This window comes from Galeopterus variegatus, unplaced genomic scaffold (genome assembly GCF_000696425.1).
Source record: "Galeopterus variegatus unplaced genomic scaffold, G_variegatus-3.0.2 Scaffold2607, whole genome shotgun sequence".
Taxonomy (NCBI): domain Eukaryota; kingdom Metazoa; phylum Chordata; class Mammalia; order Dermoptera; family Cynocephalidae; genus Galeopterus; species Galeopterus variegatus.
The window spans coordinates 157,365-229,453 of record NW_007728718.1 but is presented as its reverse complement, the minus strand read 5'-3'; the positions used below and the strand labels follow the sequence as shown (position 1 = coordinate 229,453).

The 72,089-nt window shown below is 36.7% G+C and overlaps 1 protein-coding gene and 1 pseudogene across 1 annotated transcript; one reads left to right on the top strand and one right to left on the bottom strand.

Moving 5' to 3' along the window:
- Window positions 1-40,081: 40,081 nt before the first annotated feature.
- Window positions 40,082-41,452, bottom strand: SPIN4 (spindlin family, member 4). Its single transcript, XM_008582423.1, has one exon. It carries the CDS (start codon window positions 41,188-41,190, stop codon window positions 40,441-40,443), a length of 750 nt encoding a protein of 249 aa, XP_008580645.1. The 5' UTR covers window positions 41,191-41,452; the 3' UTR covers window positions 40,082-40,440.
- Window positions 41,453-46,135: 4,683 nt separating this feature from the next.
- LOC103598434 lies at window positions 46,136-52,846 on the top strand (annotated as a pseudogene).
- The last annotated feature ends 19,243 nt before the right edge of the window (window positions 52,847-72,089 follow it).

Here is a 72,089-nt window from a genome sequence, read left to right as displayed (position 1 = left end):
CTTCTTCAAGGCCCCACCTTTCCATAATAGGATTTTGTACCCTAAACAGTTAGAGTGGGAATTAAGTTTTGGGGGGGGCATTCAACCTAAGGCATTCTTTCCCAGCACCCCAAAACTCATGTCCTTTTCATGTACAAATACATTCATTTCATCCCCACAGTCCTAACTTGTTTCAACTCAAAAGTGAAAAGTTCAAAGTCCCATCTGTGAAGCCAAAACAAATTATCTACTTCCAAGATACAATGGTGGGACAAGCGTAGGGTACATATTCCCATTCAAAAAGGGAGAAATAGTCCAAAAGAAAGGGATAACAGGTGATAAACAAGTTGGAAGCTCAGCAGGGCAGGAATCACATCTTACAGCTAATGAATCATGTATCTCGACTCCATGTTTGATGTTCTCTGAATGCTGGTGTTGTGGGTTAGGTCCCAAAGTCCTTGGGCATCTCAACTCCAATGGCTTTCCTGGTCTCAGGCCACAATTCATCTCTCCCAGGCTGGTGTTCCATTCTGGTAGCTCCACAAGTCTGGAGTCTCTATGGTGGTCCCACTCCCATGGCTCCAATAAACATAACACTGTTGGGGTTTTTCTGTTGCAACTCCAACCCCATGTTTCTTCTCAATACTGCTCTAGTGAAGGCTTTATGTGGTGAATCTGCTCCTGTGACGAATCTCTTCCTGAGCCCCTGGACTTTTCCATACACCCTTTGAAACTGGGATGGAGGCTCCCAAGCCTTCACAACTCTGGCATTCTGCGAGCTTGCAGACCTAACACCAAGTGGATGCTGCCAAGGCTTCCAGCTTGTATCTTTCAAAGTTGTGAATCCAGCCATGCCTGGGGCCATTTTAGCCAAGACTAGAGCAGCAGGGTGTGGGAAGCAGCATTCTGAGGTGGTCCTGGGCAGCAAGCCCATGGAGGGCACCTCAGGTCTGTTCCCCAAGACCATTTTGTCTCCCTAGGCCTCTGGGTCTGAAATTGCCCTAGAGGCTTCTGCAATGCCTTCCCCCCCTTCTCTTGATAATCTTTTTCTTTTGTACTAATATTCTTAGCACCATTGCATTTTTCTTCTGAAAGTGCTGTCAACTTCTCTACCATATGGCCAGGCTTCAAATGCAGTGCTTTCCTTTTAAATTCTGGCTTTACATCATGCCTTTTCTGCCATAACTCAGCATAGTCAATTGCAAATAGCAATGCAGCTTCATTAATGCTTTTATCTGCTTAGAAATTTCTTCCACTAAATACTCCGGTTCACAACCAAGGTCCTACATTTTTGGATAGTGAAGGAAGGCATTCTGGCATTTACTAATAATTTAAGCTTGGCCCCTTCTGAGAATCTGTACATCTGTTCCACAGGCTATGACCTGGCTTCATAATGGGGTGCAAGTGCCAATATGTTCAGAGTTTAACTTGGGCCAAGTCTCCTCACATTATCTGGTATATACTCATTTTATAATGTCAAACTGCCTATGCTTCTAATTCCCTTCCAAAATGTGAAAATTTATCACCTCTTTTTTTTTTTTCCTTTTTGTCTTTTTTACTGACCGGTAATGGGATTGCAACCCTCGGTGTCGCACCCGTACCGGGGACCAGCAATGGGATCACAACCCTCGGTGTTGCGCCCACACTGCGCTCAGCCAGTGAGCGGGAACCGGTCTCCACATGGGATCCGAACCCTCGGCGGGAGCGCCGCCGTGCTCCCAAGCGGTGCACTCTCCAGTGCGCCACCGGGCCGGCCCAGGTTCACAACTCTTAAGTTCCAACTTCCACAAAGTCCTAGTGCATGGATACAGTGCAGCCAATTCCTTGACAGTTCATATATAGCAGGGTTGATATTTGCCCCATTTTCCAGTAAGTCATTTCTCATTTACATCTGAGACCTTAGAGTAGTCTTTATAGACCATATTTCCGCAAGCATTCTGGTCAACACCATTTAACTAGGTCTAAAACATTCCAAACTTTCTGTGATTATCTTGTCTTCATAAGGCCCACCAGCAGCCAGATATTGTAGTCTTGTCTTTCAAATTCTTCCAGCTTCTCCTGAACACCCAGTTCCAAAGCTGCTTCCACATTTTTAGGTATTTGTTATAAGCAGCACCCCACTTCTCTGGTACCAATTTTCTGCATTAATTCATTTCTTTTGCTTATAACAAAATGTACAGAACTAGGTGACTTATAAATAAAACGAAATTTATTGCTTACAGTTTCAGAGTCTAGGAAGTCCAAAGTCCAGGGAATACATCTGCTGAGTTTTCTTTGGTGATGGCTTTACAGCAATGCAGGGGGCTCTCATGGCAAAAAATGGCAAAGTAGAGAGACAGACAGATTCTTTGTGCTCCCCTTTTAAAGCCCTCAGAACCACTCCCCTGACTACCATTATTAATCCATTCACTATGTCATTGTCCTACACTCTAATCACCTATTCAAGGCCACATCTTTCAAGTACCATAATAAGATTTCCCACCCTCTTCACACCATCACAGTGGGGATTAAGTTTGCGGGGTACATTCAACCTGAGGCACATGCATATGTTGAAACATCTTTGTATCCTGGGGATACATCTTATTTTGTCATGATGTATGATCCTTTTAATGTGCTATTGAAATCAGATTGCTATTATTTTATTAAGGATTTTTGCAGGTACTTTTTATCAGTTGTATATTGGACTGCACTATTTTTTCCTGTGGCGTTTTTTCTGGCTTGGGTATCAGAGTGATACTAATGTCATCAAATGATTTTGGAAGTGTTGTCTCTACTATTTCTGGAAGAGTTTAAGAAAGGTTGGTATGAATTCTTTTTTTAAATGCTTAACAGAATTTCTCTGTGAAGCCATCTGGTCCTGAACATTTTTATTGTTGTTGGAAGGCTTTGATTACTGATTCAATCTTTTTGTTGTTGTCATTAGTTTCTCCTGGCTTCCTATTTCTTCTTGACTCCATCTCAGTAGGTTATATGTTTCTAAGAATTTATCAATTTCTTTTAGGTTGTTCAATTTCTTGGTGTATAATTGTTCATAACAGTCTTATATAATCTATTTTTTTCTGTAGCATCACTTGTCATGTTTTCTCTTTGATTTCTTATTTTACGTATTTAAGTATTCTTTTTTTTCTTAGCCTAGCTATGTATGGGATTGTCAATTTTGTTGAACTATAAAAATGTGTAGCTTTATTAACATTTATTGTTTTCTTATTCTCGAATTCATTTATTCCTTTAAAAATATCTATATGAACATATGTTTTTTTTAAAATTTGTTTTATTCACTGAAACATAACTGATTGTACATATGTGTGGGTACAGTGTTGAATATCAATATCTGTGTGCAATATGTGTTGCTCAAATCAGGATAACTAGCATATTCAACACTACACAATGTAATAATTTTTATGGCTTTTTACCAGTTTCTAACCAACCCTGCCTCCCTTTCCCTCTTTCCTACCTCTGGTTTCACTTCTGTTCTCTCTTTTTGAACACTCAATGAATTATTGTGATTGTTGTATCTTTTTCTTAAATGTATTTGCTTAATTTCTTTAGAACCCACTTAAGAGTGAGGACATATGGTATTTTTCTGTCTGTGGCTGGCTTAATTTACTTAGCATGGTGTTCTCAAAGTTCATCTACGTTGCTGCAAATGGCATAATTTTGTTCTTTATTATGGTTGGGTAGTATTCCATTGTGCATATATACCACATTTTCCTTATCTCCTTATCCAGTCATCCGTTTATGGATATTTACGTCAGTTCCAACTATTGGCTCTAGTAAATAGAGCTGCAATAAATATGGGAGTGCACGTATCCCTTTCACATGATGATTTCCATTGCTTTGGGTATATATCCACTTGTGGCATTGTTGGATCACATGGCAGTTCTATCTGTAGCAGTTTGAGGAACCGCCTTACCATTTTCCATAATGGCTGCACTAATTTACAGTCCCACCAACGAAATAGGAGAGTTTCCCTTTCTCTACATCCTCACCAGCATTTACTATTCTCTGTCTTTTTGATAATAGCCAGTCTAACTGTGGTGAGATGATATCTCAATGTGGTTTTGATCTGTATTTTCCTGATGATTAGTGATGTTGAGCATTTTTCATGTGCCTGTTGGCCATTTGTATATACTCCTTCGAGAAATGCCTATTCAGCTCCTTTGCCCGTTTTTTAATCTGGTTACTTGTATTTTTCCTAGGTTGTTTGAATTCCTTGTATATTATGGATATAAATCCCTTGTTGGATGCAGAGTTTGCAAATATTTTCTCCCATTCTGTAGGTTGACTTTTCACTCTGTTAATTGTTCCTTTTGCTATGCAGAAGATCTTTAGCTTGATATAATCCCATTTGCTTATTTTTTCTTTAGTTGCCTGTGCTTTTTGGGTTTTATTCATAACGTCTTTGACCAGTCCTACTCCCTGAAGTGTTTCCTGTATTATTTCTTTTAGGAGTTTTATAGCTTCAGGTCTCATGTTTAAGTCTTTAATTCATTTTGAGTTGACTTTGATATATGGTGAGAGGTATAGGTCTAGATTCATTCTTCTACATACAGTTGACCTGTTTTCCCAGTACCAATTATTTTTTATTTAATTGAAACATATTTAATTGTACATATTTAAGGGGTGCAGACATATTTCAATACACGCATACAGTGTGTAGTATTTAAATCAGGGTATTTAGGAAGTTCATCAACACAAAAATGTGTCTTTTTATGTGATGAGAACACTTAAGCTCTTCTTTTATAGCCATTTAAAACATACAGTAGATTATTGTTAATTATACATACCTACCTCAACTGTACACCTATGGAACTTATTTTTCTATCTAGCTGCAATTTTGTGTCCATTGACTAACATCTCACTATCTCCCCTCCTACTCTCCCTTTCTGCCTCTGGCAACCACAGTTCTACTCTTTATTTCTAAAGGTTCAAAGTTATTATTATTATTATTATTATTAATTATTATTATTATTATTATTTAGCTCCCACATATGAGTGAGAGCATGCACCAGCACCACTTATTGAGGAAGCAGTCTTTTCCCCAATGTATGCTATTGTTGCATTTGTCAAAGATCAGTTGGCTGTAAGTGTGTGGACTGACTTATGGTTTCTCTATTCTGTTCCATTGTTCCTATTGTCTGTTTTTATGCCATGCTGTTTTGATTACTATTGCTTTGTAGTATAAATTGAAGTCAGGTAGTGTTATACCTCTGTCTTTTTTTTTTTTTTTTTGCTCAAGATTGCTTTCGTTGTTCCATATGAATGTTAGAGGTTATTTTTTCTTTCCTATTTTTCTGAAAAATGTCATTGGTATTTTGATGAGTATTGCATTGAATCTGTAGATTGCTTTTGATAGTGTGGATATTTTCACAATTTAATTCATGCAATAGAAGAGCATGGAATATATTTCCATTTTTTGTGTACTCTTTAATTTCATTCCCCAATGATTTGCAGTTCTCCATGTAGACATATTTCACCTCCTTGGTTAAACTGATTCTTAGGTATTTTATTGTTTCGATGACAATTGTAAATGTGTTTGGTTTGATCATTTCTTTTTCTGCTAGTTTGTTATTGTAGTATAGAAATGCTACTTTTTTTTTCCTTTTTGTCTTTTTTCATGTCCGGCAATGGATCGCAACCCTCAGTGTCGCGCCCGTACCGGACCGGGACCGGCAACAGGATCGCAAACCTCGGTGTTGCTCCCACATCTCGCTCAGCCTGTGAGCGGGAACCAGTCTGTATGTGGGATCTGAACCCTTGGCGGGAGTGCCACCGGGCCGGCCCCCAGAAATGCTACTTATTTTTGCATGTTGATTTTGTATCCTTCAACTTTACTGAAATCGATTTTCAGCTGGAGATTTTTTTTTTTGGTAGAGTCTTTAGGTATTTCTGTACATAGGATCATGTCATCTGTAAACAGGGAGAGTTTGACTTCATCTTAACCAATTAGGATCCCCTTTATTTCTTTCTCTTGCTTGATTGCTTGTGCTAATACCTGCAATACTATGTGAAATAGGAGTGGTGAGAGTGGGCATCTTTGCCTTTTCTCTGTTCTTAAGGGAATAGTTGAAAGGTTTTCCCAATTCAGGATATTACTGGCTCTGAGTTTGTCATATATGGCTTTTATGGTGTTGAGATACTTTCTCTCTTTACGTAGTTTCCTGAGAGTCTTTATTATGAAATGATGTTGAATTTTGTCATCTATTGAAATACTCATATGACTTTTGCCCTTGATTTTGTTTATGTTGTGTATTACATTTATTGGCTTATATATGTTGAGCCACCCTGCATCCCAGGGATGAATCCCACTTTATCATCGTGTATAGTTTTTTTGATGTGTTGCTATATTCTGTTTGAAGGTATTTGTATGAGGATTATTTTTGGCATATATGTGCTCAAAGATATTAGCCTGTAGTTTCCTTTCTTTGTTGTATCTTTGTCTAGTTTTGGTATCAGGATGATGCTGGCCTCACAGAATGAGCTTGAGAGAGTGTACTCAGTTTCAATTTTTGGAATGGTTTGAAGAAAACTGGTATTAATTCCTTTTTAAAGGTTTTATAGAATTCAGCAGTAAAGCCATCAAGTCCTGGGCTTTCATTTGTTGGGAGACTGCTGATTACTGCTTCAATCTTGTTGCTCATTTTTGGTCTGTTCAGGTTTTCTATTTCTTGGTTCAGTCTTGGTAATTTGTGTGTCCAGAAATTTATCCATTTCCTCCAAATTTTCAAGTTTGTTTGTGTATAGTTGTTTATAATAGTCTCTAGTGAATCTTTTTATTTCTGTGGTATGAGTTGTAATGTCTCCTTTTTCATTTCTAATTTTTGTTATTTGGGGTTTCTCTCTTCTTTTTTTAAATTATCCTAGCTAATGTTTTGTCTATTTTGTTTATCTTCTCAAAAGAAATATATTAATAAATAAAGCAATTTTTTGTTTCATTGACCTTTTGTATTATTTTTTGTCTCTCATTTAGTTCTGCGCTGATCTTAAATATCTTTCTGTCTACTAATTTTGGGATTGGATTTTTCCTTTTTCTAGTTCTTTGAATTGTAGCATTAGGTTGTTTATTTGAAATCTTTCTATTCTTTTGATGTAAGCATTTATTGCAACAAACATTCCTGTTAGTACTGCTTTTCAGTATTCCACAGTTTTTGGTATGGTGTGTCTTTATTTTCATTAGTTTCAAGAAATGTTTTGAATTCCTGTTTAATTTCTTCTTGAAACCATATGTCATTCAGAAGCATGTTGTTTAATTTCCATGTTTTATTTTATATTTTCCAGAGTTTGGCTTGTAATTGATTTTTAGTTTTAATATGCCATTGCCTAAAAAAGTGCTTGAAATGTTTTCAATATTTTAGAATTTGTTCAGACATGATTTGTGACCTAACATGTAGTCTATCCTGAAGAATGTTGCATATGCTGATGAGAAAAATGTATATTCTGTGGTTGTTAATTTAACATTCTGTAGATTTCTACCACGTTCAGTTGGTCTATAGTGTGGTTTAAATCAGTGTTTCTCTGCTGATTTGTTGCCAAGTTGATCATTCCAATGTTGAGAGATGGATGTTCAAGTCCCCAAGTATTACCATATTGAGGTCTATCTCTTTCTTTAGGTCTAATAGTGTTTGCTTTATATATCTTGGAGCTCCAGTGTTGGATGCATATATATTTATGATTATTATGTTTTCCATTGGTTAGATCCCTTTATCGTTATATAATGTTTTTCTTTGTCTCTTTTTATGGTTTTTGGTTTAAAACCTATTTTATCTGTTATGAGTATAGCCACTCTTGCTCCTGCTCATTTTTGGTTTCCAGTTTTGTGCTTTATCTTTTTCTTTCTGTTCATTTTTAGTCTGTATTTTTTAACAGGTGGGATGAGTATCTTGTAGACTGCATAATGTTGGGTCTAGCTTTTTAAACCAAGCTATCATCATATGTCTTTTGAGTGGGAAATTTAATCAATTTACATTTAGGGTTGTTATTGAAAGATATTTTCTTACTCCTGTGATTTTATCAATTTTTCTTTGGGTGCTTTAAAAATATTTTTTTCCTTTCTTCCCCTTTTATTTTGTCTTCTTTATTTGTTTTTTTTTTTGTTTGTTTGTTTGTCTGGAAAATAGACTATTTTTCAATCATTTCTGAAAGATAGCTTTGCTGTGTATAATACTTTTTTCTGGCAATTAAAAAAAATATTATGAATATATTATGCCACTCTCTCCTGGGCTGTAGTGTTTCTACTGAAAAGTCTGCTGTTAGTCTGATGGGGACTCTCTAGTAAGTGATGACATATTTATCTACTTGTATTTGAAGATTATGTCTTTGTCTTTGTACTTCATCATTTCATGTATAATGTTCTTGGGGAAGACCTTGTTGGATTGAATCTGTTTGCAGATCTTTGCACTGCGTGGATCTGAAGGTCCATGTCTCTCAATATACCTGACAAATTTTACATTATTATTTCGTTGAATATCTTTTCACTACCTTTTCCTTTCTCCTCCCCTCTGGAACATCCATGATTTGGATGTTTATATGGTTAAGGCTGTGTACTAGTTCTCTTAGATTTTCTTCATTTTAAAAATTCTTCTTTTTTTCTTTTTCCCCTACTGGGTTATTTTGAAAAGACTGTCTCTAAGAATAGTAATTCTTTCTTCTGCTTGCTCTATCCTGCTGCCTAAGCTCTTGATTGTCTTTTCTATTTTGTTGAATGTATCCTTCAGTTCCAGGAATTCTGATACTTTCTTTTTTAAGGTATTAATCTCTTTGTAAATTTTCTCCTTCATATCCTGGATACTATTTTTCATTGTGTTTCTGAGTCTTCTCACATCTCCTCGAATTTCCTTATGGTTGCTGCTCTGAATCATTTTTCAGTCATCTCAGGGATTTCCTGCTCTGTGGAGTATGGTACTTGTGAATTACTATATTCCTTTAGAAGTGTCATATTTTCTTTTTTTGTATACATCTAGTGTCTGTATGGTGATATTTAGTCAACTGGTAGAGAAGTTGCTTCTGTTACTCTGGAGTAGGCTTTAGGAGAGAGAATTCCTCTTTTAGATGTGTTTTATACTGGCCATTGAATACAGTTTCTTAGTATACGTTCTAAGTAGGTGCAATAGTGTAGTCTCTATGTGGTTCTGCAGCCTTATTCAGTGTTGGAGTTGTGTGTGAGTGCCTCCATGTCCTAGGCACTGAGGTACTTAGTGATTCCTTTCTGAGGTTATTGCCACCATCTTTGTTCATTTAGGACATTGGCTAGCTCTCAAGTTCTTGGGAGAAGTGCCTGGGTATCTTGCTGATCTTTAGTTGGGGTGATTGACTCAGGGTGGGCTTATTGGCACCCCAGCTAGCATCCCATGACCATGATTGGTTAACTATGGTATACTGGAACTCCTCAGTTTGAATAGGTGACCCTGGGCATGGTTTCTCTTTCCACATGCAGAACCCATGAAGAGTGGATACTCAATTAGAGTAGGAAATAAAATTCGCAATCACCACCAAACCATCCTCCAACTGGGAATAGCAAGGACCCAGGAGTAGCCTCTGACTGTATTTCATTTATTTCTGCTCTTACTTTTTAAAAAATATCTTTTCCTTCTACAAACTTTAGGCTTAGTGTGCTCTTTGTTTTCTTCTTCATTCAGTTGTAAGGAAAAGATCTTCATTAAAAATCTGTCTTCTTTTTCAATGTAGGTATTTATTGCTATAAACATTGGGGGTTTTTAGTTGTTTTGCTTCCTCCCAGAAGTTTTTGTATAGTGTTTTTGTTTTCGTTTATCTTGAGATATTTTCAGAATTAAGTTTTTGTTTCTTCTTTGACCTTAGTTTTTCAGGAGTGTGATGTTTATTTCCAATTAAGTTTGAATTTTCTCCCATTTCCCTTTTGCTTTTGATTTTTATATACATTATTTTGTTGGGAAAAGATACTTGGAATGATTTCTATCTTTTAAAAATTTGTCAAGACTTGTTTTGTGACCTAGTATGTGATTTATCCTGGAGAATATTGAATGTTCTCTTGAGAAGAATATGTCTGTGCTATTGTTGGGTAGAATATTCTGCATATGTCTGTTAAGTCTATTTGATGTATAGTGTTGTTCAAGTCTTTCACCCATAAGAAATTCGGATTTCCTTATTGATTTTTTGTCTGTGTGATCTATTCATTATTGAATGTGGTGTATTAAAATCTTTTAACACTGTTTCTATCAGTTTTTCCCTTTAGATCTGTCATGATTTACTTTTGTACTTTTTTACTGGGTGCATATATATTTGTAATTGTTAGGTCTCCCTGTTGAATTGACTCTTTTCTCATAATTTCCTTCTTTATCTCTTTTTGGTATTTTTAATGTATAGTCTATTTGTCTGATGTAATTATGTGATTGTAGCCATCCCTGCTTTCTTTAGCTACTATTTGCGTGGGATAGCTTTTTCTCAAACAAACAAAAAAATCTCTTCACTTTCTGCCTTTGTGTGTCCTTAATTCTACAATGAATCTATTGTAGACAGCATATACTTAGATCTGTTTTTTTTTTTAAAAATCTACTCTGTCACTATAGGTCTTTTGATTGGGGGGTTTAAACCATTTACTTTTAAAGCATTTATTGATAGATAAGAACTTACTATTGCCAGTTTGTTGTGCTAACTTTTTTTTGTAATTCCCTGTTTTCTTCCTTTCTCTTTTACCGTCTTTGTGATTTGACAAAATTTTTGGAATGATGTCTCTTGGTTTCTTTATTTTTGTGTGTGTCTACTGTTGATATTTTCCTTATGGTTGCCATGAGGCTTCCAGAAAATATCTTATAGTGGTCATGATCTGTTTTCAGCTGATAACTATTTCCCTTGCATTAAGAACTGTAAGCTTCACTTCTTCCCCCCCCATCATATTTTATTGATATCACAAATTACATCCATTTGAATTATGTATTAATCAATTACATATAACTAACACTTTCATTCGCTCACACACTTTATGCTAGTGATGTCAAATTTTACTTCTTTTTATACTGTAAATACATTAACATATTTTTGTGGTTATTGTTATTCTTATTACTTTTGTTTTTTAACTTCTTTTATACTAGAGTCAAGAATGATTTATGCACCACCATTACATTATTATATTATTCTGTATTTTTTTATGCATTTAACTTTGCTAGTGACATTTATGTCCTCATGTGTTGCTCTTTAGTTTCTGTTTCAACTTGAACAGCTATCCAAAGCACTTCTTTTAAGGATGTTTTGTGGTGACTAATTCCTTTAGTTTTTGATTATTGATAATGTATTTATATCTTCTTCGTTTTTAAAGGACTGCATATGATGAGTCACTTTCCCTGTTTTCAAGGTTCTCTCTTTGTGTTTGACTCTTACAATTTAATTAAAATATGTCTCAGTGTAGATTTCTTTAGGTTCTCTCTCTTAGGATTGTTTTTGCTTCATGAATTTTGTGCATTTTTCTGCTCAGATTTGGAAAATTTGCGGCCACTATTTCTTTTATTATTCAATATATTTTAACCTTTACTTGTGGGGTAAAATATCTTGTTTCAACACATGCGTATGCTGCATTATGATTCAATTAGGGTAGATGGCATAGATTTGCTGTCCTTTTCATTTTCTCTTCTTTCTGAAGATCTCTTTCTGTGTAAATTTGTTTGCTCGGTTCTGTCTTGTAAATCCCATAAGCTCTCTTTACACTTTCTCATTCCTTTTTTTGTTTCTCCTGTAATGGTTAAATTGAAAATTACCTGTCTTCAAGTTCACTGATCCTTCTGCTTGATAAATCATGCTGTTGAAATGTTCTATTTTGTCTTTTATTTTAATCATTGTGCTCTTCAGTTTCATAAATTCCATTTATTTATGGTTTCCATCTCTTCATGGAGCCTCCAATTTCGTTCATGTATTTTTTTCCCTAATTTTGTTGAGAAGTCTTTGTTGCCTTATAGCTAACTGAATTTTTGAAGATTAGTATTTTGGATTATTTGACAGTTCATCATATATCTCAATTATTTTAGGATCACTTGCAAGAGATTTACTTTGTTCCTTTGTTGGTGTAATGTTTCCCTTATTCTTCACCATCATTTTAGTTTTGTTTTAATGTCCACACATTTGTAGAAACAATCACCTCTTCCAATATTTATTGACTGACTTTGGCAGGAAAAACCCTAAATCAGTCACATGGCCAGAGATTCTGGGCCGGCTGGTTGGCAATGTCTGTTTGTGGGCTAACTGGTAGGTTCTGTGGGTGGGCGAAATGGCTTGGTTCATGGTCTGGCAGTCCTGGTGCTGAAGACCATGAGCAGGCCTTATCCTATGAGCTGTGAGCCAGCTGTTGAAATCCACACACTGGTTGTTGATAGCCCTTGCCCCATTTCTTTGTTCTTAGCTACTCTCAGGTGATACAGTCATGCTGATTTCCTCAGTGTTCTGGATGGTGCACCACAAAAGGATGGGAGGTCAGACACACACTTTACTTTCTATTTTCCCACAGAGGAACTTGTGGGTCAAAGTGATCTCCCAGTGATGAATTCTGCCAAATCTTGGGAGAGACAGTGTGGTTAATGTGAAACTGCTCATATCCTTTTCAATGCTTCTTTATTCATTACTGTAGTGCACCCAGGTGGTATAATATCTCACTTCTTAGTTTTGTCTATGAATGATTATTAAATCAGTAATTCTGTGAAGTTATAACATTCTATTCTACCATATTGCTGATGCCACTCAATTTCTGTATTTTTATTGAAAATAAAATTATCTACTTGATGCCACATTGTCATCATAGCATTCTTTACTTCTTTAATTATGGTTTCCTTTATTTCATTGAATATGTTTATTATAGATAGGATAAGGTTTTTGCCTGTTAAATCTGACATTTATTTATGTTTACAAGCAGGTTCTGTTGCTTCCTTTTTTAAGTCTATGAGTTATACTTTCCTGATTTATCACATTTTTGTTGCAAACAAAACATTTTAATATTTTAATGCTATTGCAAGTAGTATTGTTTCTTATTTTCAGTTTCTGGTTGTTTATTATTAATTTTTAGATATAGATTTTGTATACTAAGACCTTGCTAAACTCACTTATTACTTTCGGTACCCTTATTGAAGATTTAGGATTTTCTTTTTTTTTTTTTTTCCTTTTTGTCTTTTTTACTGACCGGTAACGGGATCGCAACCCTCGGTGTCGCGCCCATACCGGGGACCGGCAATGGAATTGCAACCCTTGGTGTTGTGCCCGCACCGCGCTCAGCCAGTGAGCGGGAACCGGTCTCCATATGGGATCCGAACCCTCAGCGGGAGCGCTGCCGTGCTCCCAAGCGGCGCACTCTCCAGTGCTCCACCGGGCCGGCCCTAGATATTTTTTTAGCATCCTTAAGTACTGTATTCCTGGGAGTGTGCTTTTATTAACCGCTTATTTGTTTAGTGGCTGGATCGATTATTTCAATAAAATCTGTTTCACACCCACAGTGTGAAACATCTGACATTGCTCCTCAGAGAGTGAAGACTTTAGTATGCCTACAGTCACCCTGGGATGACAGTGGTTAGAAGGGTTCTCTTTGAGTAATTTTTTTTGTTTTTTTGAGAAGATAAATAAAATAGACAAACCATTAGCCAGACTAAATAAAAAGAGAAGAACTAAACAACAAAAATTAGAGATGAAAAAGGAGACATAACAACCAATACCATAGAACTACAAAGAATCATTATAGACTATTATGAACAATTATATACCGAGAAATTTGAAAACCTTGATGAAATGCAAAAATTTTTGGACACACTCAAACTGCCAAGACAAAAATGAAGAAGAAAGAGAAAATCTGAAGAGACCAATAACAAGCAAAGAGATTGAAGCAGTAATCAGCAGTCTTCCAACAAAGAAAAGACCAGGACCAGATGGCTTTAAAGCTGAATTCTATAAAACGCTTAAAGAGAAATTAATGCCAATTCTCTTCAAACTATTCTAAAAATTGAAAGAGAGACCATTCTCCTAGACTCATTCTAGAGGACAGTATCATCCTGATACCAAAGCCAAAGATTCAACAAAAAAAGAAAATGACAGGCCAATATACTTGAGGAACACAGATGCAAAAATCTTCAACAAAATATTAGCAAACAGAATACAACAATACATTAAAAAAAATTATACGCCATGATAAAGTGGGATTCATCCAAGGGATGTAAGGATGGTTCAATATACACAAGTCAATAAATGTGATACACCACATCAACAAAATCAAGCACAAAAACTATATCCATCTAAATAGATGCAGAAAAAGCATTAGACAAAATTTGACATTACTTCATGAGAAAGACTTCAAGTAAATTTGGTATAGGAGGAAAGAATCTCAACATAATAGTCATGTATGACAAACCATCAGCTGATATCATCCTGAATGGGGAAAAGTTGAAAGCATTTCCCTTGGGAATGGGAATATGACAAGGATGCCCCCTCTCACCACTCCTATTCAGCATAGTACTGGAAGTACTAGCCAGAGCTATCAGGCAAGACAAAGAAATAAAGAGCATCCAGATTGGTAAAGATGAAGTCAAATTGTCTCTTTTTGCAGATGACATGATTGTACATATAGAACAGCCCAAAATCTCTAGGAAAAAACTCTTAGAGATGGTAAAGGATTTTAGTAAAGTTGCAGGATACAAAATCAACATGCAAAAATCAGTAGCATTTTTATACTCCAACAACAAAGTAGCAGAAAAAGAAATCAAGAAAGCAAGGCCATTTACAATAGTCACAAGAAAAATAAAATACTTAGGTATCAACTTAACCAAAGAGGTAAAATATCACTACAGTGAGAATTACAAATCACTGTTGAAAGAAATTAAAGAGGACACAAAAAGATGGAAAGACATTCCTTACTCCTGGATTAGAAGAATTAACATTGTTAAAATGTGTATACTACCCAAAATGATGTACAGATTCATTGCAATTCCCATCAAAATACCATTGATATTCTTCACAGAAATAGAAAAGAGAATCTTAACATTCATATGGAACAAGAAAATACCCTGAATAGCCAAAGCAATCTTGAGCAAAAAATAAATAAATAAATAAATAAATAGATGATGATAATAATAAACAATAATGCTGGAGGCATAACACTAAGTTACTTCAAAATATACTACAAAACTATAGTAACCAGAAAAGCATGGTACTAGCATTAAAAACAGACACCTGGACCAATGGAACAGAATAGAGACCCCAGAAATCAACCCACAAACCTACTGATCTATGACAAGGACAACAAGAACATACATTGAGGAAAAACTGCCTCTTCAATAAATGTTGCTGGGAAAACTGGACATCTGCATGTAGAAGAATGACACTAGAATGGTACCTCTCACCATACACCAAAATCAACTCAAAATGGATTAGGGCCTTAAATATAGACCTGAAACTATAAAACTCCTGAAAGAAAACACAGGGGAAACACTTCAGGAAGTAGGACTGGGCAAAGACTTTATGACCCCTAAAGCACAGGCAACAAAAGAAAAAATTAAAAAATGGGATTATATCAAACTACAAAGCTTCTGCACAGCAAAAGAAACAATTAACAGAGTGTAAAGAAAACCCACAGAATGGTAGAAAATATTTGCAAAGGATGAGTCTGACAAAGGATTAATATTCAGAATATACAAGGAACCCTAACAACTTCACATTAAAAAAAATAACCTGATTAAAAAATGGGCAAAGGAATTGAATAAACATTTCTCAAAGGAAGATGTACAAATGGCCAACAGGCACATGAAGAAATACTCGACATTACTCAGCATCAGGGAAATGCAAATCAAAACCACATTAAGATATCATCTCACTCCAGTTAGACTTATCATCAAAATGTCAGAGAACAACAAATGCTTCAGAGTATGAAGAGAAAGGAGAACCTTCCTACACTCTTGGTGGAACTGTAAATTGGTGCAGCCATTATGGAAAACAGTATGGAGATTCCTTAAACAACTTCAGATAGGACTGCCATAGGATCCAGCAATCTCACTGTTTGGTATATATCCAAAGGAGTGGAAAGCTTCATGTTTAAGAGATAAATGCACTCCCATGTTTATCACAGCTCTATTTAAAATAGCCTAGAGCTGCAGCTAACTTAAATGTCCATCATACAGAAAACTCGACAAGTAAAATGTTGTATATATACACAATAAAATATTACTCTGCCATAAAAAAGAAAAAATATTGTAATTCACAGCAACATGGGTGAACTTAGAGAAAATCGTATTAAAGTGAGATAAACCAGGCACAGAAAGAGAAATACTACATGTTCTCAGTCATAAGTGGGAGCTAAAATAATAAACATATAAATAACAGAATGAAAGAAAGATACGACATTCATAATAATACATTGAACTTTCAAAAGGAGAACTGAGGTTACCAGAAGTGGGAATGGAGGGGGAAGGGAGGAATTGGTAAAGGGTCATGAACAGCAATGACAGGGTATATTATTGGATATAATAATTATTCTGATTTGAGCATCACATATTGATCACGAGTATTGATATTCAACTCTGTACCCCAGAGATGTATACATTCAACTAGGTACAAAAAAAATTTTCTTTAAAGTGTTTTTGCAGCCAGTCTGCTAATTTACTGCATGGAATCCAGGAAAATAGATCAGAAATGGAAAATATTTTTATATTTTCTATTTTTTAATAGAAGAGTATATTATGTCCCTAAATATCTTTAAAACTTGGTGAATGTTATATACCCACATGCATCAAGATGTGTTCACAGGCACAGAGATCCCTCCTTTAGCAACCAGTAAATAATATAGGGCTAAATTGAACACATAAGTGAGTTCCAATTCATCTGTCACCAGACTTCTCAGCAGAAATCTTAGGAGCCAGGAGGGAGAGGGATGATACATTCAAAGTGCTGAAGGAAAACAACTGCTAACCAAGAATACTGTATACAGCAAAGCTCTCCTTCAGAAACAAAGGAGAAATAAAGATTTTCCTAGACAAACAAAAGCTGAGAGAATTTATCATCCCAGACCTATCTTACAAGAAATAATAAAGGGAGTTCTTCAAACAGAAAGAAAGAAACACTAACGAATAACAAGAAAACATCTGAAGGCATAAAAGTCTCAACACATTTTAAAAAGTTGAAATTATATCAAGTATTTTTTTCTAAGCACAATGCAATGACTAAAAATCAAAAATAAGAAGGAGCTAGAAAACTATAAAAATGTATGAAAATTAAACAACATGCTCCTGAACTACTAATGGGCTCATGAAAAAATTAAGAAAATTTGAAAAGTTTTAGAGGCAAACAATAATGAAAACACAACAGACCCAAACTGAGATACAGCAAAACTAGTACGAAGAGAGAATTTATAGCAGTTAGCCCCTACATAACAAATAAAATCCCCAGAAAAATCTCAAATAAACAACCTAATGTTGCAACTGAAGAAATCAGAAAAACAGGCACATGCCTGAAGTACTAAAGGACAGCAAGAAAGCCAATTTGAGGGACTGACCAGTTAGCTCAATTTGTTAGAGCATGGTGTTGATATCACCAAGGTCAAGGGTTTGGACCCCCACACTGGCTAGCCACCAAAAAAACAAAACAAAACAAAAAACAAAACAAAAGTTAAAAATATGAAGGCCAGTTTGAGTGAAATCAGAGAGACAATGAGGCTCAGATTATACAGAACTTTGGCTTTTACTCTGAATGAGATGGGAATGTTTTGAGGAGAGTAGTAACATGATTTGGCTTACATTTTAAAAGTTTTTAAAAAATTTTAACTGACATATAATAATTGAATATAATTATTATGTGCAATGTGATGCTTTGGTATATTATAAAAAGATTACATCAAGATAATTAACATATACATCCCTTCACATACAAATTATTTTTTTTGTAGTAAGAAAGTTTAAAAATCTACTTTTATTTGTTTTTAAAATATACTATACATTATTATTAATTATGGTCACCATGCTGTGCAATAGAGACTTACATTTTAATATAAGAATTACTACATTTAAAAATACTAGCCTGCCTTCGAGGGAGAGGCCCACCAGTAGATGAAAGTTTGAAATTATCAGTTTTATTTAAATCCATGAAACTGCTTGAAATCATTAAGGATGTGTATATATTTAAAGAAGAGAAGAGGGTCAAAGATGAGGCTTAGTGAATTCTGGCATTTAGAGTTTGGTGATATGTAATAGAACAGCACAAAAGACTTCAAAAAAATAAATAAATAAAAGCCAGAGATCTAAATCTAGTTAAACCCAACTCTCTTCTCTTCTATTTTAATTTTTTCTCTCTACAAAGAAAATAAGAAAGGTGCAGCATTCTGGCAACCAAGTGAAGAAGAAAACGTTTCAAAGAAGACAGAGTTATCAGCTATGTTGAATACTGCTAATAGGTTGAGTAAGACAAGGCCTGAGAAATACAAATTAGATTTAGCAGTGTTAAAGTCATTGGTTACACTGATAGAACAGCTTCAGGGGGAGTAGTAGAAATAAAAGACAGATTGGAGCAAATTCAAAAGAGAACCAGAGAAGAAAAATCAGAAGAAATGAGCACAGATAATTCTTTCAAAAAGCTTTTCTCTATAAGGAATGAGAGAAATGGTGAGGTATCTTGGGAGGCATGAGATTCAAAGAGGATTTTTTTTTTTTTTTTGAGTTGGGAGATACAAGAGAATGTTTGTAAGGTGACCAAACATCCCAATTTTGGGGGGATTGTTCTAATTAATTTTGACACTGAAAATCCCACATCCAAGGAAACATCTCAATCACAAACAAGATAGGTTGTAAGCTGAAAGAAATGATTCAATGTGGCAGAGGTGTGGAGTCAGGGGGAAGAACTGATGATGCTGAAGAAAAAAGGGAGTTCAATAAACCTAAGTATTTGAGATGGCACAGGGTGTGGCACACACATTTATTGTTTGTTTTTAGCAAGGAGCACAGAGAGTGAAACCATTGTTAACAGGAGAGAAGGTAAAACAAATGGGCACTGACGCATTTGGTAGTTGGGTAGATATGGTGGTGGGATCCTATAGAAGTTCTTGGATTTCTTCTACTATTTTCTTACTGAAACAGGAAGTGAAGTCATTAGCATGACTGGGGACTGGGGAAGAGGTACAGAAAGTTGGAAAAGATAGTAAGAGTACTGAAAAAATCATCTATGAGGGTAAGAGTTAAATGGACTAGAGAAATGTGATATAACTGCTGAGCAACATGAATATTTGAGGTCAGTTACCATCAATTTGAAGCAACATCAGTAAACATAGCTGTGTTATTTTCTCCAGCCTCATTAAGTTGTGTAGGTTAAGGCAAGGAATAGAAGAGAGTTGGGTTTAACTAGATTCAGGAGCTTTTCAACTGATTATGTTAAAGTGACAAAGGAGCAGAAGAATTGAGGGTACATGCAAGGAAGGATTCTAATCTTATGGAATTTAAGCTGGGTAATGATAAAATGGAGTACAAGGAAGATAGAGGCACTAAAATTGCGGTAGCATCAATGGATTCTAAGTAACACTGTGATCAAAGAACTTGTTGGAGTTTAAGTACAAGAAAGAGTGAACTGAAAAGATAGAAAGTTGGTGGTCAGAAAGGGGGAGGCTTAGAGGTAATTCCGACCCATGTTGTTTTTCCCTAAATATGTTACTCATACCTCACTACTGATGATTTTTTTCCTCCCATCAGCAAGACAAGTTACCTGACTGGGTTTTCTGTGCCTTAACCACCCACAAATATCATAGAGAATTCCTCCCCATAAACATGATTCTGCTGTCTCTCCAAGGCTTCCCTTGCAATTCCTAGATCCAGTGCATTCATTAAATTTTTTATGCTTGATCCAAATATGTCATCTATAAGAAGTGGGTAAAATTCACTTTTCAGACACACCAGGCCTTTGAAAATGCCATGTGAAGCCAAACGCAAGATGCCACTCTAAATGTGGTTCTGTGTCTCCTTTAAGAACAATGCCATATCTGTGTTCACATTCCTCTTGAAAGTACACCCAATGACTGAGATCCCTAGCACTAACAGACCTGAAAGAAATACCTCAATAACTGGGACTTCTCCACGTTGCCTACTTAGCTGTTAAATGATGTGTTTTCTAAACCTTAAAATTATATATTTCTCATTGAATTACCCCCTCATAAAGGACAATAAAGATACCCACCAAAGGGCTTCCTCTCCTAAGAAGACATACAAATGGCCAACCAGTACATGGAAAAAATGCTGGACATCACTAATAATCAGAGAAATGCAAAAAGCACAATGAGATGAGATATCACCTCACTCCAGACACAATGGCTTTTATCAGTAAAACAAAAGACAGCAAGTGCTGGTGTAGATGTGGATAAAAGGGAACACTTGCACACTGTGGGAATGTAAATTACTATAGCTATTTTGGAAAATAGCATGGAGGTTCCTCAAAAAATTATAAATACAACTCCCGTGTGATACAGCAATCCCATTACTGGGTATCTATCCAAAGAAATTGAAGTCAGTATATTGAAGAGATATCTGCACTGCAGTGTTTATTGCAGCACTATTCACAATAGTCAAGATATGTAATCCACATCAGTGTACGTCAATGGATAAATGGATAAAGAAAATGTCATATGTATATACACAATGGAATACTATTTATCCATTAAAAAATAAAATTCTGCCATTTAGGACAACATGGATGAGCATGGAGGACATCATGTTATATGAAATAAGCCAGTTACAGAAGACAAACACTGCATGATCTCACTCATATGTGGAACCTAAAGCAGGTGATCTCATAGAACTGTTAAAGAGGTTACGAGAGGTTGGGGTGATTACAGGAAAGGGGAAAATGCGAGTATATTGGTCAAAAATATACAATTACAGTTAGGTAGAGAAATAAATTTCAAGAGATATATTTTGCAGCAAGGTGAATATAGTTAATGATGATATTTGTATTTTTGAGAAATGTAAAGAGAGTGGATGTTATGAGCTCTTATCACAAAAATGATAACTATGTGAGTTAATGCATTTGTTAATTAGCTGGATTTAACCATTCCATGTTCTCCGTGATAAAAGCATACAACTCAGAAAATCCTCAAATAAACAACCTAATGTTGCAACTCAAGAAACTAGAAAAACAAAAACCAGTCTCAAAATGAGTAGAAGGAAAGAAATAATAAAGATCAGAGCAGAAATAAACAAAATTGAGACTAAAAGACATACAGAAACTCAACAAAACAAAAATTTGTTTTTTTGAAAAAATGAAACAAAATTGACAAAATATTAGCTAGGCTAACAAAGTAAAAAAGAGAATAAAGTCAAATCAATAAAATCAGAAATGAAAAAGTCATTTTAACACAACAGAAATACAAATAATCATTAGAAGTTATTACGAACAGCTAAATGCCAACGAATTAGAATACTTACAAAAAAATGGCTAAATTCCTAGGTCTCACAACTTACTAAAATTGAATCATGAAGAAATAAAAAAATCTAAATAGACCAATTTTAAGTAAAGAGATTGAATCAGTAACAAAAAGTTGTCCATGAAAGAAAAGCCCAGGACCAACTAATACTAATTCTTCTAACACTATTCCAAAAAAAAGATGAAGGGGAGGGAATTATTCCAAACTCATTCAACAAGGCCAGCTTTACCCTAATACCAAAACCAGACCCCCCAAAAAAAAGCTAAAGAAGAAAACTACAGGCCAATATCCCTGAGGAGCATAGATGCAAAAATCTTCAACAAAATACTAGAAAACTGAATCCAACAGCACATCAAAAAGGTTATTCACCATGATCAAGTGAAATTGATCACAGACATGCAAGGATGCTTCAACACATGCACATCAATAAACCTGATACACCATATCATCAAAAGGAAGGACAGAAACAATATGACCACTTTAATACGTGCAGAAAAAGCATTTGATAAAATGCAACATCTCTTTGGCAAATTTCAGCAAATTTGGTATAGAAGAAACAAAATACAATAAAGACAGTATATAACAAATCCACAGATAACATAACACCAAATGAGGAAAAGCTGAAAGCTTTCCCTTTAAAATACAGAACAAGACAAATATGCCCACCTTCATCACTTGTATTCAACATAGGACTGGAATTCCTAGCCAGAGCAGTCAGTCAAGAGAAAGAAAGGGCATTGTATTAATCTATTTTCTGTTGTTTATATTAGAATACCTGAAACTACATAATATATAAAGAAATATTTTTTTTTTTCGTACAGTATAGAGGTTGGGAATACCAATGTCTAAGGAGCACATTTGGTGAGGGCCCTCTTCTTGCTGGTGGCTCTCTACAGTGACATAGGGTGTTACATGGTGAGAATGGGTTGAGCAAGAGTGAGGTGACCTTCTCATTTGCCTTCCTTATAAAGCCATCAGAACCATGCTCATTACTACATGAATGGATCAATCCATTCACGAGGGCACAGTCTTCACAATCTAATTATCTCTTAAAGGCCCCACCTTTCATATACCATAATCATATTTCTCACCCCTTAGCATTGTTACAATGGGGTTCAAGTTTCAACAAGTTTTGTTGGAACACCCAATCCATAACATTCCACCCCTGCTCCCCCAAACTCATGTCCTTTTAACATACAAATACATTCATTTCATCCCCATAGTCCTAAAGTTTAGTTTGTCTCAGCACCAACTCTATAAGTCCAGAATCTTATCTGTGAAATTAAAACAAGTTATCTACTTCCAAGACATAGTGGTGGGACAAGTATAGAGTACATATTCCCATTCAAAAAGTGAGAAATAGGCCAAAAGAAAAGGGTAACAGGCCCTACACGTGTATAAACCCCAGCAGGGCAGGCATTACATCTTAAAGCTGGAGAATTATCTCCCTTGACTCCATGGCCAACATCCTCTACAGACTGTTGTGGGAGTTGGGCCTCCAAGTACTCAGGCAGATCCACTCCTATGGATTTCCTGGGCTCAGCCTGTACTTCAGCTCTCCCAGGCTGGAGGTGCATGTTGGCAGCTCTATAATTCTGGGGTGTCAGTAGTGGCCTCACTTCCATGGCTCGACTAGGTATTTTCCTGGTGGGGTTTCTCTGTAACTCTGACCCTACATTTGTAATCGGCATTGCTTTAGTGAAGGCTCTCCATGGTCATTGTGCCCATGTGACACATCTGCCAGGGCCCCCAGGCTTTTCCATACATCCTTTGAAATTGGGGGTGATGGTTGCCATGCCATCACAGCTCTGCATTCTGTGAGCCTACAGACTTAGCACCATGAGGACACCACCAAGGTTTCCAGTTTGTATCTTCCAAAGCAGTGGGTCCAGTAGCACTTGGGGCCAATTTAGCCATGGCTGGAACAGCCATAGCAGACAGGGTAAGGAGCAGCATCCTGAGGTGCCTGAGGCCTGTTCTTTGAAACCATTCTGTCTAGGCCTCTGGTCCTGTAATAAGTGGGGCAGCTTCAAAGGTCCCTGAAATGTTTTGGAGGTCTTTCTTAATGATTCCTTCTTTGTGTCCTGATACATTTAGCAAAAGGTCTCTGGGCTATACTGTTGGTTTTCTCTCCAGAACAGACTTTTTCACTCTTTATGTGGCCAGGCTGAGAGCTTTCCAATTTTTTATCCTCCGCTTTCCTTTTAATTAGAAATCCTGGTGTTACATGATGCTTTTTCTGCCATAACTCAGTGTAGGATCTTAGAAGTACATGCACAGCTCTCTGAATGCTTGGCTGCTTAGAAATTTCTTCCACAAAATACATTGGTTCATCACTTTTGAGTTCTACATTCCATAAAAGTTTGGGGCATAAACAGAATGCAGCCAAATTCTTTGCAGTTCCATAACAAGGGTGAATCTTGCTCAATTTCCAATAAGCTTCTCGATTTTATCTGAAACCTTCTCAGAAGGCCTTTAGTGTCCATATTTCTAACAGCACTCTAGTCACCACTACCTATCCAGTCTCTAAGATCTTTCAAACTTTCCCTGGTCTTCTTGATTTCTAAGCCCTCACCAAAATCTTGTATTTTTCTAGCCTGCTCCTCCAAATTCTTCTAGCATCTACCCATGACCCAGTTCTAAATTTTTCAGATATTTGTTATAAACAACACCCCATTTCTTGGTAACAAATTTCTGTTTTAGTCCATTTATGTGGCTTATAGCAGAACATCTGAAACTAGGTAATATATAAAGAAATGAAATCCATTTCTTACAGAATGGAAGCTTGAAAGTCCAAGGTCCAGGGGACACATCTAATGAGGGTCTTCTTCTTAGAGGTGACACTCCACAGTGATGTAGGGTATCACATGGTGAGAATGGACTGAGCAAGAGTGAGCTAACCTCACACTTTCCCTCTTTATATAGTCATCAGAACCATGCCCATTACTCCATGAATGGATCAATCCATTCATGAGGGCACAGTCTTCACAATTTAGTCACCTCATAAAGACTCCACCTTTCACAAACCCTAACTGGACTTCTGAATCTCTTAGCACTGTTATAACAGGAGGGTCGAGCTTCAATGAGTTGCAGGGGAACATTCAATCCACAACAGACAACTAAATTGAAAAAAGAAGGAAGTCAAATGTCCATATATGTAGATGACATGGTCTTACATATAGAAAATCCTAATGACTCCACCAAAAAACTATTAGAACTAACAAACAGATTCAGTAAAGTTGCAGGATACAAAATCAACATACAAAACTGAGTAGAATTTTTATACATCCATAGCAAATTATTTTTAAAAAAATCATTGAAGCAATATGTTTTACAATAGCTACCAAAAAATACTTAGGAATAAACTTAACCAATAATGTGAAATATCTCTATAGTAAAAACTGTAAAACACTGATAGAAAAAAATGAAGACACAAAGAAATAAAAACATATACCATCATCATAGATTGAAAAATTAATATTGTTAAAATATCTATAAACACTTAAAGTGATCTATAGATTCAATGTGATCCCTACCAAAATATCAATGACATTCTTCACAGAAATAGAAAAAAGAAATCCTAAAATATATATGAAACCAAAAAAGACCCCAAATAAACAAAGCAAAATTGAGCAAAAAGAGCAAAGATGGATGCATCAAATTACCTGACTTCAAAATATACTACAAAGCCATAGTAACCAAACAGCATGGCACTGGCATAAAAACAGACACATGAACCTGTGAAACAGAATACGATGCTCACACACATCTATAGCAAACTGAATTTCAACAAAGGAGCCAATTACACATAATGGGAAAGGACAGCTGAGAAAACTGGATATTATTATGCCAAAGAATAAAACTAATTCCTTATTTATTGCTATATAGAAAAGCCAACTCAAAATAAATTAAAGACATTAATATAAGACCAAAAACAATAAAAGTACTAAAAGAAAAAAATAGAGGAAAAGCTTCATGATTTTGGTCTAGGTAATTTTTTAAAAAATAAAACCTAAAATGGACAGGGGAGAAAAGCAAACATGGGCAAATGGGATTACATCAAACCAAAAAGCTTCTGCACAGCAAATGAAAAAATTAAAGAGCAAAGAGACAACCTATAGAATGGGAGAATATATTTTCTGTATACCCCATGCATCTGATAAGGGGTTAATATGCAATGTATATTATAATCAACTCAATGACAATGACAAAAACAAGTAAATCAATTAAATACAAGCAAAAGACCTGAGAAAACATTTCTCAAAAGTAGACACAAAAATGGCCAACAGATATATGAGAGAAGGTTCAACATTACTAATCATCAGCAAAATCCAAATAAAAAACTCCAACGAGATATCATTTCACCCAAGTAAGAATGGCTAACATCAAAAAATCAAAAGTTAACAAGTGTTGGCGAGGATGTGAAGAAAAGGGGGCCCTTAGACACTGCTGGTGGGAATGTAAATTACTACAGTCATTATGGAAAACAGTAAGAAGTTTCCTGAAAAAAAAAAAAAAAAATAGAACTACCATATGTCCCATCCATCTCCCTACTGGGTATATATCCAAAGGAAATGAAATCAGTATCTTGAAGAGATAGCTGCACTATTATATTTATTGAAGCATTATTCAAAATATCAAAAACCCAAGGGTCCATAAATGGAAAAATAGATAATGAAAATGTGGTGTTCAATATAATAAAGAATGGAATTCTGTTGTTTGTGGCAAAATGGATGAACCTGAAGGACATTACATTAAGTGAAATATGCCAAGCACAGAAAAAAAATACTGTATAATCTCAACCATATATGGAATCTAAAAAATTGTTCTCATAGAAGTGAAAAATTAAAATAGTTGTTACCAGAGGATGGAGAGTATAGGAGGGAGGGGTATGATGGTGAGAGATTGTCCAACAGTTACAATACTACAGATAGGAAGAATAAGTTCTAATGCTCAATGGTACTGTGGGATGACTAGAGTTAACAGTATTGCATTGCATATTTCAAAGTAGCTAGAAGAGAGGTTTTTGAATTTGATCATTCCATAATCTATACATGTCTCAAAGTATCACTTTGTACCCCACAAATATGTACAATTATTTGGTGTCTAGCATAAATTTTTTTTTAAATATTAAAAACTGATAGAATTAAAGAGAGAAGTAGAAAATACAACAATAGTAGTTGGAAACTATTATATTGTTTTAGGAGAAATAGAATACTTGCAGAGCCTCAAAGTATTGCCCCCCAAATATTTACTAATTGTTGTGAAGGTTTTGAAATTCTTTAATACTCCTCTCCACAGGAGGTGTAGCTTAATTCCAATGTCCTTGCAAGTCATCTAGACTTAGTTACTGGATTTCAGAGAATAGAATACTAAGAATTCTAAAACTTAGTATGGAGTTATATTCATCAAAACAAAATGCCATTATCATAAGAACAGAAAGATAGATCAGTGAAACAAAATTGAATACAGAAATAAAACCACACATATGGAAAATTAATTTTGGTTAAAGGGACAAATGAAATTCAGTGATAAAATGAAACTTTTTTCAATAAATGGTGTGGGAGTAACTGGATAACTCTATAGAAAAAAATAAACTATCTGTTTATTCATCTATTTATTGATTATTCTCTCTATTTATCTGGACTTGCACCTCATACCTTAAATAAAAATTAACTCAAAGTGGATCAGCACATAAATGTGAACTTTAAAACCATAAAGTTCCCAGAAAACACACAGAAGAATATTGTCACACCTTTAGAGTGTGAAAAGATATCTTAAAATGCAAATAATAATAATAATAATAATAATAATAATAATAATAATAAAAGTAAACTGGACTTTATGAAATTTTAAAATTTTGCTCATCGAATTACACCATTACAAAAATAAATAAGTAAAAACAACAACAACAACAACAACAAAAATAAATAAGCAATACATAGGCAAGGAGAAAATATTTACAGTACTTATGTCTGACAAATGATTTGTATTCAGAATGTATAAAGATCTCTGTCAATATATGTAAAGTAGTAATAAGACAAAGAACCAAATAAAAAATAAGAGAAAAAGATGTGAACACTTGACAAAAAAATGGCAAGAAATAGATGAAAAGATTCTAAACATAATTAGTGGTGAGAGAAATGCAAATCACAACCAAATGAGAGTGTGACATCAGCAAAATGACAGAGTTGGCTGCTCTAAGCTCTTGCACCTCATAGAAACATAGAACAACAAGCAGAAAAAGTCGGAACCAATTCTGTCAGAACTCTGGAAAACAGCCAAAATTTACAACAACCAAGTGACATCTGAATAAAGAAAAAGCCTTTTCAAAAGTCTTTTACTGGACCTTGTCCTCTCTTCTCCAAGACACTGCCAGAGAGATGGCGGTCTCCCTTATTACATTTCTGGCACAAGAGCCTCTTAAACTCTTATAGAACAGATGGCAGGAGCATGGGGACCTCAGGAGCTGAGGACAGCCCCCACCAACAGATGGCGAGAGCACAGGACCTTGGGAGCTGAGAGTAGCTCCTAATGACAGATGGAAGGACTACAGGAACCTCAAGAGCCAAGGGAAGCCCCTGCTAACAGATGGCAGAAACACAGGGTGCCATAACATAGGGGGCCAACTGCAGCTAAGACACCACTACAGTGTGAGTTGTCCACCACAACCTACCACCACAGCCACCACTGCTACAAGGGTGGCCTGTTGCCACTGCCACCACAAGGGCAGCCTGCACAGCAGCAGCCACTGCTGCTAGAGCAGCCACCACCATCATGCAGGCAGCAAGCCAAACACTCCACTGCATTGGCACAAGAAGGGTCCCCAGCAGAGCCAAGGGAAAGGGTTTAGCAAATGCAGACCCATGACCCAGTAGCCCAACGCACAGGGGGAAATATGCTGCACTCCACAGTAGAACAACTGGGATGCAGCCAATGAGACAGCCTTGATCTGGGACAGACATACGTGGAAACCTAAGAGACTCCAGAAACCCAGGATAGCCAAATAAAGTAAGGAAGAAAATTCACAACCACCACCAACCCATCCACCAACTGGGGGAAGCAAGGACCCAAGAGAAGCCTCTGTCTTTAGGAAAGAGGAGAAAGAAATCCTTCTCAGGATCACCCATTCAAACTGAGGAGCTCCATTATACCCCAGTAAACCCATCAGGGTCATGAGACACTAAGTGGGGTGTGATCAAGGCCACCCAGGGTCATCTCTCCATCCAAAGTGTGATAAGGCACTCAAGAATTTCTGCCAAGAATTCAAGAGCTCACCCACATCCTCAAAAACCCAACACAGTGTTGTTAACCTCGGCAAAGAATCACTAAAGACCCTAGTGCCTAGGCCACAGAGGTACTCACAGGCAGCTAAATACAAAGCCACACAGGGAGACTACATTACTGTGTCTACCCAGAACCAATACTAAACACCCTATTCAATGGTCTGCATAAAACACATCTATAAGAGTAAGTCTCTCTCCTTAAAGCCCACGATAGAGTAATAGAAGAAACAATTCATCTACCAGAGGAGCAGACATCAACCTAGAGACACTAGAAATGCAAAAAAAAAAGAAAAGAAAGAAAGGAAAGAAAAGAAAAGAAAGAAAATATGACACCACCAAAGGAAGAAAATAATTCCCAATTACCAGACCCCACAGAGTAAGAAACCCTTGAAATGACTGAAAAGGAATTCTCAGTAACAATCTAAGGAAACTCAGTGAGCTACAAGAAGATTCAGTTAGACAACACAATGAATTGAGAAAAACTAACCAGGAAGTAGGAAACTTACAAAGAGATTAAAAAAGAACGTGGCAGAACTGCTGAAACTGAAGGATTCATTCAATGAAAAAAAGAATATAACCAAGAGCTTAAGCAGCAGACTAGAGTAAGCAGAAGAAAAAAATTTCTGTTCTTGATGACTGTATTTTGGGTAAAACCAAGGCAGATAAAAAGAAAAGAAAAAAATAATTTTCAAAAATGAAGAAAATCTATGAGAGCTAGCAGACAACCTTAAGCACCCAAACATGAATAATGGGTGTTTCTTGAAGGGGATGAGAAAGGAAAAGGCATTGACAACATATTCAATGATATAATCATGGAAAACTTCCCAGGTGTAGGGAAAGACATGGACCTTCAGAACCAGAAGGCTCAAAGATCACCAAACAGATTAAATCTCAAAATGTCCTCTCTGAGTCACATTATAGTCGAACTGATAAAACTCAAAGACAAAGAGAGAATCTTAAAAACAGCAAGAGAAAAGTATCAATTCTCCTACAAGGGAGTCTACAGCAGACTAAATGCGGACTTCTCAACAGAAACTCTCCAAGCCCAAAGAGAATGGAATAATACATTCAAAATACTAAAAGAAAAAAATGCCAGCCAAGAACACCATACCAAGCAAGGATAACATTCATAAATGAAGGAGAAATATTGTATTTACCAAACAAACAAAAATACAAGAGTTCGCCACCACATGACAAGTCCTGCAGGAAATCCTCAAGGGAGTCCTGCAACCAGAATCAGAAAAAATGATAATCACTATCATGAATACATGGGAAAGAACAAAATCCACTGGCAGAAGAGATATGCCAATGAGAAAGAAAAATACTATATCCTACCACCTCATAAACCAACAAATACCAAAGTCAAACAATAAAGGGGAGGAAAGGAACAAAAGGTACTTAAAACATCCAAATTAAAGTCATTTCAATAACAATTCCAAATATTAATGGATTGAATTCCCGACTCAAAAGACACACACTGACTGACTGGATTAAAAAGCTAGACCCAACCATATACTGTGTACAGCAGATTAACCTCATCTTTAAAGCCACACACAAGCTAATAGTGAAGGGATGGAAAAAGATATACCGCACAACTGGAAACCAAAAAAAGAGCAGGAGTAGCTATTCTCTTATCAGGTAGAATAGACATTAACCCAAAAACCATAAAAAGAGATAAAGAAGGCCATTATATAAAGACAAAGGGATCTATCCAGCAAGAAGACATGACAATCATAAATATACATGCAACACTGGAGCACCCAGATATACAGCAAACTCTATTAGACCTAAAGAAAGAGATAGACCCCAATACCATAATAGCTGGGGACCTGAAAAACCCTCTCAGCACTGGATGCATCATCTAGGCAACAAATTAACAGAGAAACATAGGATTTAAACTATACTTTACAACAATTGGACTTGGCAGATATTTACAGAGCATTTCATCCAACACCTACAGAATACACATTCGTCTCATCAGCATATGGAACATTTTCCAGGACAGACCACACATTAGGCCAGAAATCAAGTTTCAGCAAATTTTTAAAAATCAAAATAATTTCAAGTACCTTTTCAGACAACAATGGATTAAAACTAAAAATCAATTACAAGTGAAACTCTGGAAATTAAACAATATGCTTCCTAATGTCCTATGGGCATGAGAAGAAATTAAACAGGAAATAAAAATTATTGAAACTAATGAAAATAAATACACATCATATCAAAACCAGTGGGATACTGCAAAAGCAGCACCAAGGGAAACTTATTGCAATAAACACGTACATCAAAAGAATAGAAAGATTTCATCTAAACGACTTAATACTGCACCTCAAAGAACTGGAAAAACAAGAGCAATCCATCCCCAAATCAGTAGACAGACAGAAAGAAATAAGATCAGAACACAACTAAACAAAATAGAGACCCTAAAACTGATACAAAATATTAATGAAATAAAAAGTTGTTTTTTGAGAAGCTAAACAAAATAGACAAGCCATTAGTTAGGCTAACTAAAAAAGGAATATAGAAGAACAAGGTAACAAAATCAGAAATGAAAAAGGAGACATTACAACGGATACCACAGAAATACAAAAAAACATTATTTGTATATGTATATGTATAGTTGTTTATGATAATTAACTACACACCAACAGATTTGAAAACCTGAAGGAAATGGATACATTTCTGGGCACAAGACTAAACCAAAAAGAAATAGAAAACCTGAATAGTCCAATAACAAGCAATGAGATTGAAGCAGTAATCAGAAGTCTCCAACAAAGAAAAGCTCAGGAGTGAATGGCTTTATGTCTGAATTCACCAAAACTTTAAACAGAAATTAATACCAATTTTCTTCAAAATATCCTAAAAATTTGAAACAGAGGCCATTCTTCCAAACTCATACTATGAGGTCAACATCGCCCTGGTAACAAAACCTGACAAAGATACAATGAAAAAAGAGAACTATGGGCCAATATCTCTGATGAATATAGATGCAAAAAATCCTTAACAAAATACTATCAAACAGAGTATAAAAACACATCAAAAAAATCATACTCCACGATCAAGTAGGATTCATTCCAGTGAGGCAAAGATGCTTCAATATATGCAAGTCAGTAAAAGTGATACACCACATTAACAAATTCATGGACAAAAACCATATGATTATCTCAGTAGATGCAGAAAAAGCATTTGGAAAAATTCAGCATCACTTCATGATAAAGACAGTTTATTAGGTATAGAAGGAAAGTATCTTAACACAGGAAAAGCCATATGCAACAAACCCATCACCATTATCATCCTCAACTGGGAAAAGCTTTCAGAAAAGGAACAAGTATGGCCACTCTCACCACTCCTATTTAACATAGTATTGGAAGTAGTAGACAGAGCAATCAGGCAAGAGAAATAAATAAACGGCATCCACATTGGAAAAGACATGGTCAAAATATCTCTCTTTGCAGATGACATAATGCTATATATAGAAAAACCTAAATACTCTACAAAAATGCTCTTAGGACTGATAAACAATTTTGGTAAAGTTGCAGGATACAAAATCAACATGCAAAAATTAGTAGCATTTTTATACTACAATTATAATCTAGCAGAAATAGAAATCAAGAAAGAAAGCCGATTTATAATATTCACCAAGAAAAAAAAAATACCTAAGAATAAATTTTACTAAGGAGGTGAGAGATCTCTACACCGAGTACTACAAATCACTGCTGAAAGAAATTAAAGAGGATGCAAAAAATGGGAAGACATTCCATGCTCATGGATTGGGAGAATTAACAATGTGACAGTGTCTGTATTACCCAAAACGCTCTACAGATTCAATGCAATCCCCACCAAAATAAAAACTGTTTTACTCATCCTTGTCCCACCCCTCCCTAGCACAATAGTCATCCTGATTCAGAAGCCAGGACAACCTGCATCCTTAGTGTGGGACACTTTCCCTGGTTCCAGAGGGGGAAGAGCAGAGCTCATGCAAAAATTATTTCATTTGGCTATTCTAACCTTTCTGGGCACTACCTGAATGAGTGACACAAGGCTGTCACTTTTGTTTCACCTAAGTGAAACTCAGTCCAGAAAAGCAGCACACATTGCTTGAAAACACTAAAAGCCATACACATGTTTGAAGCAAAAGATCACAATAGAAACATGCAGTAGACCTCTAAGGTAAAATCTGAGGAGAGTTTTCTTACTTCCTACAATATTTAAAGGAAAAACTCATGAAAAAATATTATAAATTTATATTATTGGGCAAACAACGTATAACAATGTAATTTGTGACAACTGAAACGGCATAGGATGAAGCTGTACCAGAGCAGAGATTGTGTCACGTTATTGGAGTTATATGGGCATCAATTCAACTAAATTGTTATAAATTAAAGATGTTAAATATTGTAGAGCTAAGGCTGGGTCTGGAGCTCAAAGACCCCTCGAGCCCATTCACAAGCACTTCACACTTAAGTCTACAAGCTAGGTAACAGGAAAAAGGTCCTTGGAGCCTTGGATGAAGAGATAATATTCTTTATTCAGCACACACATGTCTAAGAGCTAGGCAGTCCAAAGAAAAAACTGAGCAGCTGCCAGCAAAGTAAACGTGTTCTATTTTTAGATGCATGCTCTACCAAGCCACTGCTTCACACACTGAAGAACACACAAGAATAGCAACAAGCTAAAAGTACCCGGTTGTGCATGCCCACTAACTCCATCCCCACACAACTTGTTTACAAAGAATGTGCTGAACGTGCCCAACTGGACCTGAGGTGAGAAAGCCTGACTAAATTACTCTATTTTCCTCACAAATATAATCCGCACATTAACCAAAAAGAAAATATCTAAAAAATATATACAAAAGAAAATAAAAAGGCAATAAAATAAATTCACAGTGAAAAAAATCAACACACAAAAAAGGCATTAAGGAAAGGAAAGTGGGAAGAAAAACTTTGGTGGAATTAACTCTCCAATCAAAAGACATAGATTAGCAGAATGTATAAACAAACAAAAAACAACAAAACTATCATGAACCAACAATATGCTGTCTACAAGAGATGCACCTTAGACATAAGACACAAATAGGTTGAATGTGAAAGGATGGAAGAAGATATTTCTTACAAATAGTAACCAAAAGAAACCTGGAGTCACTATACTAATATCAGACAAAGTTGACGTTAAATCAAAAAGTCTTATAAGAAACAAAAACTGACATTATATATTATAAAGGGTCAATTCATCAAGAAGACATCAAAAATATAAACGTAGATATACCAAGAACAGATTCCCAACATATATGAAGCCAACTTTCACAGAATTGAGGGGAGCAATGTAGTCATATGAGGGTACTTCAAAAAGTTTGTGGAGACATAGAATTAAGATAATATGAACCTTTCCATGAATTTTTTGAAGTGCCCTCATACGGTAATAGTTGGAGACTTCAATGCATGACATTTAAAATGGACAGAATGTCTAGGAAGAAGGTCAATGGAAAATAGAGGATTTGAACACTCCACCCACCTACAGCAGAACCATATTTTTCTCAAGTGCTCCTTGAACTTTCTCCAGGATAGACCAACTGTCAGGCCACAAAACAATTCTCAATAAATTTTACAAGATTGAAATGACACAGTCTCTTTTCTGACCCCAGGGAAATAAAGCTAGAAATCAATTACAGAAGGAAAACTAGAAAGTTGTCAGTGAATTCTACACTTAAAATCTGTGCATTTTACTATATGTAATTTTACTTCAATAAAATAAATATATAATTTGCCATGATCAAATCATCAACTTAGAAACCTCCTCATTTTCTTTTAACATAATGAAACTCAACTTCTATGGAATGATATCTTCCCCGCCCGCATCTGAATTCACATAGTGTATATGTACCCCTCTAGCCCTTTAATAATGTTTACCACTTTCTTTTCACCTTGTTTTTGTGGGTTTTATATCCATCCTTTATGTTTGCTATTGGTTTGAAGGCTACTTGGAGGATAAAAGACCATGTGTTATTTATCTTGGTTCCCCAGCATAGCACCTAGAAAAATATGTTGCACATTTTGTTTCACTCCATGGATAAATGAATGATTAAATACACAAGTGCTAATCAAAATAACCACAGCAGAAAGCCTGATTTATGAGAAGCTACTATATAGCTTCCTATTGCAATTATTTAGATGTCTTTAGAAACAAGCCTAAATTCATCATGGTATGAATGCTTAATGAGAGATGTATGTGTAAAACTTGTGAAGGAAAGAAAACATGGATTCTTTCCATTTTCAAAAACTCTGACTATAGTTCAGGCAGTCAAGAGTAAACCCCAAACATATTTAGAATTAATCAACCAATTTAGATATAACAAACTTTTTTTTGTATCTTTAAAGAAAATACTTTCTCCAAACAACAGACAATATAGACATTTCACACTCCATTCACTTGTTTGAGCCTGTTCAACTACAGACTAAAACATGAAGATATATTCCTATGTTCTTTCCTTTTAAACTCACACTCTCAAAATTTTGCTTATTCCCACAACTTAATTCTCTGATTCCTGCAGATATCCTTGAGCCCTCTAATTATGTAGTCACTTTCCTTACAGAGTTAATCAGCCACAATATTACTTCCTCCTTATAGTGTCCCTTAATATTCATTTCCAAAATTATTAGCTTACAAATGTCTGTCTGAATTGCTCCTGTAATTTCCTAGTAACCAGTTGCTGACATTTTTACATCATTCACGAATATACAGTTGAATTTTGGAGCTATGGAAACCTGAATGTTCATTTTGACTTCATCTCCCTCCAAGCTCCTTATCTGATGAAAGCTAAGAGTCAGAGTTAGCAAACTGGCAGAGCCAGGGCATGGATACATAAGAGGTAGGGCTCTAAAGGGAAAAGACACATAGTTTAATGGGACAAAATAGACGAAGCACAAACTAGATCTTGTTAGATGATGAAAGAGGCATTTCAAATCAGATTATTCAATAAGTGATATAAAGACAATTGTCACATTTTTGCTCAAAACTGGCGACTTCCCACCTCCCAAAGGTTAATAACCAAATTCCTAACAGTAGTACATAGAAATGTACAATAATCTGGCCCCTAATTAGCTCTCTGATCTCATTTCTTACCATTCTCCTCCTTCTCATTTCTAATTTGGCCACACTAGGCTGTTACCAGAAATCTCCAGGCACATTCCATCTCAAGGCATCAAGCAACATTTGTTCCCTCACTTTATTCAGGTTTCTACTCAAATGTTACCTGTTCTGTCTCTGTCTACCTATATAAAATAGCACCCCCAGGACCCAAGCCTATTACTCTGTTCACTTACCCTGCTTTACTTTTTTAAAGCAATCATCACAGCCTGATGGATGCACAATGCGCTGAGAGGAAGGAGATAAAAATCTGTCTCCACCTATGATAATGTAAGTTATAAACACTATGGAAGCAAGGGCTTTGTTTCTGGCCATTTTCCCCTTCTAAAACAGTGCCAGAACCATTGTAAAGCCTCCCTCTGATTTAGTGCCAGGATATGAGAGAACTCCAACATTGCCATGCCACAATATGAGACCTGAGTCTAGAATGGGGGCCCATAGAGGAGAGGATGACTGTCTTATCCCAATAGGATATAAACTCCAAGAGAGCAGAGTCTTTGACAGTTTTTTCACTGCCTGGTCAACAGTGAGACTCCCTCTGACTCAAACAAGTTGGTGTGATATCAGTAATATTAACATAGAAGAATCTGAAACTTTGTTCTAGTCCAGGAGCCCAGAATGTTAGAGGGTAAAGGCATAGTTGGTGAACACAGTATTCTACACTGATTTTTTTTCCTGTTTTTCTCCAACTAGCTCAAATTTGTACCCTCAACCTCTAAAACAGAGTTAGAACTAAGGTCAAACCTTGTTCTCAGTGATTTGTAGGATATCTCCAAATCACCGTGAGACAATTATGGGCCAAAGATGTAAGGGTGGTGATGACTATTAGGATATATCCTTTAAAAGAGAAGGGATTTTGTGTGGATAGTTCAGTTCTTTTCCCAGGCCCTAAGCCAGAGCTAAACCTGTCTTTTACTCTATGGCCCAATATCATCATGGAACAATATGATTGGCAGATCAGGACTTGAGGCCTAGTGGAAGAGCAGGAACTAGGAAGCAATCATATGTATCTTTTATATATATATATATACATACATATATGTGTATATATATAAATATATATGTATGTATGTATGTATGTGTGTGTGTGTGTATATATATATATGTAGTAGTTGTTGTTGTCTAAGGAAGGAAGATTTTTTTGTTTAACGCTATGTCCAAACTCTTAAAATAGTGCCAGGATTAGGGCTAGTTTCCCTCTGATTGTCAGAATGTGGGATAACCCCAATATCATCATGGGACAATATAAGACCTGTGTGTGGTCTAGAGGTCAGGGATGGGTGCTGAATATATGCCTCTCCACAGCCAGGATGCAAGTTTCGTGAGAACTGAGATTTTTGTCTTTTTTATTCAATCTTCTGAGTGTCAGGAATGGTAAAAGTGCCTAAACGTAAGTAGCATTCTAAGGTCAGTGCTGTTGGTTGTTTTGGTTCTTGCAGTCTGTTTTCTGATTGGAAAAGAAAAACAGATCCTTACAGCAAAAACTAAAATAAATCCCACATGGTTTAAAGTTTACCATTCATATTGAAATAAAACACACACACACACAAATCAATACTATTATCAGTTATGGTTATATTTGTAGTAAATATATAAAATATGGGCAAGATTCACACCTAATTCATGACAGTGTCTGCCTTTGCAGAGGAAGGAAGTGGGATGGTACTACTAATAAAAGAGATTTATTATCTGTAATGTTCTGAATGTTTACAAATATAAATCTATATCTATTTGGCAAATGTGCCAAAATGTTGACATTTGTTAATTTGGAAAAAGCAAACGTTTGTCATGTATTTCACATTTTGTTTTAATTTTTTAAAATACATAAAAGAATACAAATAGAATTTAAAATACTATTATAGCTGATGATTTTAACTACACCATTTTCAGAGTTGGACAGATCTAGTTGACATAAAACACACAAGGACATAAAGCATCTGAATAATATAATCAATAAACTTCAAAAGAGCCAACTTTGAACTTTGTATTTCACAGAGAATATATATTCCTTTTTAAATAAAAAGCTGAATAAACCAATTACCCTTGAAGAAATCAGAAATCTGATTATAGATCTACCATCAAAAGTGTAACCAGAATTTGATTTTTATACAATTTACTATTGGCTAACTTTTAAAGAACAAATAATTCTAATGCCATTTAAACTATTTCAGACCACAGATAAAGACTGAAAACCCACCAATTCATATTTTTTGAAGCAAGCACAACTTTAATACAAAACTTGATAAAGACAGCTCAAGAAAAAAAGCAATTTCACTTTGGAGTGTAAATGCAATAATTCTAAATAAAATATTGGTAAATAAAATCCAGCAAAATAGCAAATAACTATTGCACCATGATCAAATAGGATTTACTCCAGAACTACAGGTTTGTTTCAACATCAAATACCCATCATTCTAATGCATTACATCAACAGATTAAAGGAAAAAAAAATGTATTGTTTTATCAATGGATGCTGAAAAGACATTTGATAAAATCTAAGAGCTACTTCTAGCAATAACAGTATGTAAAACAGGAACAGAAAGAACTCTTAAATGTTAATGACTATTTATCAATAGCCAACAGCAAATTTCATACTAATATGGAATACTAATGACATTTCCATGAAAATTAAGAACAAGATGGGCATATCTGTCCTCATTATTATTGAATATTGTTTTGGAGAATCCAGCTAATGTGATAATCAGTATAAACATTATAAGAAATAAAATGATCTCTATTTGCAGGTAAAATGACTGTATATCTACAATGTCCAAAATATGATATTTTAATAAACCCACTGTAACTTAGAGGATTAAATAAGCTCATTAGATAAAAAGATAAAAATACAAAAATCTATAGGCTTGTCTATATTGCCAAAAATAACAAATTAAAATGAAGAAAAAATACTAAATTCAAAATGTCAAAAAGTGACAAAAGCTAAAATTATTTATAAATAAATTCAATTAGATATGATGGATGTACATAAAGAGTCTTGCAAAAATAAGACCAAAAGATTTCAATGATATACCAAAACTCTTGAAGTGTTAAGGATTAATATTACTAAACAATCCTCTAATCAGTAATGCAGAAATTTAATAAAATTCGAATTAAGACATCAGTCTTTTTAAACATGGAAAAAATGCTTTCAATTATCATATGAAAGAATGAATGTCTAAGACAAATTATAGACAAGAAAAAAGTTAATGAAGGGAGACTTGCTTTACCAGATTCTAAGACTTATGGTCAAGCTACTATAATTAAAACTATTTGATCTTGGCTCAGAAATGTGAAAATGGATGATTTTCTAAATAAATGGCACAATCAGGCATCCACTGTGAACAAAATGTATAGTTGGATCCCTATTTTATGCCATATACAAAAATAAACTTCAGAGTATCAAACATTTAAACTTTTAAAATAATAAAATTATTAGAAAAAAATGTAGGTGAATGTTTGCATGACTTCAGGTGGGGGCATCCCCCTGAAAAAGGTAACCAAAGAGCCATAAAAAAATAGTGGTCTACCTAGAAAGTTTGAAAGTTGTAAAGTAAAAGATATCAATAATGTCAAGATTAGTAATAGGATGCAAAAATCCATAAAACATGAGCTACAAGTGATTAATAAGCTCTATATAGTAAGAATTTCTACAAATTTATAAGGAAAAGATCAATGATTCAACAGATAAATGAGCAAAGGGTAGGAACTGACAAATCACAAGAGAGGAAAGTTCAAATAGGAAAGCAAAAACAAAAACCTCTTCACTGAAGTCAGGTAAAAACCAATTAAAATAACAAAGCAATGTAATTGTTTTCCTTTCAGATTTTCAAGCATTAAAGAGTGCTGGGGAAGATGCTGGAAATGGGCACTTTCATTTGGATGGTAATCTTGTAATATTTCTTAAAATTAAACATACACCTACCTAGCATTTCTGGGAATCCAACCTATAGAAATAAAAGTCCCAGTATGTATTACAACTGTGGCATGGTGGGGAAAAAAAAAAAAAAAGGAAATAAATGACCATCAATAACGGAATGGTTGCATACTTTTTGGTACATCTATATGTACTGCTGTACTGCATATGCAGCTGTTAGAGGGAGGGAGGGAAGGGGGGGAGAGAGAGAGAGACAGAAACAGAGAGACTGCAGCTACTGATCAGAAGGGATGTCATCTATAAGCCAAAGGGATTACAGGGAAATACATGTGGCTTGTCATTTTTACAGAAAATACTACAACGGACTTTCTTATGAGTATGGAGGAAACACATGGAAGAATATACACCATGACACGTGTTAACTGGGAAGAAAGGGAGAAGGTAAGGCAAGGAGGGGGGAAGGACATGGCATGGAGTTACACCATTAATTTTTCTTAATCTACTTTTGCATTGTTCCCATGGTTGCAAACAGTTCTTAATCTTCTGTTAGCACCCAATTTAAATTTTCAGTTACAGGACAAGGCAACATCAACAGTACCGAAAAACGCTTGGGGCAAAATTGTGGAACTAGTCAATGTAAGATTTTGAGGCACAATAAGATGTATCCACTTTCCTGAATTTCTGACACCTCAAGTGCTCGCAAAGTTCACAATTATGAAAACATGAAATATCTTACATCTAATAGTTCCACAAGTTTTGCAAAGAGCACAATGAATTTAGGGGGTTTTCACCAAACCATAGACGTAAATGTGAATATCATCGTCAAACTTAATGAAGTAGACAGACGGCTTGGCCACCACTTGATGTATAAAAATGCCGGTTCTCTTGGACCCGTCATCTTTGGCGTGCTCCACCTGCTTGCCCACGAGGCTGTCGACCACCTCTCCAGGCTCCCGTTCTGCAGTAGGGAAATAGTAGTGGGAATCTGGTATGATGCGCAGGTCACCATCTTTGTAGTCATCCAGCAGCGTGTACATATAGAGGACCGGATCTTTCTCATAGGTAATGTAAAACCAAGTATCCATCACCGGGGCTCGCGCCAGGACCATACCCTTCCATTCATCTTTCGTACCATGCTCGCCTTCAAACACATGCCCCACTGCCTTGCCAATCAGGGAATCTGCCAGGCGCGAATCGATGCGAGGAGTTGGCACTCTCTCAGGAAGGATCTCTAACGCCAAAACCCTCTTATCTCGGTGTAGTTCTAGTCCATATACACTATCTTTGCCATCATATTTAATAATGTAGAGAGTGGGCTTCACGGAAACCTGCTCGAGTACGGTGCCTTTCCATTGCTCTACGGGCTCGTTGCCTTCCTTCCAGCCGTGTTGAATGCGGCAGCCCACGATGTTCCTACGAGTGAGGAAAGTGGGCTTGCGCCGCTGCTTTCTGTGGGTGTGCCTTTTCTTCATCAGGTATGCGGACACACCGTCTACCCCCATCGGAGGCACGGTCGGAGGAGACATGGCTCAGGGTTTATGGGGGCTTGGGCAAAGCTGACGCTTTGCTCAATTAAGCTGACAAAAAGTCAACACAATCCAATATGAGGGCTTTTCCCGCAATCTCAAAGACCGGATCTGTCCTCCCTTCTCCAAGTGCAAGGCTCCCACCAGGGCTTGGCAGAAACGCTCTAACTCTGACCTTGGGCACTGGGACAGCGTGTCCCTCACGACAATGTTTTCCTCTCCCTCCCGGGAAGGGTGGCTGCAGCAGTGGAGGTTGCCGTAAGAGATGGCGGGCTCGTGTGTACTGTCCGCGCCTTGAGCCCGCCCCGACTCCCGACCCCAAGTTCCCGAATCGGCCACTTAGCTTTTGTAGTCAATGCTGCTGCTGCTGCGGCACGGCGACTGAGAAGGAGACGACAAGGAAGGTAGGCAAGGGATAAAACGGATGGCTGCAGCTGCAAAGGACTTTTCTGAGAAGTCCGCGCGGCCTGGGCTTCGGCAGCGCTAGTCTGCTTGGCCTTGTTCTGGCGCCGCGGTTTTTGCCGCTTGGGGAACCCGCCCCTCTAAGCCCGCCTGCGCCTCGGCCCCACCCCCCGCCATCCCGCCTTCCGCTCCACCGGCAGCGGCGGGGCAGGTCAGCGAGTCCGCGTTCAGTCAGGACTGACATAAGCGCTTTCTCCTTCATTTCCTCAAGCGCCCCTCCGCCCGCCCCCGCCCTGCGACCGTTTCCCTCAAGCGGGAGCCAGATAGGCTCGCTCCCCTCCTCTCTGGCCGCTTGCTGCCCGCCAGCCTCCTCCACAGCGGCTCCATCTGCTTTCTATCTTTCAGGAATTCCTCACAAACCTTTTTTGTTGTTTCAATGTATATATTCAAAACACACACACACGAGGCGGGGGGAGAGAGAGAGAGAGAGAGGGAGAGAGAGGGAGAGAGAGGGAGGGAGGGAGGGAGAGGGGGTGGAGAGAGAGAGAGAGAGAGAGAGAGAGAGAGAGAGATTGTATACACAAAGTATTTTCAGTTTAAGGGATTTGAGACCAGAGAAGAAAAAGCCTGTGTGCAGTCCACCATCTTGATAACTGTCCTTTATGTTTTCTACCTAATCATTCCTGGTAATTTTATATATAATTTCTGAATGTAAAGGGCATGTACTGGCATTGTGGGGATTTTCTGAAATTCAGTGAAATAAGAGATGAAACTAACCTTACTCGAACCACATAGATATACACCAAAATGTTAACAATGCTGATTTCTTTCTCGTTAATAAATCTATACTTACATCTTACAAAATCAGGAGCATATGTTATACTTTTATAGCTTGCTTTCCTCATTCATACTAAGAGCATTTCCAAGGTTAAATACCCTGAAAACATGTTTTTTAATGGTTCCATAGTATGACTTTGTAATATTCCTTTGATGGTCCATTACTTACACTAAATGGTCTATGGAAGAAGAATAAATAATAAAACAATTTTACCTTCATATATGGATTTATTAAGATTGTCTAAACCATGTTTTCAAAGAATATTTAATGATATGGAGCTCCATATGTGAGATAAAAACAACACTTCAAAAACCAGAATACTGAGACAAAATTGTGGCCCCCACTTCTGTAGACAGAGAAAAAAAGAGTTTGTTTTGTGTATATATTTGCTGTTTTTCTGATTATAAAAGTACTGCATCTGTATATGAAAAATCTAAAGATAGGAAAAAAAGTGTTCATAATTTTACTTACTTCAAGTCACAGGGATTAATAAGGATTAAATAGTAAGGGATTAATATGGATAAGATGAGAATGTCTGTAAATCTTATAAAATGGTAATAAAAATCAGGGAAGTCTAGGGCCTTCATTCTCATTCCTCCACCCTTCACTGGTGAGAGAAGGCCTCATATTATCATGAGTAAAAAAAGGCAGTCAAGTTCCCTGGCAACAAAGAAAATCAGGGGAGAAAGCTGCAAGCAGGCAATACTGGCTGCCTCCATGTTTCATTACCTTCAAAGTCAGTGGTTAAAAACAGTCCTCATACCTTTTAATAGCTTGGTGGGCAGAACATGTGAGGGTCCTTTGATTCCCTGTTTCCCAGGCCAAGGACATTGGAGATTGGGATAATTCTCCAATATTATATCACAAGAAATTAATGCCAAGGAAGCAAGAAAACTACATCTATTAAAAGTTATTTTCAAACTCTTTAGAATGACTTAGTGGTGTATACATATTCACACATATACACAATTTACATATGCACACTCAAAGTTGGAAGGCAAGTATGTGTAAATGTTTCCCAAATGTTTCCACAAATGTTTCCCAAATAATTCCTCAGACCAAGATGCACCAAGCTCTTTTTGCTTAGAAGAGCAGTTAAAAGGTGAGAGAAGATGACCATCCACAGGGCAAAACAATCTAGGGCAAGCAATTCCCTCAGACTCTTTGGTTACAGCCTTAGAAAGAATTTTTGCTTACAACCCCACAAAGCAGCCTGAGGAGACAAAAGAATTTCTAATACTGTTCCTTCTCTAAAATTATAATTCTAATGTTTTAGATCATCAGCTAACATTATGTATTCAAAGGGCCTTATTACACTGATAAAATGTTTATTTTGTATGTCTCCCACTAGACAAGAAACTCATTCAAATATGGATTTTTATCTTGTATCCCAAGTACCTTATACAGAGTTGGCACTCCAAAAATGTTTGTTAAATGAATAAATAACTGCTTTCAGCTGCCCTGCTCCATTTCAAAAAAATCTTCCCCAATGAAACAAGTAGTCTTACACAAGCCTCAGAAGACCACAGTCCTGGTAACTCAGAACCCTCCACTGCAGCTTTATCCCTGCAAACACCCACATCACTGACCCTGTGCACAAATGTATCCTGAAGTATGAAAATGTTTACGAGAATACACTGAAGCAAGGGGGAGCTTGGAAATGGCTTCTCAGCAACCTGCAATATGTGGATAGTAATAAAATCTACTTCAAAGGGCAGATGTGAGCATTAAATTAGATAAATACACATAAATCTCTTGGAATGTGAACTGGCACGTGGTAAGTATTCAGTAGTCTCCTAATCAGACATTCCCTCAAACAAGCTCTTTTCTCTTACCAGGTCTGTCTACAAACCACCTGGTTCATCCCCCTCTCTGAACCTTTGCTCAGTTTTACACTCAGACCCCCTTCATCAGGGCCTGAGTGTGAACCAAGGAGGACTGTGGCAGGATTTTTACCTTGTAGCCAATTTCAGATCAGTCTTTTATTTTATTTATTTATTTATATTGTAACGAAGTTGATTGTACATATCTGTGTGGTACAGAGATGAACATCAATACTCATGTGCAATATGTGATGCCTCCATCAGAATACTTATTATATTCAATGATATACATTATCATTGCAGAGCAGTCTTTTAAATGCTGGGAGTTTCTGGAGCCTGACTTCTGGATAAATAAAACATTAATGAAAATAGATTTGGGCAATACAGTGATAATTTATAACTGGAGAGGTGGTGGAAGTAGACATAAACACTGTTAATTCCAGTATACAAGACAAATTATGGCATAAAAAGAGGTACAAATAACGCACTGGGGGACCCAAAGGAAGTAGTGATTTGTTATGGCTGAGGAGATCATCAAAGAAAACTTGAAGGGGTACAATGACAAAAGGGAGATATTCAGAGGGTGGCAGAGTACTGAGGTCTTTTCAGTCAAAGCAGAAAACAGCTGGAAGAAAGGCACAGAGGAATGCACGGACATAGGATATGTGACAAACTGGTCAAGAGCTTGTGGCTGGAGCACAAAATGTATCTAGGTAAGGAATAAGAGGGGTGGTTTGTGGTGGGAAACAAGGTTTATCAACAGCCCCAAATGTGGAGAACTGATATTCCATCTACTGACAGTGGAAGCAGATGGCATTCCTATTTCCCTGACAGTGTGTTGTTGGCAGGACCAAGTGGAGAGCTGATCTTCTATGTCCTATCTGACAGAAACAGGCAGTGCTTTGATTCCCCTGGCAGATTAATATTGGCGATGCTGAACAGAGAGTTGATTTTCTATTCCACACCTGGCAGAAGCAAGCAGTGGCTCTGATTCCCCTGGTAGGGTAGTGTCAGCAAGGTCTAATAATGAACTGTTTCTCCACATTCATCTGGTGGTGTGAAGTAGTGCTATTGATCACTATGTGATACCCTCTCCTTCTGCCCCCCCTGATATTGACCTGGAAGCAATGAACAAGGTAGAGTGAGTCAGGGCTAGTCAGCACTCAGGTTCCCTCTACCCTTAATGTTGGTGAAACCCAGTGATGAGCTGAGCTTTCATCCCCATCCATCATCAATGAGACTGAACAAAGAGGAACATGATAGGACTAGATGTTATTCAACTCTCCTTACATCCTTGGTGTCAAGGGGACCTAGTGGTAAGATGAGTCTTCACTCCTACTTTGAAGTAATTAGGTGGTATGAGTCAGTACCCTATTTTTACGATGAAGGTGTCAGCAAACTTAAGAAGGGAGCTAAACTTCCATCCCATACTCGTGCAATATTTGCAAAAGTGGTATAGAGGAACCCACAAGAAGCTGAAAATACATACATACCCAGCCCTTCTGCTACGTAACAACAGGGGAACCCTCTGCTAAGAAAGAAAGAAAGAAAGAAGTTAAATATTAAATGTAATATAAAAATGACCAGAATGCAATAAAAAGTCACAAGTTGCACAATGAACAAGAAAAATTGCAACCTGAATGACACAAAACAATTAAGAGATGCCAAACCTGAGATGAATCAGATATTGGAATTATCGGAAATGGATTCTAAAGCAGACATCTTAATAAGAATTATGAATTATCTTGAAGCAAGTGGAAAAAAATAGAAAATGTCACTAAAGAAATTGTATTTTTTTAAAGAACTGAATGGACATTATTGGAACTGAAACATGAAATAAAAATTAAAAATATTCTGGGATGAGATCATTATAAGACTGGAGATGACGAAGATAGAAAATAAACTAAGAAAAACAATGAACAGTTTCCAGAAACTAAGAAGCAATAACATAAGAGGTAACATTTACAATAGTTTCAAAGGAAGTGAAATTTTTAAGTAAAGATCTATCAGAACATGTATGAGATTTGTATCCTAAAAATTATAAATGTTAATGGCAAAAATTAAAGAAGACCTAAAGAAATGGAGAGACATACTGTGCTCATGGGTTGGAAGATTCAATAAAGTAACAATGTCAATTCTCTCCAACTTGATCTATAGGTTTAATGCAACTTCTATGAAAATTTGAGCAAAGTTTTTCATAGACACATACAAGGCTCTTAGATTTATATACAAATGAAGATTATCTAAAAGAGCTAAAATAATTTGGAAAGAGAACTATATGACTGAAAGAATCATTTTTAAGTTCATTTATTAATATTATTCTTTTACATTCTATGATGTTGTTGTAGAGCAGTTGATGGGGAGGGGGACAGGGGAAGGGGTAGGAGGAGGGGTGGGGTTGAGGCATGTGGCACCTCTCTCATTCCTGCAGGGGAAATCAAGGGGCTTCCGGCAGTGTCTTGGTCATTGATGGGCTGGGCACAGATGTCAGGGGGGTGTGGCTGAAGCCCTCACCCTCCCACCAACCCAGTTCAGGAGCCCAGGGCTCTTCCTGTGGCAGCTTGGTGTTCAACACTGGGCTGCTTGAAGGTGCTGGGGGGGCGTGGCTGAGGCCTTCAGCCCTCCACCATCCTGGCTCAGGAGAGCCCAGGGCACTTCATGCACTGGTTACAGGTGTCAGGGGAACATGGCCAAGGCCCTTGGCACCCCGTGCCCCAGCTTGTGAGAGCCCAGGTGCTTTCTGAGGTGCCTTGATGGTTGTTGCTGGGCTGGTTATAGGTGTTGGTGGGGAATGGCCAAGACCCTCAGGCCCCAAACACCCCAGCTCCAGAGAGCCCAGGGCACTTCCTGTGTCAGCTCAGTGGTCATCACTGGGCTGGTTGTGGGTGCTGGGGTGTGTGTGGCCAAGGTCCTTGGCCCCTCACCATGCTGGCTCCAGAGAGCTCAGGGCACTTCCTGCAGTGGCTCAGTGGTCATTGCCAGGCTGGTTCTGGGTGTCAGAGGGCGTGGCCAAGGACCTTGGCCCCCCACTGCCCCAGCTCATGAGAGCCCAGGGCACTTCCTGTGGTGGTCAGTGGTTGTTGCTGGGCTGGTTGCCGGTGTCAGGGGCCATGGCTGAGGCCCCCAGCCCTCCCACTTCCCTGGCTTGGTAGCCCGGGAGAATTCCAGTCCCTCTCGGTTTTATAGGTGTTCTTTGGTGATGTGAGACCTTTACTAGTTAATATCAAACTTTGTCTCTGGTCTGTGGGTATTTTGTTTTTTCTTCCAGTTCTGTGTTGGATTATTTGGTGTTCCCATCACTTAAACTCTGCACTGGAACTAATTTACTGTCTTTTGCTTACTTCTAAAAAGGGGGAACTTCCTGTGGGGACCAGCACTTGAGTTCTGTGGTTGAACTAAACTGTTGCTTTGCAGCTGATTCCCTGGGGATGGCTTTTTGTGCAGCTTAGGTTTTAATGGTTGACTTTATAGGTACTTCTGGCTCTTGTGAGATCCAGTACACCTGGGTTATGTAGAAACTCTGGTCTGGGATTGGGTCTTTTCAGCAAACTGCACCCTCTACTGTTCTATATTCCTGACCAGTCTCCACTGAGTGGGTCTGTGCTGATTGGGGGGCAGATCTGCTGTTCTTGCTGTGCCCCAGTGTTCTCCTGGTAGACCTGTCTTCCCCACCACCCACACTCCAAACACTTCCCATGGGGCAGGCCATGTGCTGGTCCCTTGTGATAACTCACTGGCCTCTGAGTGGCTCCTCCTTTTCAGTTGTTATGGTTCCTTGCTCCTATGTGGGTCCATGGGAACCCTATTAGTAGTCTTGCTGCCCTGGAGGCCACTAAGGCCCTCTTCTCCCCTGCTGCCTCCAAGCAACTTCATAGGAAGGGCACAGCTGCAGATTTTGCCAGCTCCTGCTCCATGCTCTCACCAGCTCCACCCTTGAAGTGGCCAGGGTTTGAAATGGTGGGAGTGGTCCTTTCTTTCTCTCACTGTGGCTTCTCCCAATTTCATGAACTCTGTAGGTCTCTGCTCTCAGCTCTAGCGGCCCCAGCTTGGCTGTCATTGCTTTTTAATAGTTGTAAATTGGTTGATTTGTGGGAGAGAGTGATGCCAGAAACCATCTGTTCTGCCATCTTGACCGGAAGCCCATCTCCCCTCTCCTCATTTTGCTTTTCACCACAGCAGTAGCTCTTGCGCCTCCCTGGTGGTGCTTCCTATGCTCAGTGCAGTGGTGCAGCATGGAGACCAGCTCTGGCCACATGCCTGAGTTAGGCACAAACCCAAGGTGCTCCATTCTACCTGATATTAAGGCTTACTGCATATCTACAGTAATCGAGAAAGAGTGTGTTTGCAGACCAACAGAAAGAACCCAGAAATAGACTCACACAAATTTGTCCAATTGATTTTTGACAGAGATGCAAAAGCAATTCAATGGAGGAAGGATAGCATTTTCAACAAATGGAACTGACAGGATTGGACATACATAGAAAAAAAAAGTTCTAGACCTAAACTTGTTATATAAAAATTAACTCAAAATAGAAAGCTTGCTAAAATGTAAAGCTATAAAACTTTTACAAAAATCATAGGAGAAAATTCTTGAAACATAGTGTTAGCTGAAGTGTTCTTATACTTGACACAAAAAGCAGGATCTTTCAAAGGAACTCTTGTTAAATTTGGTAAACTTGGTAAATGTAACCTCATCAAAATAAAAATATTTTGCTCTGTGAAAAACCCTGTTAAGAGGAAAATAGACAAGCTGCAGAGAGGGACAAAATATTTTCAAATCATATATCTAACAAAAAGCCTTGTAACAATACAATCAGAAAATAGCAAAAGATATGAACAGACTTTTCACTGAAGAGAATATACAGATAGCAAGTAAGCAAGTAAAGACATCAAGTTACTCTGTATACAAATTCAATCCACTGCATTCCACTCCCGGTCCCCAAAGTTTGTGTCCATCTTACAGATAAATACATTTATTCCATCCCCAAAGTCAACTCAAAAGTCCAGAGTTTTAAGGTCTCATTTGTGAAATCAAAACAAATTATCTACTTTCCAGATACAATAGTGGAACAAACATAGGGTACATATTCTCATTCTAAAAGAGAGAAATAGGTCAAAAATAAGGGTTCTAATCAAGTCTAAACCCAGCAGGGCAGGCATTAAATCTTACAGTTAGTGAATCATGTACCTTGACTCCATATTTGAGGTCCTCCACATGCTGGTGTGGGGGTTGGGTCCCCAAGTCCTTGGGCAGCTCCACTCCTATAGCTTTCCTGGTCTCAGGCCACACTTCCGCTCTTCCAGCCTGTTGTTCCACTCTGGTAGCTCCACAAGTCTAGGGTCTCCATGGTGGTTTTGCTCCCATGGCTCCACTAGGTCTTGGTGGGGCTTGTCTGCTGCAAATCCAGCCCCACATTTCTGCTCAGCATTGCTCTAGCAAAGATTTTATGTGGAGACTCTGCTGTGACATATCTCTTCCTGGGCCCCCAGGCTTTTCCAAACATCCCTTGAGGTTAGGGTGGAGGCTCCCAAGCCTTCACAGCTCTAGCATTCTGTGAGCCTACAAACCTAACACCAGGTAGATGCTGGGGTGCTGGTGCTGGAAGCAGCTTCTTGAGGAGGCCCTGGGAAGCTAGTTTATGGAGGGCACCTCAGGCCTCTTCCTTGAGACCATTCTCTCTCCCTAGGCTTGTGGGCTGTAATGGAAGAGGCATCCTCAAAAATTTCTGAATGCCTTCAATATCTTTTTCACCTTCTCTTGATAATATCTTTCTTCCGTACTAATCTCCTTAGTAAACCGATTGCTGGGCTACACCCTTGCTTTCTGGTCAGGCTGAAAGTTTTCCAATTTTTTGCCCTCTGTTTTCTTTTGAATTATAAATTCTGGCTTTATGTTATACCTTTTCTGCCATAACTCAGCTTAGGCTGTTGAAAGTAGCCATGCAGCTTTCCGAATGCTTTGCTGCTTAGGAATTTCTTCCACCAAATACCATGAGTCAGCAACTTTAAGTTCCACATTCCATAAAATTTTGGGGCATGAACAGAATGCAGCCAAATTCCTTGCCAGTTCATAGTAAGGGGTGATCTTTGCCCCAGTTTCCAAAATCTCCTTCCTTCTTACATCTAAGATTGTCTTGGTATGGCCTTTACTGTCCATATTTCTATCAGTATTCTGGTCACCACCATTTAACCAGTCTTTAAGAATTTCCAAACTTTCCCCATTTTCCTTGTCTTCTAAACTCTCATTAGCAGCTAGACTTTTTCTAGCCTGCCCCTTCAAATTCTTCCACCCTCTCAACACCCAGTTCCAAAGCTGCTTCCACATTTTCAAGTGTTTGTTATAAACAACACCCCACTTCTCTGGTACCAATTTTCTGTATTAGTCCTTTTCTGTTGCTTATAACAAAAATACCTGGAACTGAGTAATTTTTAAGAAAATGAAATTTGTTGCTTACAGTTTGGAGGCTGGGAAGTTCAAAGTTCAAGGATCACATCTGGTGAAGTACTTGGTGGTGGTGACAGTGATGCAGGGGTCTCACATGGCAGACTGATAGAGAAGAGAGAGAGATAGCTCCTCATATACTCTCCTTTTAAAGCCCTCAGAACAACACCACGACCACCATTAAAGCATCAATTTATTATTCCATTTACTAAGGTATTGTCCTTGCAGTCTAATCACTTCTTCAAGAACCCACCTTTCAATTATCATAATAGGATTTCCAACTCTCTTAACATTGTCACAATAGGGGTTAAGTTTCTAACACATGGGCTTTGGGGGACACAAATTCAATCCACTGCAGTTATTAAGGAAATATAAATTATGACCATAATGAGATTATCACTACATACCTATTAGAATAGCTAAAATAAAAAATACTGACAAAACTAGATGGGATCAGAATGCAGAGAAACTGGTTCTCTCTTACATTGATGGTGAGAAGGTAAAATGGTGTATTCTTTTTGGAAAACATTTGGCAGTTTCTTACAAAAGTAAACATGCAATACTATACAAACTAGCAATTCTGCTCTTGGGCATGTATCCTAGAGAAATAAAAACTTATGTTCACATAAAAACATGCACATGAATGATCACAGAAGCTTCATTCATAATAGATAAAATTTGGAAACAAACCAGATGTCCTTCTAAGGGTAAAAGATCAAACAAACTGTGGTACCATGGAATACTACTCAGCAATTAAAAGAAACAAGTTATTAATATATGCCAATTTGGATAAATCTGAAGGAATTATGATGAGTTTAACAAAAGTGCTAATCTCTAAAGATTGCATGCTGTATTATTATGTTTACTTAGCTTTCTTGAAATGTCGAAATTACAGTGTAGTGTTTTCAGGGATTAGGGAACTGAGGTGGGAGGGAAGTGGCTTTAGCTATAAATGGGTAGCATGGGGAATCCTTGCAATGGAACTCTTTTTTAATCTTGGCTGTGGTAGTTGTCACACTGATCTACACATGTGATAAAATTTCATACTATTAAATATGCACACACATGGAAACAAGTTCATGTATAACTGGTGTAATGTGAATAAGTTCGGAAGATTTTATCAACGTAAATTTTCTATTGTGATACTGTACTATAGTAATGCCAAATGCTACCACTGGGGAAAATTGGGTAAAAGTACACAGAATCTTTCTGAATTATTTCTTACAACTGCATGTGAATGCACAATTATCTCAAAATAATTCTTTTAAAAAGAAAAAGAAGTGGAAAATGCAGAAAATTATATATCATATGACAATATTTCTTACTAAAGTAGACAACAATAAGTACATTATTTTATGCACAGAAAAAATTAATTGTGCAGGTTTGGGCAAGCAATTGAATCTCTGTGCCTCTATTTCATTAGACAAAAATACGAGATTTAGAATAATTAATATCTAAAATCTCTTCTTCAGTGGTTGTGCAATCAGATCAATCTAAAATAGTGACTGTGGAACCAGAAACCAAACCTACTCCTAATCCCCTGCCTACAGAAGAGGAGAAAACAGAATCTAATCAGGAGGTTCTTAACCCAGAACACTATATTAAACATCCTCTATAGAACAGATGAGTACTCTGGTGTTTTAAAAATGATAAAAGCAAAACTTGGTAAGCAAACCTTCAGCTGATCTCTAAGTTTGATACTGTTGAAGACTTTTGGGCTCTGTACAACCATATCCAGTTGTCTAGTAATTTAATGCCTGGCTGTGACTACTCACTTTCTAAGGATGGTATTGAGCCTATGTGGGAAGATGAGAAGAACAAACAGGGAGGATGATGGCTAATTACATTGAACAAACAGAAAAGACCAAGTGACCTTGATCGATTTGGCTAGAGACACTGTTGTGCCTTATTGGAGAATCTTTTGATGACTACTGTGATGATATATGTGGAGCTGCTGTTAATGTTAGGGCTAAAGATGATAAGATAGCAATATGGACTACTGAAAGTGAAAACAGAGATGCTATTACACATATAGGGAGGGTATACAAGTAAAGGTTAGGACTTCCTACAAAGATGGTGGTTGGTTATCAGTCCCATGCAAACATAACTACTAAGAGTGGCTCCACCACTAAAAATAGGTTTGTTGTTTAAGAAGACTCCTTCTGAGTATTCTCATAAGAGACTGCCTCAAGCAATCGAAATTTGCGAGCTGAACCAGAGCCTCTTCAAAAGCAGAGTGGACTGCATTTAAATTTGATTTCCATCTAAATATGGTTAAGATATAAGGGAAGTTTCATTCGCCTTTGTCTTGTACTTCAGTGTTCATATTTTTAAAAAAAATTTTGGCTAGAGTATCCACGATCCCAAACAAAGAATTATAGTACAACATATCCCCAGAATCCATAAATGGCCCACTCCTGTAATAACTTAGTAGAATTACCATTACAAACACATTTTAGTCATTCACAATATTCAAAAAATAACTTGCATTTCTATACCTAATAGGAAAAAAATTCTGTTTATGTTCCATTGTATACAGGAGCATATTTTGCTGGATTGAAAGAATATGATGCATACAGTTTTCTAGCAATTTTCTGTTTCTTTTTACAGCATTGTCTTTGCTGTACTTTTGCTGATGGCTGTCAGATTTTAATCTATTTGATTCTGATTTCATTTTTCATTTGTTTTGATTTTGTTTTTTTCCTCATGTATCATTGGTGAAGGATCCAGGAATATGACACAAAGGTGGAATAAACATTATTTTTGTTCTTTCTTTGGTAATTATTTTGTTTTTTGTAACTACAAAGCTTTGCTACAAATTTATGCATTTCATTCAAATCAGTGAACCATGTATGTGTGATTTCGTAAACATAATTGTGGATTATAAAACTGTAACATAATAATGACATTCCTAAATAGATCCTAAATAGAACTAGTATGACTGTTTTTGTATCTTTATGCTGTATTTTAACACTTTGTATTACTTAGGTTATTTTGTTTTGGTTAAAAATGGCTCAAGTAGAAAAGCAGTCTCATTCATATTAAGACAGTGTACAAAACTGTAAATAAAATGTGTACAGTGAATTGTTTAAAAACATAACAAAATAAAATCTCTTCTTGCTTCAAATAATCAATAAGAATGGACATCTGGAAAAAGGTAGGATTAAAAAATGGGTTTGAAGTGTAGTTAATTAGTGAACCAGTGAAGGTATATTGAATATAGGGAGAAAACACAACTAGGTAAATTGAGGGTAAAGTGTCAGAGCACTTTAAAATCTACAGATTGAGATTTTTGTTCTCTCTGTTAGGTAGTTCAGAACTGTAGAGATTTGTGGAGCTGCTTAATTGCTTGTAAAAATCTAATCTTGTAGCAGTTAGGCAGGGTTGAATGTGACAGTTGATGACGAGTAAAACTGCATGAGTTGGTCAGTTAAATAGATCCTGAATAAAATCTTTGGCTCTCATTATTGGGTTGTTGATTCAGAATTTGACATTGGGTTGCATGTCTGGGGAGACACATTCACCCAAATAGCAAAGATTTCTTATAACTGCTGAATTGAAGATAGACCAGAGATTAAAAACCAACTAAATTTTCAATTAGTTTCTTGATTCCTAAATGTAATTATCATTTTTTCTTATTTTTAAAAAATAGCTTTTTAAAACTATAAAAAGATTTTAAAATCAGTGCCTAGAGAGAAAAACCTTACATATCATGTAGAGTAATAAACTAGCACTAGAAGTCCTTCGTTTTATTATTTGGCTCTGTTACTAAATTGCCATGTGACTCATACTTTCTGCACCATAGTTGAGGATAGACAGGTATAAAGGAAGGAAAATACTATTTACCTCTTACTTTGCAGAAAACAATATGAAATTTAATTAGGTAGAAGTTATGTTTAATGGTTTAAGCTCCTTAAATGATAATTATTTACATAGTATATCCTACTTACATTAATTTTTGAAAATATGGAGAAGTATCAGGTGAATTTTGAAAAATAACCTCATAAAATAGAATGTCAAAGCTTATTTTACTGGGTCACCAAAAGTAATGAATTTCACTGCTCCTTTTTTATTTTCATTTTTTTTTGTCTTGGATGCAAACCTAATTTTAAAAATGCATTGTAGTGCTGAATACAGCTGGTGGAAACAAGCTTTTCAACAGCAGAACCTCACAGCACCAATCTCGGGGTGATGTGGGCCTAGGGAGCCTCTGGGCAAACCAAGTTCTTCTCTGGGTTTGTTTTTCAGTCCACAAGGTGTAACTGTCTCCTCAAAGGAGCGCTGACACAGTCAGCAAAGCTCATAACAGACAAAAATCAGCCATTTACACAATAAAATGGAACCTGAAAAAGAAAGAGAAGGTGGTCTATCAGTTGGTATGTTACAAAATCTCACTGCTTTTTAATTTTATTTTTATTGAAACAAAATTGTGCATATCTATGGTGTAAAACATTAAATATCTATACCTTCTACATTAAAACAAGTCTATTTATTACAAAATTAGATTAGGTTCAATCACTATAAAATCATGAATATTCCATAAGTTTTGTTTTCTATGTAATATGTAAACAAAGCTATTACTCCCCTGAAGTTTGATTTAGGGTAAAGTGTAAAATTAAACCTTTATTTATAAGAAATTTTAAAAAAATATTTTCAAAACAGTAGATTTAGTGAAAAATGAGAATTATCTTATGGACTAAGATTGCATTTTTTTCTTTCCTTGATACATGAATTTTCTTTCATAAAAAAATAACATAATAGACTTCAATCATAACCCTTTAAGTAGGTTACGAAAAAAATCTTTTAAAATGAAAGTATGGATTATTATGAATTTAATAAAAAAACAAAATAAAGCAATTTTCTGTTGATTTGCACTGAGACAAAGAGATATAAAGTTAGTGAAACTTGGGCTGGACACAACTGACTTGAAAACTTCAAAAATGATCATTGGGAAGTTGCTGTCCAATCCCATAGCTAATATAAGAACTTTAAACTGGGCACCCTTGTGGATGCTATGTGGAGCAAGGGAGATGTGGGTTCATTATAAGAAACTCAAGCTATACATAAAAGTGTAAAGATGAAAGAAAAAAAAGAAATTTAAAAAATTACCCCAAATCTCACCACCTATACATATGTTTCCAGGAGAGATAAACTAGCACTTTATATATCCATGTTATTTTGAATTCTGTGTTAGATTACCTCATATAGAAGCAAAGTTGTAACATTTGTATGTGGTTTGGAAAGGGATGTTTTTTAAAAAAAAAAAAACAACAGCAATTGTAACCCAGTCTTATATTTCTTTGATGGAATGCTACTCAGTTTGGTTTGACCAAACTAAGAAATGCCAATAAAATGAAATAGATTGTTTTTTGCACCTGTTTAAAGAGATTCAGAGTACTGGAATTCACACCTGTCCACAAAGACATATTCTTTATTCTCAAGAACTTTTGCAAAGTCCTTGGGATACCACCTAAAAAGGAGATCTAGCTTAGGGAATGAAAGATAACTGTTTAAGGCAGTGAGTACTCTAGCTTCCAGTAGGCATAGAAATTTCTGGGAAGCTTGTAAAACAAGAAGATTCCTACTCCCATCCCTGAGACTCTGAATCAGAAGGTCTGTGGTGAATTCTGTAAATATACCTGTTTCATAAGCTCCCCAGCCCTCACTTTGAGAATCACTGCTATAAAGCAAGCCACTTGAATCCATTTCCCTGTGCTTCTGATACCGAGGTCTTTGATGTATAAATATGCTTTCCTTGGGCTGGAATAAAATGTATCATGCATCAATCATTTAATTTAACCGTGTTTCAGGTTTTCCATATACAGGCATACCTTGGAGATATTGCAGATTTGGTTCCAGAGCACTGCAATAAAGTGAGTCACACAATTTTTTTTGGTATCCCAGTGCATATAGAAGTTATATTTACACTATATTATAGTCTAAAAGAGCAATGTACAAAACTTAATTTAAAAAATACTTGCTTCTGGGTGACTAAGAGTTAGTAGGACTGGGGAAGAAGGTTTCCTTCTGCCTCTTAGTATGCAGTTTGAAGAGCAAGGCTGGCCGAGGGAAGGGTGTGGGTGAGGGAAAATGGATCCTGAGGGAACAAAAGTCTGAAACCTTAGCGCTCCTGTTTAGCTCTGAAAATGGCTCCTCCCTTTGTGTAACTGCGCTGGGACTCGTTTAAGTAATTGACTTGCTGCTGAAATGGATAGCTACCAACTTCTAAAATGTTGAGGCTGAACATCTTCATTTTCCTGGGAAGAAAATGGAGGCCCTGAGATAGAAATGGACATGTCTGAAGAGAAAGCCCCAAATTACAAATCCAAGGAAGTCATATCAGGCAAATACAATTCCTCGTTCCTTCATCTCCCTCCACATCCTCAGAAAATGAGGTGAGCACTTTCCCTTTCTATCATTATCCCCAGCCACAAATGTTAACACGAACATTCATTGTTCCTCTGCCTCCTTTTCTTTTTCTTCTGTTTCTTTCCTTTCTCCCTCTTTCCGTCCTCTCTCTCTCGTCCTCTCTTTCTTCCTTTTTTTTTTTAACCATCTCATGCCTGGGAGTAAATGTCAGAAAAACATTTATTTTCTTCCCATTTAGGTTAATGGCTGAGGCTAAAAGTCATAAAAGGCAGATTAACAAGAGAAGAGCATATAAATCTATTTAATACAAGCTTTACATGACATGGAAGCCTTCAGAAATGAATACCTAAAGAAACAGGTAAACTTTTATGTCTAGGTTTGATGAAGAGGCAGATAGTCATGCAGAAGTATGACTGAGTGAAGGGGGTATGATCTAATGGTAATAAACAGGGGAGGGGGAATTTAGCAAGGCCCCTTTGTTCAGATTCTTCTCTGTGTCTTGGATCTTTAAAGATAAAGGTGGTCCTTTCCCCCAGGTACAGGGAGGATACCTTTTGAATGAGGGTCTTATGACCTGCATCAAGGGAAAAGAGTGAGGGGGAGATAAGAGTGACATTTCTGCTTTTGCTGTTTTCTCAAAGGCCATGCTGTTGTATTTGGGGGTAGTGTATCCTGAACCCCATCCACATATACAAACCTGTCCCTGATCCCATGGGCAGAAAAGACGCATGGAAAATATTTCTTTATAAATGATGGAATTGTGAGCACACTTCTCTCTCTCCCACTTGATGCTGTGAATCACATCTTGCTAACATTAGCCTCATCCTGTGGGAGCTTGTTACCACAGCTCTTCTTTCAAGTCTGAAAAAGTGCTAACGGTGGTAGCAAGAGAACACCCACACTTAAAAGTTGCCCAAAGCTTCTGGTTTGTAAAATCCCCTTTGCAAAGGGAGTTTGACTGGTTCTGTACCAATTTGGCCTGGTAGAGTGCGGCTTGCTTTCTGCTTTTTTCCCTTGTTAATATCACAAATTGTCCATAACGGAGACTAACAGCCTTAAGAGCTTTTTGAAAATAAAATACTACACTTAAAAACAGTTTTAATTATATGAGGGAAGATATGATTGTGCATTTAAGTAACTGAATCTGAGGGTCAATAACATATCTTTAAAAACATCCAACCACTGTACTGCTTTCCTTTTCTTCCTCAATAATCTTATATTTATTTCATTTGTAATGGTTCGCAGGTCGACTTTATTTTACCTGTGTGGATTTTTGACACCCACAACAAGGCTAAGTGTTTTTTTTTTTAAGAAAAAATGCATATTGTTTAGAGATGAGTTGAGAAAACTTGGGGACTTTTGCTTATGAATACATATTGCCTGGGAGTAAGATATGATATAGATATTTCTTTAGCTTGAATGCCAAAATTTGATAATACAATTTAGTTATAAAAAAGCAAATATCACAAAAGTAAAAAAAAAAGATTAAGGATATTTGTTTATTAAACTGTTGGATGGTGCTGTGTCATTGCAGAAGGCAGATTTTCTTATTAGCCTTATGTTTCACAATTTGATCTTTAAATGTTTGGGAATACCTCAAGTTAGACAGTTGCATTGCAAATGAATTTTTGTTTTGGTGCAGCCCTGTACTGCTTCCTTAGATTTTGCAGACATGCTAAACACTACATTTCATTATTATGCAAAATACAGAACTATTTTACCTAGCTATCTTTTGAGTAATAATTCAACAAAAGTCATTTTTAAATAATTAAATATGATTTATTTTTTTTGACATTGCTGGTGGTTTTAACTTCCATTTGGTTTCAAATCTTGCGAGTGATTGACATCTTTGTGAAAAGAGAAAAGAAAAAAGTGTTAGTTGCTAAAATAATATAAAAATGACTGAATCGGGGACAAATAATATGAAAAAGAATGCTTGAAACTCAACATATTTAGGTGTATATACTAATGAGAAACCATGAGAATAAAATGGAAGTGGAAAAATATAGAACAATTTTGAGTGGAAGAGAAATTTCTGGATGCTAAAATTATGTAAATGGTAGTGAGGGTAGATAGATACTGTGGCTTACTTACCCAGTGAGTAGAAATTTGGGGAACAGGGATATGTGACATTTACAACATGAAGTTATACCATTGCTTGAGGCCAAAGTAAAAAAGGCAACCTAATAGTAAGGTTTCAGTGAGAAGAAGTGCGGTGGAACATCTTTCCAGAGGATACCCATATCCTATAAATTCAGGAACTACTCTTTAACTAAATGATTTCTACAAAGGATGTAATAGATAAAAAGGGAGTGTATGCAATAAACGTATTGGGAATCAAGCTACTGCAGTGCAGCTGCAATGAGAGATGCACAGACTATAAATACATGATCAGAATTACAATTGTTTTTTAAAAAGACTTTAAAATAGAGAAGGAAGTACAATTTTATCTTTACATTTGAAATTTTATTTTATTTTTTAAAATAGGTGGCATACTAAAATGATAATGTGCTGAGATTTTTTTTTTTATTATAATGTGGGAAGATAAGAGTGGGACTTGTGTGTTACTCATGCTTAATTATTTATTTTGGGGGACTGTTAAAGAAAAAATTGTTTATGGATCTTGTTAAAACAGTTAGGCAGACTTTATTCAAAATGGTTGCAATAGGCTATAGAGACTACTGCAATGGGGTTTTGCAATAAAGGAAAGAGATTAAGCCTGTATTAGTCTGCTTCTGTTGCTTATAATTGAGTACCTGAAATTGGGTAATTTATAAAGAAACAAAATTTATTTCTTATAGTTTTGGATGCTGAGAAGTCCATAGTACAGGAGGCATATCTTGGTGCTGATTCTCTACAGCAATTCAGGGCATCACAAGGCAGAGAATAGTCTGGGCAAGAGAGGGCTGGTCTTCTCACTTGTTCTCCTTATAAAACTCTCATAACTATGCCCGTTATTGCATGAATGGATCAATCCATTCATGTGTGCACAATCCTCACAGTCTAATCATCTCTTAAAGGCCACAGCTTTCAAATACCATAATTGGACTTTCCGCCCTCTTAGCACTGTTACATTGAGGGTCAAGCTTCAATGAGTTTTAGGGGGACAGTCAATCCACAGTAGGGTCCAACTATGAATACAATAAGAAAAAGTGGGAATTTATAGCTAAGAAGCAGAGTGGGGAGAAGCTCAGTAGTTGGAAAATTACTAAGAGGAAACATCAAAGGTAAGGAGGGATTCTGGCTAAACTGACCTATCAAAATTTTTGCTGATAACAGGCCAGGGTGATGGTGGAGGATAAGGAAACAAATCAGATTTTGAGATATCAAGGACTGGGAATTCTGGATAAACCAACATAGCAAGATTTTTGCTAAAATCGGTCAATGCAAAGATGGACATGGAAGTCCAAAAGTTGAGATCTAGTTGGGAAAGGGATTCAGGGGAGCCTGACTAAACTTTGGGCAAGTAGGGACTTCTTGTCAGGACAAATGAGAATCTATATATGAGAGCTCCCCATTGTTCCTTGGTTATAAATCCTCACTTACTCATGTTGTATTTGGAATCGAGCCCAGTTCTATACTGATGTCTCTTTCCCTGACTGCAACAGTCCTGAATACAATCTGCTTTTACCACTTTTATTACTGTCCGGCTCTGGTTTTCTTTGACAGAATTCACTGGTCACTGGAACGAAGGGGCATTTAAATTCATCTTTCAGATTTTTCCTAAGTCTTTATTTTCCCTTGGGAGGCCCAGTTTCTCTTGACATCATGATATTGGGTCAACTCTTGAGTATGGGGATTAATTGGTGTTCAGTATTTTCTTTTCTCTTTTTTTAGTAAAACTGAGACTCATTAACTAGTTCTTATTCTACTTTATGTACTGACCAGAGAAGCTACTTTAATGTGTTCTTGGATGTTTAAAAGGAAGAAAATATTTAAGGTTACTTAGAATAATGTCAGGCATAAGTGTGGAGTGTTATCTAAGGAATTCATGCTGCCCTCAGTGTTCGCTTTGGCATTATTGTGATTAATTCAAAGGCTACAGGCATTTTATTTAGAAAATCATAGAATCTAAGTTCTGGAAGGGACCTAAAAGTCATTCCTTCTAACTAGCCTTGATGCATGCATTCCCTTTAGACAGTGCCCTTCTGTCCCCCAAGTGATTGCCTTGTCTCTGTTTGACCCAGCTGCCTGAAAATGAGGGTTTGGAATAGAGCATTGGGATGGTACATATTGTGTTCAGCAGCATTTAGGTTGCTTAAAGTGCTTTGGGGACTATTTCTTAAGCTTTGCATTTATTTATGTGAGAATTATAATGGATTCCAATTTTATAAATAACTGGAAAACATTTGACCAAGCTTTCTCCATCCATTTTTTAGCTCTCCCTCCTTGATAGAGGTGAGTAACAATGAATAAATCTGGAATAATTTTGTATTCTCCTGGTAAAAATTGCTATTTGCACCAAATGAGTAAATAAATAATTTCTAATACTATAATAGTTTATTAATAACCAAAAAAGCAAAAAATTTTCTCCAGAAAGAGATTAAGAATCTCTGCCTTTGTATATTTTTAGCTTTTGCTCTAATAGTTTAAAACAGTTTAAGACAAAAAACATCAGTTCCCCACTATATTAGTCAGGGTTCTTCAGAGAGACAGGACGAATAGGAGACAAAGATAGGGACAGAGATAGAGATAGAGATAGAAACAGAGATATGAGAGAGGATTTATTAGGGCAATTGGCTGAGAAGTTCCAAGATAGGCTGTCTGCAAGTTGGAGAACCAGGGAAGCTGGTAACACGACTCAGTCCAAGTCTGTCTGAGGGCCTCGGAATGAGGGAAGCCAGGGGTGTGGGTATCGGTCTGCAGCCAAAGGCCTGAGAAAGTGGGGAGTTGGGGCACTGGTGCAAGCCCCAGAATCCATAGGCCAGAGAACCTAGAGTTCTGATGGTGAAGGGCAGGACAAGAAAGGTGTCCCAGCTTCAGAGGAGAAAGAGAAAAAATTAATATTTTTTCTGCCTTTTGCTCTATTTCAGCCTTAAGCCAATTGGTGCCCACCCACACTGGATGAGGGCAGATCTTCCTTATTCAGTCCATTGATTCAAATGCCAGTCCCTTCTGGAAATGCCCTCACAGACATACCCAGAAATAATGCCTTGCCAGCTTTCTGGGTAACCCTTTAGGCAGTCAATTTGACACCTAATATTAACCATCATACCACCTCATCTTACCCCATGCCTAGTCTTATTCCCCAGGTACAAACACTTCTTTTTATCCTTTAAAAAATATTTTCAATAGTTTTATTTAAGTAGCTAATACATGGACATGGTAATTCATTCTAACAATACAAAAGAGTATAAAAATAAGTTTCCCTTACTCTCCCCTGCTTCCTGCTCTTCTTCCCTAAACTATTACCAGTTACTACTGTATCATATCAGAGAAATTACATGCATATGCAAGCAATATGTATATTTCTCTCCCCATGTTTTCTACACAGGTAATAGCAAATTATACATACTACAGCCATTCTTCAGAGATATTACAGTTTCAGTAGCAGGATACCACAATAAAGCAAATATCTCAATAAAGTGAGTCACACATACTTTTGTTTTCCCAGTGCATATAAAATTTATGTTTATACTATACTGTAGTTTTTAGCATGAAATGCTGTTTGATAGCACTTTATCCACAGTAAAACTTTTTTTTCAAAATCGGAGCCAATCCTCTCAAACTCTGCCACTGCTTTTTCAACTAAGTTTACATAACATTCTAAGTCCTTTATTGTCATTTCAACAATATTTACTGCATCTTCACCAGGAATAGATTCTGTCTTAAGAAACTGCTTTTTTTGCTCATCTATAAGAAGCAACTCCTCATCTGTTAAAGTTTTGTCATGAGATTGCAGCAATTTAGTCACATCTTCGGGATTCACTCATAGTTATATTTCTCTTGCTATTGCCACCACATCTGCAGTTACTTTCTCCACTGCAGTCTTGAACCCCACAAAGTCATCCATGAGGTTTGGAATCAACTTCTTCCAAACTCCTGTTAATGTTGACATTCTTACCTCCTCCCCTGAATCACAGTGTTCTTAATGGCATCTAAAATGGTGAATCTTTTCCAGATGGTTTTTAATTTGCTTTGCCCAGATACATCAGAGAAATCACTATCTCTGGCAGCTATAGCCTTACAAAATGTATTTCTTAAATAATAAAACTTGAAAGTCAAATTTACTCCTTAATCCATTGAGTACAGAATGGATGTTGTGCTAGCAGGCATAACAGCAACATTTATTTCCTTGTACATCTCCGTCAGAGCTGTTGAATGACCAGGTGCATTGTTAATGAGGCAGTAATATTTTGAAAGGAATCTTTTTTTCTGAAGAGTAGGTCTTAATGGTGGGCTTGAAATATCCAGCAACCTATGCTGTAAACACATGTGCTTTCATCTTGGTTTTGTTTTTCCATTTATAGAGTACAGGCGGAGTAGATTTAGCATAATTAGTAAGGGCCCTAGGATTTTCAAAATAGTAAATGGGTACTGGCTTGAAAATAATGATAAAGTTTTGTGATATTAATATGTTAATTACCTTGATTTGATCATCACACACTGTATACACGTGTTGAAATATAACTCTGTACGCCATAAATATGTACAATCAATGCACATCAATTAAAAAATAAACAAATAAATTCACCAGCTGCATTAGCCCCTAACAAGAGTATCAGCCTCTCCCTTGAAGCTTTGAAGCCAGGCGTTGACTTCTCTCTAGCTATGAAAGTCTTAAATGGCATCTTCCTCCATTATAAGGCTGTTTGTTCTACATTGAAAATATCTTCTTTAGTATACCTGCCTTCATCAATTATCTTACCTAAATCTTCTAGATTACTTTCTGCAGCTTCTACATTAGCAGTTGGTACTTCACCTTACACTTTTGTATTATGGCCTCTTCTCTTAAATCTCATGAACCACCATTTGCTAACTTCAAACTTTTCTTCTGCAGCTTCCCCACCTCTCTCAGCCTTCACTGAATTGAAGAGAGGGCCTTGCTTTGGATTCAGTTTTGAATTAAGGGAATGCTGTGGCTGGTTTGATCTGTTATTCAGACTACTCAAACTTTCTCCATACCAGCAATAAAGCTGTTTTTGTTTCTTGTCATTTGTGCATTCACTGGAGTAGCACTTTCAATTTTCTTTAAGAATTTTTTCTTTGCCATCACAACTTGGCTAACTCTTTGGTGCAAGAGGCCTAGCTTTTGGCCTGTCTCAGCTTTCCACATGCTTTTCTCACTAAGCTTAATCATTTCTAGCTTTTGATTTAAAGTGAGAGATGCGTGACGTTTTTTCACTTGAACACTTAGAGGCCATTGCAGTGTTGTTAATTGGCCTAATTTCAATATTATTGTGTTTCAGGAAAGAGGGAAGCCTGAGGACAGAGAGATGGGGGAATGGCTGGTCAATAGAACAGTCAGAACAAACACAAAATTTATTAATTAAGTTTGCCATCTTATATGGGCATGGTTCATGGCACCTCAAAACACTTACAATAGTAACATTAAAAATCAGTGTTTACAAATATATTTTTAAAAAGAAAAAAAAAACAACAATCACAATACATTGAACTTTCAAAAAAAAGAGAACAGAGCTGTGGTTATTAGAGGTAGGAGAGAGGGTTGTGGAGGGGAGCTAGAGAGAAATCAGTTAAGGGTCATAAAAATCGATTACGTTTTGTAAACATGAGTATACTAATTATCCTGATTTGATCACCACATATAACACACAGGTATTGATATTCCAATCTGTACCCAACAAATATGTATAATCAATTATGTTTCAATATAAAAACTGTCAAAAATAGAAAAGCAATCACAGATCACCATAACAGATATAATAATAATAATAAAGTTTGAAATATTGTGAGAATTACCAAAATGTGACACAGAGAAAGAAGTGAACACATGCTGTTGGAAAAATGGTGCTGACAGGTGATCGATGAAGGGTTGCCACAAACCTTCAATTTGTAAAAAGCACAATATCTGCAAAGTGCAAAAAAGTGAAGCACAATAAAATGAAGTATGCCCATACCTAGAAGGTTATAATTGTTTCATAACTGATGTCATCTGTGTAGTAACGACAGGCAAAGAAGATTATAACTTGTACATTGTCATTTATGGGAAAATAACATCCATTCCATTCTCAGTGGATTAGAACAATTTTTATTATGATATCAACACATAACATGGAAGTGTTAAAAATTCAATTTTTAGGCCAAAAGAGTTTATGAAAATCAAAATATAATAAAAGATAACTTAAAATGTGATTTAAAATTTATTTTCCCTTAGTCTCTTCTTTTAGAACTTCCAAACTCACTATCACCATTTTTTTTTTTTTTTGGTTAGAAAGGAAGCCTTTAATCATTTAATTCAGTTTTACATAAACACACATTTCTACAGCCTACGATTTAACAAATGGCAATTTCTCTTTCTAGATCCTCACAATACCAAATAGAGATGGAAGTAGATGCATTAACTTTTCAGCTAGTACAAAATACAAAATCACTAAGCTAAAGCTTTTTTTTTTTTTTAAAAATACAAAACACAGCCAGAATATTTGAAAGTGATGAACTGGCCATTTTTGTCTGTTTTCAAGTTTACTGGCCCCTCTGTAAGTAATGGTCTCTTTTTGTGTCAGAAAAAATCCCATTCTTTAAAAACTTTTATTATTTGTATTTATTTATTTAATTATTCTATTTTTTAACTTTAACTTCTCAATATATATTGTAGTTGATTTTTGTGACCCTTTACCCATTCCTCTTTCCCCCCTCTCTCTCCCCTCCCACCCCACATCATATCTGTTCACTTGTCTTAACAAGTTCAAGGAATTCTGGTGATTGTTGTGTCTTCTCCCTGCCCCACTTTGTTTGTGAATTTATTTATTTATTTTTAGCTCACACAAATAAGTGAGAACATGTGGTATTTCTCTTTCTGTGCCTGACTTGTTTCACTTAACATAATTTTCTCTAAGTCCATCCATGTTTTTGCAAATGGTAGTATTTCATTCTTTTTTATAGCAGAGTAGAATTCCATTGTGTAGATATACCACATTTTCCTTATCCAGTCATCTGATGATGGACATTTGGGCTGGTTCCAACTCTTAGCTACTGTAAATAGTGCTGCAATAAACATTGGAGTACAGGTATCCCTTCAGCGTGATGATTTCCATTCCTCTGGGTATATTACTACCAGTAGAATAGCTGAGTCATATGGTAGATCTATCTTATTGTTTGAGGAACCTCCATACCATTTTCCATAAAGGCTGCACCATTTTGCAGTCCCACCAACAGTGTATGAGAGTTCCTTTTTCTCTGCAACCTCACCAGCATTTATCATTCTCAGTCTTTTGGATGTTTGCTATACTGACTGGAGTGAGTTGGTATCTCAAAATGGTTTTGATTTACATTTCCCGGATGCTGAGTGATGCTGAGTATTTTTTCATGTGTTTGGTGGCCATTCATTTATCTTCCTTTGAGAAATGCCTATTCAGCTCCTTTGCCCATTTTTTAATTGGGTTATTTGGGTTTTTTTTTTTTTTTTTGCTGTAAAGTTGTTTGAGTTCCTCATATATTCTGGATATTTATTCTTTGTCAGATGTGTATTTTGCAAATATTTTCTCCAACTCCATTGGTTGTCTTTTCACTCTGTTAATTGTTTCTTTTGCTGTGCAGAAGCTTTTTAGTTTGATGTTATCCCATTAGTTTATTTTTCCTTTAGTTGACTGTGCTTTTGGGGTCATATTCATGAAGTCTATACCCACTCCTACTTCCTGGAGTGTTTCCCCTATGTTTTCTTTAAGGAGTTTTATTGTTTCAGGATGTATATTTAATTCTTTATTCAATTTGGGTTGAATTTGGTATATGGTGAGAGGTATGGGTCTAGTTTCATTCTCCTGCATACAAATATCCAGTTTTCCCAGCATCATTTGCTGAAGAGGAAGTCTCTTCCCCAGTGTGTAGACTTGATGCCTTTGTCAAAGATCAGGTGGGTTGGTTTCTGGGTTCTCTATTCTATTCCATTGATTTTTTGGTCTGTTTTTATGCAAGTGCCATGCTGTTTTGGTTATTATAGCTTTGTAATATAGTTTAAAGTCTGGTAGTCTTATGTCTCGAGCTTTATTATTTTTGCTCAGGGTTGCTTTGGCTATGTGTGGTCTTTTGTTATTCCATGTAAATGTTAGGATGGTTTTTTTCTATTTCTGAGAAAAAAGTCATTGGAATTTGGGTGGGAATTGCATTGAATCTGTAGATAACTTTGGGTAATATGGACATTTTTACAATGTTAATTCTTCCAATCCAGGAGCATGTTATATCTTTCCATCTTCTTGTGTCCTCTCTAATTTCTCTGAACAGTGCTTTGCAGCTCTCTTTGTAGAGATTTTTCACATCCTTGGTTAACTTTATTCCTCAGTATTTTATTTTTTTGGAGGTTATTGTAAATGGGCTAGCTTTCTTGATTTATTTTTCTGCGTGTTTACTGTTGGAGTATAGACATGCTACTGATTTTTGTGTGTTGATTTTGTATCCTGCAACTTTGCTGAAATTATTTATCAACACTAAGAGTTTTTTTGTAGAGGCTTTAGGCTGTTTGATATACAGGATCATATCATCCACAAACAGGGACAGGTTAACTTCATCTTTCCCAGTCTGGATGCACTTTATTTCCTTCTCTTCTCTGAGTGCTCTGGCTAGTACTTCCAACACTATGCTGAATAGGAGGGGCGAGAGTGGGCATCCTTGTCTAGTTCCTGTTCTTCTGGGAAAAACTTTCAGCTTTCCCCATTCAGGATGTTATTGGCAATGGACTTATTATATATGGCTTTTATTGTGTTTAGATACTTTCCAACTTTACCTAAATTGGAGAGAGTCTTTGTCATGAAAGAATGTTGAATTTTGTCAAATGCTTTTTAAGCATCTATAGAGATGATCATATTGTTTTTTTCTATGATTTTATTGATGTGGTGTATCACACTTATTGATTTGTTTATGTTGAATGAACTTTGAATCCCTGGGATGAATCCCACTTGATCATGGTGGATAATTTTGTGTATGTGTTGCTGTATTCTGCTAGGTACTATTTTCTTGAAGATTTTTACATCTATATTCATCAAGGATATTGACCTATAGTTTTCTGTTTTTTGATGTGTCTTTATCTCATTTTGGTATCCAGGTGATATTTGCCTCATAGGATGAGTTTTGGAGAATGGCCTCTGTTTCAATCTTTTGTAATGGTTTGTAGAGAAGTGCTATCAGTTCCTCCTTGAAGGTTTGGTAGAACTCCACATTGAACCCATACGGTTCTGGGCTTTTCTTTGTTGGGAGCCTTCTGATAACAGCTTCAATCTCTTTTATTGTTATTGGTCTGTTCAGATTTTCTATATCTTCTTGCCTCAGTTTTGGTAGTTTGTATGTGTCCAGAAATTTATATATTTCCTCCAGATTTTCAAATTTGTTGGCATATAGCTGTTTATAGTAGTCTCATGATTTCTTGTATTTCTAAGGTATCAGTTGTAATATCACCTTTTTCATTTCTAATTTTTGTTATTTGGGTTTTCTCTCTTATTTCTTATGTAGCCTTTAGGTTTGTCAATTTTACTTATCTTTTCAAAAACCAATTTTTTGTTTCATTGATCTTTTGTACCATTTTGGGGGTTTCTATTTCATTTAGTCCCTGTCTGATCTTTATTATTTCTTTCTGTCTACTAACTTTGGTTTTGTATTATTCTTGTTTTTCTAGATCTTTAAGGGGAAGTGTTAGGTTGTTTATTTGCCATCTTTCCATTTTTCTGAAGTAAGCATTTAATGAGATAAATTTCCCCCTTAATACAGCTTTTGCAGTATCCCACAGGTTTTGGTATGATGTGTCATTATTTTCATTAGTTTCAAGAAATATTTTGTATTGCTGTTTAATTTCTTCTTGGATGCATATGTCATTAAGTAGAATGTTGTTTAATTTCCATGTGTTTGTATTGCTTCCAGGGTTTCATTTCTTATTGATTTCTAATTTTAATCAATTGTGACCTGAAAAAATTCATGGAATAATGCCATTTTTTTTTTTTTAATTTGTTGAGACCTGCTTTGTGACCTAACATGTCTATCCTGGAAAATGTTCTATGAGCTGATGAGACGAATGAATATTCTTATTTTATTTTATTTTATTTTTATTTTAACTTCTCAATATACATTGTAGTAGGTTTTTGTGACCCTTTACCTATTCCACTTGAGGTTGTTGGATTGAATGTTCTGTAGATATCTGCCAAGTCCAATTGGTCTCAATTGTTGCTTAGATCTTGTGTTTCTCTATTGATTTTTTGCCTAGGTGATCTGTCCAATATTGAGAGGTGGGTGTTCAGGTCCCCTGTTATTATGGTGTTAGTATCTTTGTCATTCATTAGATGTAATAGTGTTTGCTTTATAAATCTGGCTGCTCCAACATTGGGTGTGTATATATTTATGACTGTTATATCTTCTTGAAGGATAGATCCTTTTATCATTATATAGTGGCCTTCTTTATCTCTTTCTGGTTTTTGCATTAAAGTCCATTTTGTCGGGTATAAAAATAGCTACTTCAGCTTGTTTTTCATTTCTATTTGCATGGTATATCTTTTTCCATCCTTTTGCTCTTAGTCTATTTGTGTCTTTACAGGTGAGGTGAGTCTCTTGAAGGGACCATATTGTTGGGTCCATCTTTTTAATCCAGTCAGTCAGTCTGTGTCTTTTGCATGGGGAGTTTAATCCTTTAACATTTAGAGTTATTATTGAAAGATGTTGATTTAGTCCTAGCATTTTATTGATTAATATCTTTTATTCCTTTCTTTCTGATTTTCTCTTTGTCTTCTGTGTTCATTGGTTTCTAGGGGTGGTAGATAAACTATTTTTTCTCTTTATTGTTAGCATTTTTGTTTTACTGGTAGGTTTTGTTCTGTCTTGAGTATTCATGGCAGTGATTGTTGTTTTTCAAGTATGAAACCCAGTACGTCCATGAGAATTTCTTGTAAGGCTGGCTGTGTGGCAGGGAATTCCCACAGTTTATGTTTGTCTGAGAAATATACTATTTGTCCTTCATTTCAGAAGGATAGCCTTGCTAGGTAAAGTATTCTTGGCTGGAAATATTTGTCCTTTAGTATTTTGAATATATCATTCCATTCTTTTCTGGCTTTTAGGGTTTCTGATGAAAAGTCTGATGTTAGTCTGATTGGGGCTCCCTTACAGGTGATTTGCTGCTTCTCTATTGCAGCTTTTAGGATTTTCTCTTTGTCTTTGAGTTTTGCCAGTTTGACTATAACATGTTTTGGAGAGGACCTTTTTGGATTGAATACATTTGGGGATCTTTGGGCCTGATGAATCTGAAGATCTGTGATTTTCCCTTTACCTGGGAAGTTTCCTGCTATTATTTCATTCAGTAAGTTTTCAATGCCATTTCCTTTTTCCTCCCCTTGTGGAATGCCCATGGTTTGGATATTTGATCACTTAAGGTTGTCTGTTATCTCTCTTAGATTTTCTTCAAATTTTTAATTTCTTTTTTTTTCTTGTCTGCCTGTGTTAATTCAAACAGCCTGTCTTCAAGGTCAGAAATTCTCTCTTTTGCTTGTTCTAGCCTCCTGGTTAAACTCTCTGTTTTTTTTTTTTTTTTATTTCATTGAATGCTCCACAAGCTCTGCTACATTCTTTTTCATGGAATTGATTTCTTTGTACATTTCTTCTTTCAGGTCCTGTATATTTTTCTCATTCCATTGTGTTGTATAACAGAGTTTTCTTGTATCTCATTTAATTGCCTTAGAATTGTTGCTCTAAATTCCTTGTCAGTCATTTCAAAGACTTCCTGTTCTATAGGTTCTAGAGCTTGAGAGTTATTATTTTCCTTTGGTGGTCATGTGCTTTCATGATTTTTCATATTTCTGGTTTCTTTCCTTTGGTGTTTGGTCATTGTGGCAGGAGGTATCATGGTCCACTTGTTCCAACATGATGTCTGGCCTGGATCCTGAGAGGACTGCTGATTCTGAGCAGCAGGAACTATCCTGAGCTGAGGGTCCCATGGTGCCTGCCTGTTCTGGCACAACTGGTTCAAGGTGTGTGGGCCTAGTGGCTCTTGGGCCTCTCTGGGTAGCAGGGACTGACCTGGGCTGGGTGTCCTGCATAGCCTGCCTGTTATGGTGCAGCTGACTCAGGGCATGTGGGCCCAGTGGCTCTCAGGCCTCTCTCCATGGCAGGGACTGGCCTGGGCTGAGAGTCCCATGGTACTTGCCTCTTCCAGAGTGGCTGACCCAGGGCATGTTTGCCCAATGGCTCTTGGGTTGCTCTGGGCACTGGGGACTGGCCTCGGCTGGGGGTCCCTCAGCACCTACCTGTTCCAGTGTGGCTGACTTAAGGTCTGTGGGCCCAGTGGCTCTCAGGCCTTTCTGGGCAGCAGGCACTGGCCTGGGCTGGGGGTCACATGGTGCCTGCCTTTTCCAGCATGGCTGACTCAGGGCATGTGGGCCCAGTGGCTCTTAGGCCTCTCTAAGTGGTGGGGACTGACATGAGATGGAGGTCCCATAGCACCTTCCTTTTCTGGTGTGGCTGACTTGGGTTGTGTCTCATCATTGTGATTTTACCTAGTCAAAAGTTTATTATATAATCTCCATATTTGCTCAATAAAAGAAGCTTAAGATAGGAATCAACCTTCTGCCAGTGTCCATACCAGTGACAGCCACAGTCTATTTTAGGCAAATCTCCCGTGCAAGTCTTTCTTTATATTCCATGCCCTTACTTAAACAAAAGATTAGTGACATCAACTCTAACCCATATATACCCAAATTTCAGTCCCTTGTTCTACAACTTCTTTTTTTAAAAAATTGAAACATAATTGATTGAGCATATCTGTGGGGTACAGCATTGAATGAATATCAATACCTGTATGCAATATGTGATTCTTAAATCAGGATAATTGGCATATTTAACCTTTACATCATGTAATAATTTTTTGGTGGCCTTTTGC

What these genes read in the sequence shown, in the direction of transcription:
- SPIN4 (XM_008582423.1), bottom strand. Translation starts at nt 41,190, where the DNA reads ATGTCTCCTCCGACCGTGCCTCCGATGGGGGTAGACGGTGTGTCCGCA.